Consider the following 72,089-nt stretch of genomic DNA (forward strand, 5'->3'; position numbering starts at 1 on the left):
CTGAGCCTGAGAGACTGGGAGACATTCTGTGATTGATGACTGCACCCAGAGCAGTGACCCACACTGGAGCAGCTGGGGAAGAGCAGAAGCCCTGTGGGAAAGGACTCCCATTGGAGAAGTTCATGGAGGACTGTCTGCTGTGGGTGGGACCCCAGGGTGTAGCAGGGGGAAGGTGTGAGGAATGCCCCTCCACCCCAGCTAAGAAGGAAAACAACTTGTGGGGAACTGACAGAAACCCCCATTGCCCCAGTCCCTGCCCCTCCCCATGCAGCAATGGGTGTAAGAAGGGAGTAAACTCCTGACTAAAGTGAACTCTGCTAAGTAGTAAATTATCCCTCATTTCCTGCATCCTAGTGCCTGCTGGGGATGTTGTCCATCCCCTGTGCTCAGGTCCTGCTGTACCTGCTAAAGAGGTGCAAGAGGATTTCTTGCAGAAGTGAGATCTACTGTCTCCCATATCGGTTATGCAACAACCAACATTTATTATTTCCACACATTTTCTTGGATGCAGCGGCCATGAAATGGTGGAGTTCCAAGTCCTCAGGGCAGTGAGGAGAATGCGCAGCAGGCTTGTTACCCTGGATTTCAGGAGAGCAGACTTTGGCCACTTCAGGGAACTGCTGAGTAGAGTACATGAGACAAAGCCCTAGAGAGAAGAGGGGCCAAGACAGCTGGCTAGTATTTAAGGGTCACCTCCTCCAAGCTTAGGATCTGATGAGGTGCACCTGTGTGTCCTGAAGGAACTGGTGGATGAAGCAGCCAGGCCACTCTCTGTAACATTTGAAATGTCCTGGCAGTCTGTTGAAGTCCCTACTGAATGGAATAGGGGAAACACAACCCCCATTTTTAAAAAGGGGAAAAAGAAAGACCCAGGGAACTACAGGCTAGTCAGTCTCACCTCTGTGCCTCCTCAGATCATGGAGCAGATCCTCCTGGAAACTATGCTCAGGCACATGGAGAACAAGGAAGGGATTGGTGACAGCCAGCATGTCTTCAACTATGGGGAAATAGTGCCTGACAAACCTGATGGCATTTTATGATGGAGTGACAGAGATGGTAGACAAGGGAAGGATGATAGACATCATCTTCCTGGACTTCTTCAAGGCATTCACCATTCTCATTTCTAAATTGGAGAGACATGGATTTGACACTCAGTGGATAAGGAACTGGCTGGATGGCCACACCCAAAGAGTTGTACCGGGACTGTCACTGTTCAAAATCCTTGTCAATGACATGGACAGAGGGATCAAGTGCACCTTCAAAAAGTTTGCTGATGACACCAAGGTCTGTAGTGAGGTCAACATGCTGGAGAGAAGGGATGGCATCCAGAGGGACCTTGACAGGCTGTACTGGATGAAGTTCAACAAGGCCAAGTGCAAGGTTCTGCATGTGGGTTGGCACAGTCCCAAGCACAACTACAGGCTGGGTGGAAAATGGATTGAGAACAGCCCTAAGGAGAAGGATTTGGGGGTGCTGATCTGTGAAAAGTTCAACATGAGCCAGCAGTATGCTCTGGCATCTCAGAAGGCCAGCTGTGTCCTGGGCTGCATCAAGAACAGTGTGGCCAGCAGGCTGAGGGAGGAGATTCTGCCCCTCTGCTCCGCTCTCATGAGACCCAACCTGGCAGGGGGTTTAGAACTGGGTGAGCTTTGTGGTGCGTTTCAACCCAAACCATCCTATGATTCTATGCTTCTTTGAATATTTTTGAATTCTTTTCCTTTAAAGACAGACTCCAATTGATTTTTTTCACTACATCCTTGTTTAATAAATTACCTTTTTTTTTTGTAACAACCGTGCTATTGTAGACTTAGTGGACAATCAGAAAGGCAAATGTGTTGCTTATGATTGGGAAACATCAAAATTTGTGGTACTTTCACACCATAAATTAAATATTTTCATCAAATCACAAGTACTATATGATTTACAATAATGTTATGTTGAATATATCTTTTTCAAATAATAAAAAGCATTTTAAAAATAAAAATTATGACTAAAAACATTAATCCACTTACCAGAATATATCAGTGAGAATGAAGATGAAAAATGTGTATTAACTGAGTCAGTCTTTTTCACTTTTAATGTACAAATTGTAAGCAGACACACACCCCCCCCCCCAAATACCTGAAAATGTTTTTTTATTTTGGCTTCAGTATGTCGCTGAAAACATGAAAAAAATCCACAGGAAATTAAGGAAAAAACTGTACAGATACTGAAAATGCCTTTTTTTTTCAAGCAAGTCTGAATTTTTAAAGAAGTATAGCTGCTCATATTTTTTTCTTCATGTCCAGAGCCAAAAAGGAGATTACATTACTCTCTTTAACAGTCAGCAAAAAGTCCCCATTAGATTCTACTTTAGAGAAGACCTGTTCCCAGCCAGGAATTGCTCATGACATGTGATTCATAGAGTCATAGAATTGTTTGAGTTGTAAGGTATCTTAAAGGTCATCTATGATCTCTCCAAAATCCATCCTCCTTTGCTCTCTGCCATATGTAAAGTACGAGACCAGAATAAGCATTGCCATGGTAAGCCAAAACCAGAGTGGTTTTTGGTTCATCCTATATGGTAAACTGACAAACATGCTGCAGGGGTTGGCGTGATTGGCCAGATGCTCGAGGAAGGAGAAATGTCAGTTCTATGGCACAAAAATTTAGTCCTTATACCATTTTACTGATAAACTAATAGTGTGAATAGAGGAACCCTGCAGTGTGTATGTTATATCCTCCCACCTTAAAAACTAACTTGCTATGTCATCAGTATAACTACATGAGATGAGGATGAGAAGATGGGGGACCACCCTGCTTTGCTCAGCACGGGTGTTTTTCCTGACATTCCTCCTGGCAGGGAGGGGAATGCATGAGTGTCCAGAACGATCCTCCATAAAGGATGCCAACATATTTACCTACAGCTAAGGGGTGCCACTGCTGGTCCATACTGCCATGATTTGACAGAAGGAGCTCTGCAGGTCTCTGCTGTGTGTACATCTTAATGGTGTACTGCTAATGTGTAACCCACACGACTGATCTTTAGGGAAATTCTGTTGTTTTCCATTGGAAAATACCACATGCCAGATGCTAATTGTTCCTTCCTCGCAGTGTTTTAACCAACCACGAGCTGTTCACTTCAATAAAGGAAGTGGTCTCATAAACAACAACACTCAAATCAAGAAGAAGAACCCTTGCTTCTCAGCAGAGCATCTGCTTTGGCTGCAGATGCTGATAGGCAACATTTGATCGGCAGCGACTGGCTTTGTGTTTTGCTCTCTCTGTTTTCCGTTGCGCAAATGTCAGCGAGGGACTGATTAGGATGCTGGGCATATCGTTAGCAACGTCGCTAATGAATGAACACTCCCCAGTGCTTATTAGCCTGGTCTTGCTGTGCAGTGAAATTGTCATTTCAGTGCAGGGACCTGGACCAGGGGAAGTGACAGGCGGTGCTGAAGGCCCGTCTGTCCAGCCGCGCATGTCTGTGCTGCAGCTGGAGTCACTGGGATGGTGGGACCGGTTGAGGTTCAAGGTCGCTGCTGACTTTCAGCTGTCATGGCTTCATTGTCCACACGCCTTTCCTCCATTGACACGTTCAAGGGTACTTTAGAGCTGCCACAAAGAGCCAGTCAATTGATACCATTGCACTCCCTGCACACACAAACCGGGCGCCTGTTCAGCGCTGTTGATACAGTCTCACATTTATTCATTAGCGGAGCCATTGAAATTGCAGCTCGCCCAACGCTGCTCCTAACAACGCAGTTTTCCCTCTTTAGTCTAAACATTTAGCTACATCTTTTTAAAGTTTTGCACAGTGTTCTCTAATTGAGGTAACGCTATCTGCATTTTAATGCTAGGCCATTTGTGCCCGGTGAAAGATTACCTGAAGAACCCTGCCATTTACGACACTGATTTAACTACAGGCGGCTGCAAATTAAAAACATACACAAAAGATGAAAAAAAAAAGGGAGATATTTATTTGTTCTGAAATCCAATTGCTCAGAAATAGTCTGTGGATAAAAAGAGGACAACATAAGCTTGGGTCAGGGAAGAGCCAGTGATTAGCTCCATTGTTAGGGGCTCTTTGAGCCTAGTAGGTCCTGAAGAAAAACCCACTAATGAACCCATTGAAGCTTGCCAAACTTTGGAAGACAACTTAAGTTTTGGTTCTTATCTGAGGTGTGATAGTAAAGTAGGCTAATACAGAAAGCAGAAAATATGCATCTTTATTAACTGCTTTCCTGCACAGGCCCTACAAAGGCTGCTGACAATTGTTTATTCCAAAAATGAGCTTTATCTGTAAGCACAGTCCTTTAATTAAAAACTTTGTTTTAAGGAAAACAATGTACAGAGCATAAAATATAAAATAAGTGAGGTCTGGCACGAAGTGCTACCAGAAACTTTAAAACTCCTTTTACTGCTGTTTTCACAATGAGGCCAGAGGAAGGTTGTTTAGTTTGAACATTTATTTTAGTGTTTGTCTTGATGCTTGATTAAGGACTCAAAATGCATTCAGCCAGACCTCACCACCACAGCAAACTCTGCCAGTGCATTAGTTGTATATCAAAATCTATTGATTGCTAAGTGGTCCACTCAAAAATACAGGATTAACTATAACAAGCTAATTATCTATGTTTTTTTCCTGTTCGCTTTCCCCTATACTACTTGAGCTCCTTGGTTACTGAGATGATGCAGCAGAGCAAATTTCCCACCAGTGTGCCTTGTCTGATGGGGACGGACCACCTTTAGTTGAGAAAGTCATCAGGGGTGCCAATTAGTGTCAATTGTCGCCATAGTTCTCTGATATGGACACCTGTCCACCAAAGTAATTTGACAGAAGCCAATGAATAGGTGCTAGCTGGAAACCACCAGTTATACACTGGCTATCTGAACCAGCCTTGTAAGGGCATGTGATAGACTGTGCAAGCAGAAGGCCATGCGCCATTGGCCATGGAGTTTTGCCCCATGAAACACATGTTGTCATGCAGACAACTACTACAGTTGTCCAGGTGATGGTGTGAGAGTGCTTTGGATGGCAATGGTTGTCCCCAGGTGAGGTACCACCCATCTACACTCCACTGGGGGTCCCACCTACAACCAGTTGGCTTTACATTTTACCAGCCAGATATCACCCAGGGCTCTGTCTTTTATTCTGGTTCTCTAATGGAAAGCTGAAGTCCCAACCTCACCATTGTCAGTGGGTCAATCAGCAGGTTTTAAACTCACCAGCCTTAGCAGGAGGGCAGGAGAGATTTTCCTCAGGGGTGGCTGGAAATATCTGGTGGTGGCTGACAGGTTTTTTGCCTCCTTCACAGCCATCACAGGACAGACCTGGTAGCCAGAGGCCTAACTCCTTTAAGTGTGATGGCTCAGATAGAGATCCAGCTTTAACTTGTCAAAAAAACAGTGCAGTTAAAAGCTAAAACAGCTGTTCCTTAGAGATACGATGTCTGGTAGTAGATGGTTCCTTTGCAGTACTTATAAATAAAACTGAGGCTATTTAATCCCACTTAGTCTGTATAATCCTTTCCTCATACATCCAGGGCAGTGAAATGATTCCTGCTTTCCATCATGATCACACATCCAAAGGTTCCTAAATTCATTACTACATGCTTACAAATGCATAAGCCTTGTCTTCACATCGCACCACTCCACTGCAACTGAAAAGGTTTGTCCGAGTCTTCTTCCAGTTTTCTTCAGAGCAATCCTTATTAGTAAAATTTGGCCTGTTGCACTGAGGCCATCATGACCACAACAAAATTATTATAAGATTAATTTAGAGGATATAAAAATTTTTCTTTTTATGGTCCTAAAATTAGGCTTCATTTTCGATTGACATGACCATGTACATTCTTGCTTAGGAAATTCCTGGTTTTACAATGATAGCAAAATGGGGCACAAGGGGGTAAAGCCCCTCCCACTGTAGGGGAAGATCAAGTTCATGATCACCTGAGGAACCTGTACATATATAAGTCTATGGGACCTGATGAGATGCATTCTAGAGTCCTCAGAATATTGGCCGATGTGGTTGCCAAGCCACTCTCCATCATTGTCGTGGTTTTACCCTGGCTGAGAGCCAAGATCCACGCAGCTGCCTGCTCCTTAAAGGAAAAGAGCAGGGGAAGAGGGGGGGTGGGGGGTGAGGCAAGGAAAGGGAAAAGGAAGGGGCAAATAACAACCCCAAAACCAAGAAACCAAAAGCCTGTGGGTTGGGATAAGGATAGTTTACTAAAACAGCAGAAAGATAAAATATAACAATGCTAACAGGACTTTAGAGCAAAATATCTATGAAACTGTTGATACAGGATGCAGTTTCTCACTGAACCCACAGCTCAGACCGTGCCACCCAGAGCTGTCCTGGAACCCGACCGTTCCCCAAAAACTGTGCGTCCCGGAGCCGCCCCCCATTGTACTGAGCAGGACGTAATTGGCATGGAATACTCTCTTTGGTCCATTTGGGTCACCTGTCCTGGCTTTGCCACTCCTTTCTCATGAATAGAGAAATATGAAGAGCTGACAAAGACCTTGACTGCCTGACACAACTAAAACCATCAGGGTGTTACCAGCACTGCTTTCATTTTAACTCTCAAACACAGCATCCCATCCGCTGCTACAAAAGAAGTTAACTCCATCCTGACTGAAACCAGGACAACCATATATGAAAAGTCATGGTGGTCAGAAATTCCTGGTGACTGGAAGAAGGGCAACGTTGTGCCCATTTTTAAAAAGGGTAAAAACGACAACCCAGGGAACTACCAACCTGTCAGCCTCACCTCTGTGCCTGGGAAGATCATGGAGAAGATCCTCCTAAAAGCTATGTTAAGGCACATGGAAGACAAGGAGATGATTCAGGATAGTCAGCATGGCTTCACCAAAGGCAAAACAGGCTGGCAGATGATGTGATGGAGAGCAGCCCTGAGGAGAAGGACTTAGGGATGCTGGTGGATGAGAAGCTTGACGTGAGCAAACAATATGTGCTTGCAGCCCAGAAGGCCAACCATATCCTGGGCTGCATCAAAAGGATTGTGGCCATCAAGTTGAGGAAGGTGATTCTGTCCCTCTACTCCCCTTTCGTGAGATCCCACCTGGAATACTGTGTCCAGTTTATGGAACTGTTGGAACGGCTCCAGAGGAGGCCACAAAGATGGTTAGAGGGCTGGTGTACCTCTCCTATGAAGAGAGGCTGACAGAGTTGGGCATGTTCAGCCTGGAGAAGAGTAGGTTCTGAGGAGACATTATAGCAGCCTTCCAGTGCCTGAAGAGGCCTGCAAGAAAGCTGGAGGGGGACTTTTTAGAAAGACATATAGTGATAGAATTAGGGGGAATGGTGGTAGATTTTGATGGGATATTAGCAAGAAATTCTTCACTATGAAGGTGGTGAGGCACTGGCACAGGCTACCCAGGGAAGTGGTGGATGCCCCCTCCTTGGAAGTGTTAAGACCAGGATGGATGGGGCCTCAGGCAGCCTGGTCTGGTGAGAGGTGTCCCTGCGCACCGTGGGGGGGTTGAATCTTGATGATCTTTAAGTTGTCTTCCAGCCCAAACCATTCTATGATTCTATGTATTTATGTTAAGCTGGTTTCAAGGCTGTGTTGCTCTTCTGGTTCTTCCTGTCTCTTTTCTTTTTGTATTCCATTCTGTCCTGAAAATCCTTGTATTTGAATGACCTTTTCTGTTTTGTTGACCTATATGTGCTACTGCCAAAACTGGTGAGACCTACGTCACTGATGTCTGAAGAAATATGAGAAAGCTATATTGCTCAGGCAAAATATATAAAGCAAAGGTTCTTGTGATTTTAAAGGCTGATTCATGCATCCTTTTTTTCTTTATAGTTCAACTTGGTTCCTCACTGGCACAACACATTTTCACTCTTCTGTTTCTTAAATAATGAGTAAACATCATAACGTATCAAGCGATCTTCACATGAGGCCATTCACTAGTAAAAGAGATGTTTAGTTGCAGCAATATTGCAAAAAATAGTTTGGTCTTTTTTTTTTTTTTGAATGAATGACAAAGAAAATACCTGTATTAACAGTTAAGAATAGGTCTGGTGGTCTGATACACTGTATAAATTATATAAGAAACCAAGTATTCTAATCCCCACTCCCTTTTTTGACCAAGAAGCCTATATATGGCCTTAAATGTAGTACTGATTGCCTTACATTTTGTTGTAGCCTGCTAATCACTCCACGTCATAGTCATGTTATTGGAGGATGTTTAATTAACTGTAATAAAAACAAAAATCAACCTTTTGACGTGCAGACTGAATTTAGCCTGGATTGTGACATTTTAGTGGCTGTAATAGATGCATTTTGTATTGTTCAAAACCAGACAATTTAATTGTATTATTTGGTTTAGATAAGCAGAAACCATTTTGAAGAGGTAAAAGACTTGCTGCTGTGATTTTATGTTACCTTTCGAAAGTGCTGGGGCAAACCAAGCCCTTTACAGAGAAAGAATCTAGATAATATTTTGTTCCTGCAAATTAAAAAAAAAATATAAAGAAGGGAAATGGATAGGATGGATACGGAGGGAAGGGGCAAAGGGGATGTGGGCAGGTACTTTTCTAATAGTGTGATCCATCATGGAAGGGTTGCTGGAATACTCGGGACTAATCTATAATTAAGGTGACTGATTCTTTTCTACTGGCCAACCTAAGACACCAAGCGCAGGTATGAACAGCATATATTCAAGTAGCGTGCAACTGCCTTGTGCTTTCACAGCAATGCTAGTAGCGCCTGATAAGAAAAAAAGGAGAAAGCTATCAGTGTGCTGATAACCAAGTTCACATAAAAGTAGAGTAATGTTTATCCTGTAGGGGTAGTAACTGTTGTACAACTGAATTCAGTGTCCAACAATGTCATGAGCAATGAACATGAGCACGCATCCTGAGCTGTCCCTGGTGTGGACAGGCAGGTTACAGTACCTCAACACAGGCTCAAAAATGATCTAATTTTTAACGTTTGCATAATTCACCATTTGTAAATGATTTCTAGGGGTGTTTTTAGGCATTCTTGTAGTAGGCAACCGTGTTGGCATCTTGAGCGTTTTGTAGTTGTTTATTGTTTGGCTTGTGTCTGATGGTTAGCAGAAGAGACACTTTCAGGTTCTGTTCAAGGAACCTCAGGGCTCTCTTTTAGGCAGTTCAGCCTAATGGAATTAAGCCTGACATGTTTCAACTCTATTTCCTTATAAAATAAACATAAAACAATGGTTTAGATTTCCAGTAAAGCTCTTGAACCGTGCGAGACTCAAACTTTCCCTGTTTCTTTACACATCTGTAAATAAAGGCCATAAAAGAAGAGTACAACGGGATAAATCAACACGAATTTGAGATCCACTGCAGCATATTAAATGGCGCGGTCTCACTGAAAGAAAGGGCAACCCCGCGGGTTCTTGGAGTTTGAAGCTAATTGTTTTCGTCAGGATGGGAACGTCTGGAAGTCCACCGCGGTGTCCCACCAGCAAGGCTTCAGTAACTGAGCCAGCTTGCGGAGAATGAGCCCACTTTGTAGCGACACAGCGGGCTCAGACACCACCTATTCTGCTCTCCAAACTGTCATGCATAACAACTTCATTGTGCTAAATTGAACTTGAAAGCAACCAAAGGCTATGAGAAGGAGAGGCTATGAGAAAAGCGTGCTGTCAGCGCTGGCAAAGGCTGACCTGGAAAGTAGGCTCAGAGACAGGAGAATAAAAGACCAGGGCCCATGAACGCAGCATATTGTTTCATTTTAAAGTATGATTCCCATACCAGCGAAAGTAGCAAATGTGATGTAAATTTATTTAAATGGATTCTACCGCTTAAAAGTTTGCCAGCCGCTCTTATCCAACTTTCCCAGCTCTCTGATTCGTTACTTACAGTGGGAATATAATGACATATAGTCATCATTGTAACAGCTTCTTTGCAGGGGCACAATGATGATTAATAGCTCGCAGCAAATTTTCACATGGGCTCTGAAGCACTATAGCGTTAAGCAGCCAAACACTCCCAAATCCCCCTTTTCTGTTCCACTGAAAAGTCCTCTCCTTGTATCTTGCAGATATGAACAAAGCCTATCTTAATTCCAATCAGCTTTTCCTCATTCAAAGAAACTTTCTCTTTTTTCATAATTGATTCATGTGCATTTTTTCCAGCCTTTCACTGAGCCTGAGACTTTTTTTTTTTTTTGCTGGGGAAGGGAGGAAATAATTTTAGTAATAACATGTTCTGGTTTGGTTTTCCCTCCAAAAATATCCTTTGAGACATTTCTCAGCTAGCTGAGCTAGTGCACATTAAAAAGAAATGCAAAACTGAAAAAGAAACCTTAACTTTCTCTGCACTGAAAGATTATTAACCACGAGTACTGAGGGATGAGCTCAAAGAAACAACTCCAGTAACCTAAGTCAAAGATTGGAGAGCAACAACAATAAGCTGCTTCTATTTATTGTATCAATCCCATTCCCATGAGAACCTTGCAGCTGAAACTGGAACAGATTCATTTTCCTGTGCAGAATTATTTAAAAGATAACCTCAAATAGAAATATTTTAAACAGAAATATTTATAAATACTTAGAACTATTTTATTTTTATTTTAACATTTGTCACTCGTGAATTTTTTTCTTTTCCACATGTGGAATGTCACTTCCACATTGACAGAGAGAAAACAGTTTTAGAACTGAGCCCGTCTTTGAGGCAATTACACTGATTTGCAGCAGACTGAGCATAGGGCAGATCAGCAGGATTCATTTTTTTACTTTTTGTTTGGGAAAACACATTTAAAGACAAAGAAAAATTTCAAAGCAATATTAGAAAGCTAATATTTACAAAGAATGTTGGTCTGGTGTGCTCCCTCTATGGAGAAAATAGGTTACAATTCTAACCAGCATACTTTGTGCATTACTGGTGTTCTCATGAGCTGCAGTACATCAGATTTGATCTGTCCAATGCAGGAAAATATGTCCTTGACATTTGCATTTTAAATATAATGTGGGCAAAAATGGATTTGGAAAGTAACATGGTGTGCAGGAATAAATAGTGTTTGCTGAAATCGCTTCATATGGTATACAAGATGAGGAAGTAAATACATTTATCATCAATCTTCCTTTTCAAGCTCTTTATGAGAACACTGTGGTCATACAGCAAGTTCATTTTCTAGGAGCAGCAGAAATTTTCATCTTATTTTTCTCCCAACATATTATTTAAAAAAGAAAAAAATCTGTGCACATTTTCAATTCTTGTTTTCATTTACGGGGAATTTTTGTTTATTGCATTTTATTTCAGGGATGGAAGCTAGCAATGAGACAAGATTTGGTTTATGATTTTCATTGAAAATTTCACAGGATTACTTAGGCAAGATCATTGCATATCAAAATCTCTCAAGAGGTCAAGTTCCTACAGAAATTCTTTCTGTTGCAGCACTCTGCATGCAGTTTCACTCCTTTTGCATGTTTCAGAGATTTTTACCCCGGTGTAACTTAGAAGAAATTACCTATGATTTAATACACGTGACCCAAGGCTTGAATGAGGCACAGAGCAATTTTGTGAAGTATTATTAATGTTTGGTCAAGTAAAGATTGTGCTACAAAGTTGGGATTCCTTTGCTGTATCAGTGTGTTAAATTTCTTCCGCTTGACTGAGATATGTACCTCATTCAAGAAAAAACGTGCGTTGCTTTCTACAAGTTACTTCACTTCTAATTGATTTTTTTTTACACTTAATTGAAAGAGTTGAAGATAATTCTAGGTTGTAATACATTCCAATGGCTTGCACTGCAGTTATTTAAGAGAGGGACTATCACTGAAAATACACTGGGAGAAGTGGAACTTGCATATGGATGAGCGTGATCTATTCGCTGCTTTATAGACCCCAGGTTCCCGCGATGGAGTCACAAATCCACCCAGTGTCCCTGTGAGCAGTGTTTTGTGTTTAGAACTCTGGATTTGCGGCAAAATATGTAAAATCTTGTGTACTCGGTGGACTCCCCAGTGACTGTGCCTCTCGGAAGCCTTATGTGTGTTGTTTATTTCAGCAGATACGTAGAATACATACACACTCCCGACAGCCTCAGACAGCAGTATGCAAATAGCTGGCGTGAGGGGCTGAAATCTCAGATGACATACCCTTTTCAGGAGGTGTCAGCACGAACACATTCAACTTGTCAACATATTCATGCATCCTAATGCACCTTTTGGAGGACAGCAGAATCCCAGCACAGCTTGGGTTTTACAGCGAGGAGGCTCATGAAAGTGCATTTGTTCCTCTTCCTGGTGTTAGGTGTGTACTGGTTTCACAGAGCCAAGCATGGCCATGTTAGATGGGAAAACGCCCTTCACCCATGATCTCCAGTGATTTCTGGGTGTAGGTCATATTGCCTAATTTGCTGGAAAATGTTAGATGGATACAACCCACGGGTATTGCACAAGTACTCTTGATCCTTGCAGAAGTCCAGCTGCAAATCTCAGGCTCATATCTGCAGCATACCTTACCCTCTGTCTCCTGCTACATCGCAAGCTTCTAGGCCACAGATTTCTGGTATCTTCCCTCCCTTTGAAGAACAGTCATTCCCCTTCCACCATCCATCCTGAGATATTTTGACATGTGTCAAACTTTTTCACGGTTTCCCTGGTACAGCCTTATACATACCCAAGCAACACACACCTGACCAGTACAGCAGTTTGGAAGTGAAATCTAGGAAAATATTAGAGTGTATATACTTGATTTTAGTGAGAAAAAAAATGCCCATTTTGCCATCTTTGCTCAGTTGAGTGGTAAATTAAGACTTCAGTGGAAAAGCTGCTGCTGTAAGTAACTATTCAGTGAGAACTGGGGTCAGACTCTACTTCTTTGTAGTCTTGAGATACAAAACATGTTGGTTTTGTTTCCTTTCTGCTCCCATTTGCACTAAATATATTCCCTCCCTATTGTGCCTTCAGCCTTAAAGAATTTTTCTGCTGCCTATTCTGTCCCAAAACCTAGTCTCTCCCATGTTGCTTCTCTCTCTTACCTATTTTGCTCCCTCTTTCTCACAGAATCCAGAAAAAAACCTTATCCTTGTTCCTTATGCAGCCACCTTGACTCCTGCCTTGCCTTTTTCATCACCCCTCAAAAATTCTCTTTTGCTGTCTTCCAGGATGTCAGAGGTCCACATCTCAGTCCCTTTTCTGCTTCAGAGCAGCCTTCCAGTTCACTGCCTCTTTCTGACTTTGGTGACAGCATATGGGCTTGCACATCCTCTGGTTTTGGCAGCTCTTAGTCACCTCGTTTAAGGTCGAGGTATTATGTAACAGTGCCACAGTCTGTGCATTGACAATCTCAGACCTGATGTGCCTCCTGAAGTGGTGTAACTCTCCCTGCAAGGGCTCATGTTTGTGAGGAAGCAGGGTGCCTCTCTAGTCCTTCAGCTCTTCCTACCTTAAATTAAATTTTCTCATTCCAGATCTGTACAGCTGCACGTTTCTGACTTACTCTGTTTTATTATCCAGTTCCAGATCTGTACTTGTTTCCTCTGTAGGCAGACAAGATTGTGATGAACCTAGATTAAATATCTGGATTAAAACTGTGCCAAAACTACTGAACAAATGCATTTAATTGTCTTGGGAAACAGTACTGCGGATGTATTGGCATTACATTTCATGTTTAGTTTTGGTTGCAACAGCCTCTATTGAACAAAAAAATCCAAAAGCTGTGAAGAAAGCCTGTTTCAGTTCAAAGTCTACCCAAGTATCCAGAGAACAGCTTTTTACTTCTAAATCTCAGCTCTGAAAGTCATGAAAGATAAAAAAGTCTCGCTGAAGGTTACCCTAGAATCAACCCCATTCTGCTATTTTCAGATTTTTTATTTTTGCCCTGGTTTCTGCATATTCTATAGGTCACCAGTAAGAGCAATAAATCATAAGCATCATTAATATCATAGACACCGATATCCCGTGACATCATGTTTCTTGAATTATTCTTTTGGTCCCTTGATGACAATTTCTCTTAATTGCTCTGAAGGCAGACAGTGCTTTCTGTCCAGAATTCAACTGTTCCTGTTTTCTCTCATTCTCACCTTTAACCTTTTACTTTCTGTCTCTCATGGATCACCAGCCTTTGAATGCTTATCCAATAAAGGACCTTCTCAGAAAGGAATCTCCTCCCAAGCGTAATACATCTTATTCCTCCAAACTCTTAAAGCAAACAGTCCTCTGCAAAGAAAAGGAGCACTTTGTACCCTTTAGGAAATAAGGAAGCTGATGTGTCATCCATTATGGGTAGAGGCAGCACACATTTCCTGTTGCCTAAACATCATTCAAAACAAATCTCAGTAAAGAATGGGGGAGGATGATGTGAGTAAACAGAGGGGAACTACTGTGGCATGAAACCTGTGTGTATTGTGATGGTGGAGGAGAAGAGACTCAGAAAGGACATGGAGAAGTGTGTGGATTATCACAGATGATGATGGGAAGGAAGAACAAACAGATGGCTACTGGAGATATCAGAAAGAATCATCAGGATTAACATGTTAGAGGCATCCTCCGTTCATCAACTCACAAGAGACAATCTGCTCACATTTTCACATTGCAAAAGGATTTTAAAAGTTTTCAAGAGAGGCACTGGGAAATTGGAGAGGGACCATCTTGGGGTGAACAAGGTGATCAGAGTGCTGGAGAATTTGATATGTGGAGAAAGGCAGAAGGGATTAGGGTATTTTTGGTCAGGGCATAATATCACTCAGGGGATCGAAGTAGTTGCATATCTAAGATGCTTCACAAAGATGCCTGATGACAGCACAAGAAGCAAGGGACACAAGGTCCTTCAGGGGAAATGCTGTCTGGATATAAGGAAAACTTCACTAAGAGCACTCTGAAATATTGGAACAGTTTGCCTAAGGAAGTGGTGAAGTCTACCTCACTGGAAATACTCATCTTGGCTTGACAAGACCCTGGATAACCTAAGTCAAGCCCCAGAAGGTTGGATCAGATGATGCCTAGAAGTCCCTTTCAGCCTAGACTTCTCTGTGATTCTGTGACCCATAGTAGAACTAACTTTAGCATAGGGTTAAAATCCCAAAATAAGGCTATGTGGAAAACTAGCATACATTCAAAATACCAGGATAAACCCATGTCTTTTCAAATTACATTTATTTAAGAAGGATAAGCTATTCAGTAATTCTAAAAAAATTGAAGGTCCCAGGCCAGGGTGCCTTCAGACAGCCATTCTCCACTCCCACCTCACATCTCTCTGCCTTGTAGGTAGGTCTGTCAACTTACCTGTCTCAGATGTCTATCTGTCAGGAAAGAGCAAGGTGCTGTGAGCTTCAGTTAACATAAATAAGTGACTGTGATGAAAATGTTTATCACAAAAGCATTCAGACAATATAATTTTGTAAAAGCTGAATTTTAATTATTTTGATTGTATTCCACTGCTACTGGTGTCACCACACATCTTTTATTGTATCTCCCCTTTGATTTTAAGATGCTCATGCCCCCTTCATTTGTATTTAAAGTCCCCCAATCTCTTCGTTATTAGTTTTAATCATCAAATCAGCCAGCACTTCTCTTTTGATGCCTCTCATTTCCTTATCATTTGTCCTAAAATAGTTCATTGCTTCTCACATGTTACTGCAGTGATGTGCTCTCAGCCTTATCTCTACTTGGAACTGATCCTTCTCTATGATCTTTCACACCAAATCCCTTTTCTCTGTTGACCTCTACTCCTTGTTGGTGCCCTTTCCAATACTTACAAGTTGGCATGTCTCATTTTTGCAGTGCAGTCTGCTATTTACTTCTGACAGTGTTACTTCTACTGGGATTATTGTTTGCAGCTGTGGGGGTTTTTTGTATAATATAAATAGTATTTCCGTTCTGTAAGATCACAAACATTGCTTTATCTTCCATCTCTGAAGTCTCTGTCCTTATGCACTTTTGTCATAGAATTAAAAGGGCCAGGTACCAAGTGATTTCCCTCTTGTGCATATGTTTTCAAATGTATTTGCTGTATTTGTAAAACATCAGTGCTGCTGTTCCCTGCTCAAGTGCTGATTTTACAGTAATTTCTGCTGCTTCATGTCTCTCTCTATTCTTGACTCCACTGGAGGACTCAACACCTACTACTCTTTCCTTCCTTTTCCATCATGTCCAGTCATGTTCTTCCCTATTTCTATGTTCTTATCTCCTTTCCTAAAACTTTTCCTTTATTAAAACCTGATGGCTTTTTGCCCTTATCCTGCTTTCATCTTCAGGCACATGATATGCTCTTGATAGTGAAGAGTCTTGGCAGCAGTTGCTGGAGTAGGTGAATGGTGCTTCAGGAGGACTGTCTGAGCTGTTGATGGCAACTTTTGTGCTCCTCTTCTGGACAGCATTCTTACCAGACACTTACGTCAGTGTCTGGTCACCTTGTCTCTCTCTGGGATGAACTGGCAGGCTGGCTGGCTTGTTACTCAAGAAAATCAAAGAAGAAAACAAGAAACAAACACATCCAAACACTATTGGTCTGACTCTCCCTCTCTCCTTTTGTGTCTCTAACACATTTTCTGGCTTTATTGAGTTGTGCTGGTTTACCACCAGCACAGAGTGTCTTTGAAGGTCACATTTGTAAATTATACTTCCTATTTCAGCTTTTCTTCAAAAAAAACCCCACCCAAACAATTGAGTCTGATCTCTGTAATTGCAGCAAATGTAAACTTAGAATAAGAGGTGAGAAAACCCTGGCACACCCTTAGTTACAAAGTTTCTGGGGGGCTCAAACAACTTTTGACATAATTTAGATCAGCCTGAAGATGATCTCAGTGACCTCTATGTGTCCCATGGGAACCAGTGCACTGGGTCAAAATTAGGACAATAATTGCATAATAATACTTACTGGCCTACTGGACATCTTTCTCTTGGTCAGGGAAGAAAGAATTGTGAAAAGAGAGGAAAGTGTGGGTGAGAAAGCTGTTGTGTTTGTCCATCCCACTGAGGATAACAACAGCCCTTCAGAGGGCAGGTTGGACAGGAGCAGCCCTTGGCTTATAAGGTTTCAGTGGTCCAGCCATGAAATATTACAAGAAAGGCTTACTTGAAAAGTGATTAAAAAAACTTAGGACATATCCAATATAGAACATAAATAAATTGATGTCTGAATAAGGAATACTCTAGATCTCTGAACAACAGAGATCCACCAGCCACGTGGATGAGGATAGCTTTGCCTCGAGGGGGAATTTGATTTGGGGACTGGAGAGGCATGAAGACCTATTTTTCTGCATTTATGTATTTTTCATTTGCTTACTTAGAACTGACAGCACACCTATTGACCTACAATGCATGAAAAAGAATCCTTTCTATTAGCTGGTATCAGTAACAATAAAATTACAGCATACCGACATGGAAAACAGCACAAAACCAGGAATAAATTTGGCATGAGGGAAGGTGATTATTTTCATCTTCTCTTGTGGAAATTGCAGAGTAAGTGCCTTCTTAGGACAGACTAAAATGAAAAGAGGGGAGAGAGCTCAGCTGTATTAGAACATGCAGATGAAGAATAACTTCCCTTTTTTTCTGAGGAGCTGAGGTGAGCTCCTTTTTGAGCCAGCCCAGCTCACACAGGGAGGGAAATAAGGGAATTACTGTGCAACGGCCACCACGCGACTGACCTCTACCATTTGTCTCAATGAACCAGGTAGCAACTTGAAATGCACAGAATGGAGTGGTAGGGGGATAAAACAAACCTGCAGAAAAACAGACAAAGGAAAAAGCTTTTAAGGATCACAAACAGCTCTCTCAAATCTGTTAAGTGCTTGTTCATGGGTGCCATTCAAGACATGCAGCGGTCTAAATTAGGATGGGATTGGACAAAGGGTTATGGAAGTAAAACATTGCCTGTAGATTTTCCATGCTTATTCTGTGTGCATTTCCTGTTTTGTTTTTTTTTTTTTTTTAAACTGAAAAATAAATCTGGAAGTCATGTCTGAGCCACTTTAGCTTCTTGGTGTAAAACTTTGTGCTCTTATGCAGAGGTTTTTGTTGCTTGGGGGTTTTTTTGGCATCTCTAGGAAACAAGTGCTGTGAAACACTAAGAATAATATAAAAAAGGAGCATCACTGCCAACCTATCAGAAAGAAATCAAACTTTCAATATGTAGGTAATAATGCTACAATAGACAACGGTGCTATAATATGTTATGTCCAAGGCAGTATGTTATAAACCCACTGTTTTTTCTGAACAAAGAATCTTTGAAAAGACAACCCTTCATGAGAACTCTTGGCAAACTTACACCAATGAACTTAATAAAATTGGACCTGGTGCTACTCTTAAATCTCATAAAATTGCCTACATTTTGACATTTCCTGTATTGGTTCATGTTTCCCCATGGAAATATACCAAAGTCAAAAATAGAAAAATCGTGAAATCTTTGTCATGCTTTTGATAAGATACTTTCTACAAATAATGTTTAACTCGCAATACCTCTTCAAGCCATGTAGAACAGAGTATTTTTAAATTCTCTGCTTTTTGCAACCTCCAAGCAGTTGTTAAAATAAAAAGAAAGCAATTGAAGTATCACCTACATGGTAGACAACTCAATTTGGTGTTTTGCTGCAAGGTAGTCGAAACATGCCAGGGCATACAGTGAGCTCTCTGTACCTCTTGTAACTGAATTGCTTGAAGGTGAAGTTCTTAGTTGCAAAATTTAAAGTTTTATTTTCTTTTCAATAGAGCATTAAACTTTAAAAAAGAAATCTAACTGCTAATTTGATACGGATAGCAGGTTTTGTTTCTTGATACAACAGCATTTCTCTGTTATGTAAAATATACAGAAACTACAATTTTCCTTTCTATTCAAACCAGTTTTTCTTTGAAGTTCATGTGAATAGGATAATCTTAGCAATTCTTTAAATCTTACAAATTCTTTAACTGTTTTGGGGGGGTTTTTGTTTTTTTTTTTTTTCCCTGCTTGTCACATTTAAAAAGTAATTTGTTTAAAAGTGTTGTGGGTGATCATGCAAATCCACAGAGCAAATTATTTTCTAATCTTTTTGGTCAGATAACATTTTCAGATGATTGAGATTGGGTCCAATTCTCTGTTGAACTGAAAAATTAGGTATTCTGTGAAAAAATAAGTGTTATTTAACAAAGGAAGTATTTATCGTTAGCTAGTTAAAAATCTCTCAAGAAAGAGTTATTTTAATTATATGAAAGGTATTTTTCATGTTGTTCTTGCATCCTCTCCTCCTCAGTTTGTCTACTATTCTTTATTTTCCCAAATGTTTACTGTTCTTTGGATTTTTATAAAGGGAGGAAGGAGGGAAGGTGATTAGACCATGTCTGTGTTGAGAACTAGCTTCAATACTCTTTATTGTTAAGAATGTAACCAGATGCTTAAATAAAATATTTGATCCTCTGTGTTTCAGTCAAAAGCTCCTTTTAAAATCATAGATAAAGGAAGGTCAGAGGAAAGGCATTCCCTTGCTTCATGAACTGAGGAAGTAATCTGTGTTGTGTGTTTTAGAGACATTTAACTCCCCACATAGGAATAAAGTTAAACCTGGAGCTAGTTTCAGGTTTAATATCTTTCACTGAAGGTTGGACCTTCTGAAACCCAATGCAAGGTTGAACTCACAAATGGGGTTTTTGTTTTGTGAGGGTGTAACTACGATAGTCAGTTCAGTCCTAAGCCCTTATATATCCCCTTTCCCTCCTTTACTTTGTACAGTGTTGCTGTAGTCAGCTGGCAGAATTTTATGAGGACCTAAACATTGTTTGCATACTGACATGAGTGTAACTTGGCTTTGTGGCACCCTGAATTACAGCAGTAAAGATGGAATTAGAGAACTCTTTACCCGTTGTATTATAGCGGGAAATCTGAAGGTAAATGACACTAACGGTGTAGCAACAACTTAGTTCACGTTACTCCAGAAGTTCAATGTTTGTTTGTTGTATGCTTACTCATAAAGTAATAGAGTGTTTCAGTGAAACTAATTCAGACTTTTTCTTCCATGTTTTATTCCTGGTAAAATACAGTCACTTGCTATTATAATTGTCCTTCCTGGTACTGATAAAATTCCAAAGTTTACACGCTATATTGTATGTATCTTACATGCTGCAACTATACTGGGCAGTTTATGTGTGACATGCACAGATATTATTCCTTCTCGTCCTTGACATGCTTCACACCATTTGGCTACAATCCAAATCCCACCAAAACAGCTGAAAATGTTGTCACCGATTTCATTACGTTTCAGCTCTGTTGTGTAGTGGACCTGTGTAGGGCATCAAAAGCACCGTGTCTTCCTTCACCCCAACAGTACTTTTAGTTTTCATTATTCTCTCTCTTTTTGGTTTTTTTTTTTCTTTCTTCCTTGCTTGACAGCTTAAAGTCTTTGTTGTTCTACTGGCATAAGCTTCACAGACTGTACAGCAGGGCAGCAGAATGCAGTCAGACTCCTTTGACCAAGGATAGTCACACTGCCAATCTCTACCTTCAGATCAGATCTGTCATCAGCACCGAAAGGGAAATATCCATAAAAACATTTATCCTTATGCAATACCCAGACAGGATGCTGCCTGGGGGCGGGATGTGCTTCTTTCCTAGAAGGTCAGTTTTTGCAACCTGAAAATTTTTGGGTTGCTTTCCAAAGGTTTTCTGCACACTGCTGCTGTGGAATTTCCGAAATTCTCCTGAAGATCTCCAGGAACAACACAAATGTGGTCAGCCAGCTCTAATTACAGAAGAAACAGGACAGGAGGCTGCTGGATCAACAAACAGCAGCCTCCCCTGCTAGCTTTGCTAGTGTCCATGTCCTGGAAAGCCAAGCAAGTTCACTGCTTCTGTGATGCAGGGTCCTTGAAGACCATCAGTACTGAGGCTGAAGAGACAAAAATCACAATTCCTCTTACCTTGTCTGAAGAGCAGTCTCAGATCTTCAGAACTCTCTGATGAACTATGTCATGACTATACCCTCTCCTTTGGTCTGGTATTGTCACTGGGTAATGAAGTTCAGTTTTGCCCACATGACTGAGAAACCAAGACCTAATTTTGTGCCTGAAAGAAGGTGGTCATGGAGACTGCTCATGGCCAGTCCTGGCTAGTTCTTCTCACCTGCAAGCACTAACCAGGGCCAGCTACCTGCAAGACTGTGGATCAGGCCAGACAACCACACAGAGGAACTCCAGTCCCATGAGTCTTCACGTTTAATTCTTTGTTCTAAAAGTCAGTACCATCCTGTCCCTGGAGGCTATAAAGTTATCCCTGGTCTTCTGTGTGTGTTGTCCATAGCATTATGTGTATAAAAGTGCTTTAAAACAAGCAAATGTAGTTTGAAGTTTTGGTTTGTCCAATCCTTTGTACCTAAACTTATCTTTATGGGGTTATTGAGGAATTAGGATGAAGGTTTCAGACTGGCCGTTTTCGTTGGTTGTTTCTTTCTGTTTATTTTGGTTTGGTTGGTTGATTGGCTGGTTTGGTTTCATTTGGTTTGATTTGGTTTGGTTTGGTTTAGTTTTGAGGGGGTTTGTGTGTTTGTGGGTTGGCTTTTTTTCCCTTTTTTTCCCTGAATGTGGGAGGTCCCTCAAACCAAGGACACACTTTTAAAACTGGGTCTTCTTTTCTCACCAACTAAGGATTTTTTGCTTGAAAATCAACAGCAGAATGTGATAATTCTCCTGTAGTCTGTGGAAAAATGATACCTTGAAAACCAGGAATCAGCTCCCTCTGCATTTCCTGAGATCAGATCTTTTTTTTAGAGATTATTTTAGAAAGAACAAAACAAACAAACAAACAAACAAACAAACAAACAAACAAACAGAAAATAAGGTAATCTTATTTATTTACTGTATAAAGCTCAAGTCATTAGGTTATATCCAGGTCACATCATCCAGCTTTCCCTTGCAGCCATAAAGGCTAGAAACTCTCCTTTTTTCAAAATAAAACCAGAGATGCCTTCTCTGGTTGTTTCCAAATTTCTTCTTTTCACATAAAGACTTGGTTTTCGGGAATGCAATATTTTTCAATAGTCCTGAAATATAGTTGACAAATTGTGGCAATCAGACCCATCACAAACTGGGCTCTTAGTCAAAATCCGTATAGGTATGATCAATATAGATAAATTACTCATCATTGCCTTTAGCTAAAGCATACATCAAGTGCTGCATAGAGATCATCTTGTGTTCCCTGGCTGCATACAGGCCAGAGGATAACTTCTGCTCCCATGGGATAACTGCACTTACAGTAGTGTCAGGTAACTGGAGGGATGTTGGTATCAGTTGAAAAATGCTGTAGAAAACAATAAGGCCCATTTAGCTCCAGATGCAGTCCAGAAGTTCTGGGGAATGCATGTCATCCCCGTCCCTAGCACGCCTGCATCTCTCCCCTCACTTCAGCTCCCATTGAACCTCACACAGCAAAGTGATATCACTGCACAGGGAAGGAAGGAAAGAAATCTCTGAAATACAATCCAGTGAGGTGAGGGGTGTGTTGGCCAGAGAACAGGAGTAAAGTGAAGTATGAAACAGAGCAAATTTGAAAAAAAAACCCCATGGATTTTATTGGAAGCAAAGTATTGCCTTTTTTGTCCCATAAATGCATAAAACATATTTTTAATTCTTTCGTGTGATACAACCTAAAGTGAGTAGTGCATCCTTACCAAATGCCAGGGATAAGCACAGTTTCTTCAGGGACAAGGTCTTTTGTTAGGCTTATGATGATAGGTGTATTGGGCCTACATATGCAAAATAGAAGAGATGGCTAGATAATTTACCATTTTAATTTGGTACTGTGCATATAACAGCTGCATAAGGAAAGGAGTTCAAAGGCAAATAAAATGTAGTTGAAGAGAAGTTTAACATGCCAGACCTGACCTGTGCCTACATGGTTCAGATGTATTGCTGGGGTAGAGTCAGCAGCTCCTTTCTAGGTTGCCTGTGGTAGCAAAATATTTTTTTTCAGAAAGACAAAATCCAGATTGCCTACAGCAAGCATATGCCCAAGTGTTTAAAGCTGCTGCTACCAAAAGAAAAGAAAGGTTCATTTTTTTTCTCCCAGATAATTCCTTCTGTCACTTAATCATGACTATTGGACAGTGACCAGCAGATGTGAGACTTCCACTGAAAAGAAAGATTCAATTTCAGAAAGATTCTTAAATGAAAAATGTGTAATTTTGTACATACACGAAGAACTAAAATTATACAGTTTCCTAACAACACTTAAAACTCTGAAGAAATGAGACTCAAAATAGACATCCAGTGTCCTTCCAACTTCCCAATTTGCTTTCTTGATTCTGGTCATTTCTTCTCGTTCATTTCTTCTGATTCCCTTAGCACGGCAGTGGGTTGTAAAAGGGGTAAAAGTGCTGTTAGGCTCCTCATTATTTTTTCCTGCATGTGTTTGAAGGGATTTCCTTGTGCTGTATGTTATACTAGTCCTATCTCAATGGATGAAGATTCTAGACAGTGGGGGGAAGACATGCCATGCAGCTGTTGGTGGAAAGGATCTTATCCATCTACTTGTCTCATTCAACCACAGTTCCTGCGTATTTTGGCCTCAGCTCTAAACCCATTGCATTGTATGTCATTATATGGGAATGAAGAAAGGCAATTAAATTAAATAAGAAATTTTTTTTTCCAATCAGAATTTTCAACTGAGTTATATATTCTGTAATGAGAAAAGTGTACAAATTTTACATATGGAAAAAAAATAATAACAGATCAAGACAAACAGAGCAAAATTGCATTATTTCCCCTTTTTTCCTCCCTTCCCCTTCCTCTACAGCAATCCAGTGTCTGGAAACCATTTAGGTCAGAAATGACCTCCACTTCATAAACATTTTAATACCCACAGATACCACGTGACACTCAGAGATTACATTATACTAACTATTCTTACAACATGGGTTTTTTCAGCCTGTTATATATTGGCTTTGATGGTAAGCATCTCTGCCAGTAAATCAACTGATGAATTAGCTTAAATTAGTCTATATTTTAATCACCCTCCTGTGTCCCAGTGTCTTTAACCTGGAGAACTGGGCTCAGGAAGTTTGGTTCATGCTGCATTTTGCTAATGATTCCACATGCAAGCAATGGAAAAAGGGTTTCATAACTTAATGGGTTGGTGGTCTATAACCCGTGCTCCTACCTTTCCATTGCTACCCATGAGCAAGAACACCATCACGGATCTATATGACTTATTAAACAGAAATAATAAATTCAGGTATGAATAGAGTGCAAGAAATAACATAAATTGAAGAAAAGAGAAAACACTAAAAAATGTTTTGGTGTTCTTCAAGATTAGTCTCTACAAAGTGAAATGACTCATTGACATTATGTTGAATATATTTTCTATACCAAAATCTTCATATTGTACGGAGCAAACATTGAGACTTCTTGTAAAAAAGAAATGTTATCTGTACAGACTAAATTCAAATAAATTAGGACTTTGCTGAGACGTCTCAGATCCACCTGCTGTTGTAAGATACATCTTGCGTGGACCGATGTTCAATTTATTTGAGGATGATCTGTAGCAGTCTCCTCCTAGAGTACACATGTGTACTGTAACAGCAGTAACAGCTGATAAGCAAAGAAAGATAAACTTGGAAAATGGGAAGGGGAAAGCTGTTTTTACTTTAAGGGAAAAAAACCCAAACAAGAAACAAAAAACCCTCACAACTACATGGGAAGACAGCAAAACACCTTAGAAGAGTAATCAGTGAAAGTGATTAAGAACAGCCAAAAATATAATCTTATTTCACTTATAATAAGAGAAAAAGATTAGGAATCTTAACTGTCCTTTGTGTACATACAACACATGCAATTTTATTAGCTCATCTCCAATAACAGGACTCTAGGAATTGGTTGAAAATCAATCTATCACTGTTTATAGTAATAGCAGTTGCCAGGCAGGGACTGAGAAGAATCCAGGTATCGTGAAAAAGACAAAGAAGTTTGGGGGTTGATTGTTGATGGATGCTGAAGAAAAGATTGCAGCAGGCATTAGGTTTAGATATGAAGCAAGGTATCTACCACCACGATATCTTGGTTCTGTAGTCATGGAAAGAGTTAAATGCCTTTGAAGTTGGTGTAAAGCATCTGAATTAAATGCCTAAAGTCAAACTGTGTGAATACTCCTGAGAAAAAAAAGGATGAAGTGACTTAAGATTGTTTATATTTTCTCTAGGAAATATCGAGCTACTCATTTTGCCAGTAATTTATAAACATTACATAGAAGATTTTATATTCTGTTGGTGAAATACTGACAAGGAGAATTTAGCAAAGGAAAAAGCGGTATTAGGAGTCTCGAGTCACGAGTCTGGCTCTTTTATATTTGACCTTCATGAATACAATACAATTTGTTTTGTTTTTTTAATGTGAAAGTATGACAAAGATCTTAGCTGACAAAATTAAAGGCAAATACAAGTAATCTAAAAGGGCTTAGCTATCACTCAGGAAGCATCTTTAGGTGCCACAAGGCAGTGGGGGAGATGGCGGCAGTGGTCACATTTCAAGGAGAATGATTTCTCCTGGGGAGACTCGGAGGTACAGCATTTCTCATTTCCCACTCTAACATCCTCTCTTTCATTTCTTCTGTCACACGTGACATTCACACTGTCTGAAGCCAGCTGAAAACTTCATTTCTTTCATGAGGTATTTGAGTCATGAAACCTGAATTCAGCCAAGCGACTCCTTAAGGTCACCAACACCCACGTCTCGCTTTCTTGTCTTCCTTTCTTGTGTTTTTCAGTGAGCCAGGAACTCTTATCTCCAAGTTAACTTGCTGTAAGCTTCTCATGTCTTGTAATTAACACCCAGAACCTGAACTTTTTTTTGAAGCAAGAAGAAGAAAGGTCTGATGGTTGCAGCTCGTTAATGGTCTCTAGGCGTGCTTTGCTCTCAACTTATTTGCTTTAATTGAGACCTCACTTATAATGAAGCTGTTGTTGCTAAGGATGGAGTATTGCTACGCTGGCGTGTATCTCTTTGCCTGGGTTCCATACACAGTAGCAAACTGTGGAAGATCAAATATCTCACAGGACTGACACATACGGAATTGATCCTGTAGCAATCTCATATTCACTGGTTCAGATTCAGGTTAGCACATTAAACTATGGCTTTGGAAAGATGGTCCCAAAAGCAAATGAGAGTGGTGCTCGGACTCTAAATAAGATTTGAGACAAGGTTAACTACTGTGTTTGCAAACAAAGCTCAGGCTCAGGGCTGCTGACCTGCTTGTTTGCAGATAAGGTGCTAATTGCACGAAGTAGGAATTTGAAAGCCCAGAACTGAAAGCTCAGAACTCTGGACAGGGTATAATTGTATTTAAATAGACACAATGAAACTACAACGGGGTGAAAAAGAAATTAAGAAAACTTGAAGCTATTAACTCCATCATACATAATTAAATGGAAAAAATTAATTTATAACATTCCATGTTGTTATATAACTGCTATCAGAAGTTTTAACTAGATTTTAATGCTTCTCAAAATATTTCCTTGCATGTTCTACTTTATTTGATAGTTACCTAACAATTAGAGCTGGTTCCTGACCAGTGGCAGAAAGAAATTATTACCCGTGGCATTTCTATCTCTAGTTACTGTTTTTGCTGTAAGCATTAGTGCTAATGTTTGCATCATAATAAAATTAAAAGTTTCATTGACACTTTAAAATTCTATTTGTAACTCTGTTAGTAAAAGTGAAAAATAGAGAAACAGACTTTAAAAACTGTGTTGGTGCCTTACAACTTGCCGTGGGCCACGCAAAGTGGATGCCTCAGCAGAGCATCAACAGTGCTGCTAAAAATTAGAGATGATCATTCCCAGCCTCTGAAGACAAAGCATCTAATAATAAATAACCCTACTGTGGATCTCAGTGTGATGGACAAAAGGAAGATTTAATCACTGCAAGTTGGTTGCTGCCCAAAAATCAGTGATTTTGACTTGATTGCATTCAGTGTGAGCGAGAGGAAAGGTTCAAGTAGTACTGGGGCATACACGCCGTGCCTTTGAATAGGAAGTCTAATGGGCAGAGAAAGCGCACGGATGGGTTAGAGAGGAATGTTTGCAATTAAAGGTGTGGAAGAAGATTAGCAGCTCTGTAAGATTAATTTATAGGACGGCAATAAATCATGATTACACAAGAAAATCAGGCAACTTTTTTTTTTTTGCTTTAAGCAGACAAGTGCAGGGAGCTTTTTTAAAAAGCAAAGAAAATACAGCACTGAGGTAAGAAAGAAAATGGGTTGCAATAAGCATGAAAAAGAGTTTTTGCGTGGGTAACTGAAAATTTTTAGATTCCAAAAAGAGACTCGTATCTTTACAGAAATAAAGAAGCTGATGCAAGGATTTCAAAAGGACAGAAATAGATCTATAAATTAGAAAACAAACAAAACCAGAACACTGGGAACAAACAAACTTTGCAGTTCTATTTGATAAAACTATCAGTAGATGGGCACCCCAGAAACAGTCAAAATTATTTCTGTTGTCACTTTCTAAACAATAAGGACATTCTCATTATGTAAGAATATCCTTTAATGAGATTAGTAAATGCTCTGCAGTCAATTAATAGATGTTAAACAACATCTGCCAGTAGGTCTGAATAACTTTTACCCAAGAGTCCTAAAAGACTTGTCTGGGGAGAGCACTTACTCACTGATGTTAATTTTTAATAAACTTTGAAATAGCAGGGAAATGCCAGAAGACCATGAAAACATTGCTGTGCCAATATTCGGAAAGGGCAAGTGTCCCTACCCAAGGAACTTGAGCCAGTGAGGAAAAAAAAAAGCTTCTTTGGGAGACAATTGATAGGGAATTAAAGGACAGGTCTCAGGCGATTAAAGGAAATTAATTTTGTCAAACAGACCTATCTTCTAAAAAAAAATAATCCCTACTGCTAAACAGAAGCTATTCTACCCACCTCCCAAACCCAGATGTGTAGGTGGTGAACAGCCTCAGAACTGGCTGACGGGTGGTTAACCAAAATGGGAATGTGAAAATAGGGATTTTCCACTGCTGGTGCTCCTCCTCGTTTGCATCCATGGTTTGGCTGTAACTCTAAAATCGCTGGTTGCATAATAAGCACTGATGAAGATTCTCAAATAAAGGAATCTGCTTCACTCATTAAAGTGAAGCCTGTTCTGACATATTGATAGTTTTTCCTAACAGGGATGCAGAAACCTCAGAGCTTCCTCCAACAAGCTTAGAAACAAAGCATTCTCCAGTTCTTTGCTCATTTCAGAACTTGGTTACATACTTTCCTGATTGTTCTATAACTCTTCTAAAAACAGAAACTCATTGCACATTGCTGCAACAGAGTGCTGTAGGTTTTGGCGCTCCCAAATGCTTGTTACTACTAGTTGTACCTGCTATTTAAAGGACTGTTTGACTCTTACCATGCACGTTTATTTGCTTTTGCAAACTTTTTTTGGCTGAGGTCTGGAAGGAGGTATCTTATTGCAAAGAAATCATACTTCTTGTCATGGTTTAGAGAAGGTTTTTCTGGTTTAGTGTAAATTTATTTTATTTTAATTTTTATGGCAGCTAAACTTGAGTAAAAATGCCCTTGACTGTTCTGTATTCTAAATATTTTCTTTTTCTGAAGGAGCAATGTACATATTGTACATGTTGAACATTTTCACATTTTGTTCTATTTTTTTCTGACTTTTTGACCCCACTGTTACTGCAAAACTTAAAAAAAAAAGATAACTTCTGATATAAAACTAGATAAAAATACGGTGAAAACTGTTTTTCACCAGCCTTCAAGCATTAGGGTTTTGATTCTTGCTCTTGTACAAGTCTTGAGGTGTTGATAATGCCGTTGGTCCCAGGACTGGCTGCTGACAGTTCACCCCAATAGGATTACTTGCATACTTGGAGTCAAGCAAGTGCAGAAGTGTTTGAGGAACCAGACTCTTTAACAAGCACCTGTACACTCGTCTGCAAGTGCAGGGGATGAATGATGAGTCATCAGCCCTCTGAGGGCAGCGTCGATCGGCACCGTGGCGGTCGGGCACCAAAATTACAAACATCCTTTTCTCTTCGGTTCCATCTCCACCCCCGTCTTCCTCTCTGAAAAGTGGGGTCCCGACACTATGACATTTCTTTCATGCTCCAACCATCATTTTAGGGACCTGTAGAAATTCTCAGAGGAGGTGGTGGTCAGCCTGGTTAATTGGTTTTCCCGTTTGGCATCAGTGCAATTGCTTTGTAAAATAGGGAGTTGTGAAAACGGACTCTTCTCCCAGGTGAGGCCCGGAGGACGTCAGCAACGCCCTCAGCATTCAGAAAGTGCGTGGTGTGGGCTCGTACAGCAGGAAGGCCAGCTGTGGGAGTTCACTTTTGGAGCGATGAATGTGCGTGTGTGGGTGCACCTCTCCGGAAACAGACATTTTGGTCAAGTTCTCTGAGGGTACTGCTCACTTCTTATGAAGTAGAAGAGCCGTGGCTCCCGTGCCAGCTGGTCAGCAAAGGTTTTCATCGCCATTTCTCTTGCAGTTTTCGTGACTGTGGGTTTAACACTTCTGCTTAAAGTATGACATATAACATCCCCCTTCAAGTAACATGCCAGCTGACTCCTTCTCTAACTTCCCTCTTGAATTGATAGATCACCAAAATCAGTGCAACCTTAACAAGGAACCTTTACAATAAGAAAGCTCATGTATCCTATAAATCAAGATTTACTGCTCCGGTGAACATTTGCTTGGACACATTAATTTATTTGTTTGATTTTACATAGTTTTGAGTCTTGCAATTCAAAGAAATCATTCAGTGTAGGGTTACTCTTTTGGCTAAATATACATCATAAATACACAGGATGACGTGTTGTAGGTGACCTGATGCTCCACTGAGGAGCCTAACTTTTTGCACTGCCTAACTCACTGCTACCATATGCCTGCAGTGACATGATGCTGCATGCACTGGGCTGGCACTGATGCTTTACCTTCTACCTCTACAATGGTGAGGAAAAGCCCTAAGATACGCAACTCCCAGGTATGTCATAGCTGACCTTGTTCGTCTCGCTGCGCTGGGGCAGGGTGGAGTGACTTAAGTCTCTGAAGTTAAGTTCTGAAGGTGGACTTCAGAAGGGTGGCACAGTCTGTAATGGAACTGACAGTGTCTGTCTGGACTCAGGGCTTTAACTGGGGACTTCTTCACTTTGATGGATTGACTGTGTAACAACATAATTAAATAAATGCATTTTCATGTCTGAAATGAGGGCACAGATATAATCCTTCACTGTGTTACATAAACCTGCAGATTTCCAATCAGAAATGCAAGCCCATTTTTATGTTTGTTAAAAAAAAATGTTCCCTTTGCCTAATAAGCAAGTTTGCTTTATGTGTGTCAAGCACTCATTCTATATTATAACACATGGGCTCTGAAAACAGTCCCATTTTACTTCAGGCACAAGATAAAAATGATCATTCTTAAATCCGAGTCTTTTCAGGTTTTAAATAAATGTTGATCTTGCATCAAAACAGAAAGATATCAGCTGTTAGTTACTTCTGTCCCTGCTGCATGCTATATTTAGGGAGCCTTTTCACAGTAGCAATCCTAAGTAATGGATTCTGGGCATGCATACTATAGCATATTTAGTTAACATATAAGATGGTATAGCCTAGTTTTCACATCCCACGTATTTTGAGGTTAAAAAAATTTATAAACGCTCTGCAGGGGAGAACAATATCTTGCCCCCATTGCGAGACCTTCATGGAAGGTGAAGACTCAGCAAAAACTTCCCATCATAAAAGTGCAAAGCAAATTAAGGAAAGGAAATCATTTGCACCAGCCCTGGCCATAATCTGCTAAATATTTCTTAGCAGTTCTAAGAAAGAAAAACAGAAGGCAAGCTCGCAGTGAATAGAAACAATAATGGTCAGTAGCATGTGTTGCACATTATTTGAATGGAAAGTAATTTATCACTTCTGCAATAAAAGCTGTTTATTCTTGTGCTTCACTGTCTACAACAATCCTTACAATTTATCTGTGAAAAAGTGAGAAACTGTACTGCCATTAGCATGTGAATACTTGAATACATCAAATTGGCTGTACAATAACAGAAGGACATTTGCTATTGGTGTATGCACACAGACAAAGCAGCCATTTTGGGGGGGGGGATGTGGGTGGGAAAGAAAAAAATAATAATGAAATGGTGTGGGTGTTTAACCCGTTGCCTGTCTCTCTGGTTTCACACAGCGGCTTTGATGAGGGCAGCCTGGCTGAGTGGCTGGAAATTCCTTTTAAGAAAAGTAATAAATGAAATAATGAATAAAACAATGAAACGAGCACAGAGGTTAAATGCTGGGGGAAAAAAGAAAAAGATTGCATGTGTTAAATTTATATTCAGATGGCAAGGGATGTGAGTATGCAAGAAATGCAAGAAAACCACACAGAATAAGCAATTTTTTGGGGGTGGGGGTTTGGTTTGATTTTGGGGTTTGTTTTTTTTTTTAATGGCTGCACCCAGGGTGATGGGAAGAGGGGGGTGTGGAGTACAGAAATGCAGAGGTTGTACAGAAACGAGCCATTGCCTAGGTACAGTTTCATTTCATGGCAGCAGCGTGGCAGGCCTTGGGTCAGATGTGTGAAACTATTTCTCAAAGAAGCCGCATACATAATTGAGGCCCTATGAAGGGTCCTCAGTCGAAGTTGCCAGGCTACATTCGTTTCAAAAGCAGAGCCATTTGTTATCAAATTTAGATTAACTCTCTCAGCACCAGATGGGTACTCCAAGGCGCAGCCTCGCAGACTGTACTTGCTGCCTGAGGGAGGAGGAACCGTGCCTGCTCACTGGCAGTAGTGTTATTTTGCAGAGGATGGAAATCCTACCCCTACTTAGGCCTGCAAAGTGGTAATCTGAAGAGAAGGTTAGTTTCTGAGGGATATCGTTATGCTTTGTTCTCTCTCAGAAGCCACAGGGCAATTTTTTCCTGCAATTTTTTTTCTTTCCCTTAAAATTTTTTTAAAAAAAAATCATCATTTCAGTTTTAATTTGGGAATAAATTAGTAAATCAATATTTGCTGCTGTTTTTCTGCAGGCACACCTTGATTGCCTTCACCAATTGCTTTTTAAATTTTATTTTAAATGGGACTTCAAATGTTTAAACATACACACTAGCAGCTCAAGATATTTGTATTTTTCAGCCCCATGTGGCCTGCAACAGCTGAATGTGGTCCTGTAGCCTTTGCTTGCACCAATAACCCTTAGAGATGTAACTGCACAGTGACTTCTGTCACGTTCAGGAATTACAAATAAGAGGAAAAAATGGCATTAATTGATATAATTTATTAATTGTTTACTTGAATGTCACTGTGTGCCATGCACTTCCCAACAGAGATGTTCTTGCCCCAAGGAGCTCACACGGCTGTTACAAACAACACACAGGGCTTGATGGTGCTGCCTCTTCAGTAGCAAAGGTCAGCAGGTAAAAGCAAACACCCCAAATGAGAAACATCCAATCACCACATTAATCTGCTTTCTCTAGGCTTGTGTCCTCCCCGTGCTCACTTGCTATTGAGTGGCAATGACAAAATATTTGTGGAAAGCAAATTTCACGTCATGGAAACAAGTTTGTTTACTAGAAACTCTTGATGGTCTTACTTGGTGGAGATGTTGGGCATGCCTGACCTCAGTAGGAACATGTGTGTGCTTCAAGGTGAGGGGCTTTGGGGGTCATTCCTTAATCCTCCCTGAAACCCAACACCTTTGAAGGTAGATGTTTTGTTGAGTAGAGGCCAGAGCGATCACTCAAAACTTTAAAGCCTTAGCTCCAAAGGTAAGAGAATGGGTACAGTTTAGGATTTCTCCAGCCAAAGGCAACTGGAGAGTTCAATGTAGGTTTTCAATATTGGCAATGAAAACCCACCCCCAAACCTGCCTTTCAATCTGCTCACAGATATGACAGGAGATGAAAAAGTGGCTGAATTTATCAAATAAATTATTCATCATGAATTATTTGCTCTGTCTAGCCTTAAATTAGGTTTGCTCAGGCTAATCAGCAAAGATATGCCAACAATTAAACCCTACAGAACATCCCAGTCATATGCATAGTATGTGTGTGTGTGTTACTGAATGTGTCATATAATACAGCATGGGTACTTGGAGAAAAAAAAGAAAGATGTACCTACTTTTGCAAACTCTGTATAAGGCAGTTACGTTATTTTTCAGTACATTCTCTTTCAAAGTATTAAAGGTTTTAGACCCGAAATGTTTACCCAATTTAATTTGACATTTCTATTTTAATTTCTCTAACAAATTGGAGTCCCTAGCGAAGCCTTGTACTATTGTGAAGCTTAATATACTAGGCTAAATATAGTATTCTTAATTATCTGTGCTTTTCCTTCTCGAAACACGAGCTTAGGGCACTTAATCTACATCCCTTCATCAATCTAAAATGATAATTTTGTTACAGTCATGTCAAGCCTATTGTAGCTGTTGACATGTGTGACTGGATTTCATCTTTGTAGTCTCTGGGTTGAGAGTTGACTTTGTTCCAGTAAAGATGATGAGAATACCACCAAAGATTGTGCTGCCACATTAAAATTACTTTTCCCCATAAAAAATCGGGCGAACTGTATTTTATTATTCATGTATTGTAAAGATGCCGCTCATTTGTTTAAGCAGTTAGCAGGTGGCTACCTCAAGTTGCCTGCCGGATGGGGAGAATGATCCCACCTGTAATCCACAAACGCCTTCTGAAAAACAAAAGCCAAAGATAAACTGAATTAAAGGGTGAGGAGAGTCAAGTTGCACAGCCTAACACTTACCCTCTGGTTTTTCTAAAGGAAGATACATCATGCTCGCGTCCCCTCACGCAGCCCTGAATATTATTCTAAAACCACCAACCATTTGCTTATTTAAAGCCCTGCGTGGCTAACAATGCCACAGAGCTAGTAAATCCCACGGAACACTCCTTGAGAATCCTGCTTATTTACCGGTGGAAGTGATGGACCATACTTGCGTATCCATGACAACACTGCAACACGCTGGAGCAGGACAAGGCCTTTCCTTGCACCGGCAATATGAGATTAAAAGCAAGAGGCCAAATCTTGTTAAATAGCAGAAGCTTTTCAGAAGATAAAACACAAAGTTTATGGGAGCATATGATGGTTGTTCATTGTAATACGTTTGTGCTATTTCAACGCTTTCGTTAGGCTCCTCCGTTGACTGCAAATAGCACTGAATGGTGGACACACCAGGAAAGATAAAACTTTTGCAGTTCCTCCTGGAGTTTGTAATACAGGAAAGTGATTCAACAGCATCAGGCCTGAATTGTTAAGAATATCTATTTTTAAAGGGTATTAAATTGGATCATGCTGTAATTTTTATCTTTTCTTGGAAGGTGCTACAGGTTCTTTAATATTTTTCATTCTTGTGACAAATGCTTTGATTAAGAATGTTACATGATCCAGTGGATTAGTAATGTAATTGCCTATTTATATTTATAAATCCATGCGTTCTCTGGGTGCATTTGTGTTTGCCATGCCGGCGATATGTTAGACTGATACAATTGAGATGCAAATTACTTGTATATGGTGGAATTTAGACATAAAATGGAAATTCAATTCTTTATAAGCCATTGTTTCTCTTACCGTTACTCTTGATTATTGCCATTGCCTTGACACAGGTTGTGCACTTTTTAGAAAAGCATCTGGAAAAGTTAAATCAAATTAATTCTGTGCGAGCAAGTCTATGCAATAAAGGAAGTGTTTCCTAGCTGGCAGTAGGCTCCAGAACAATATTTATCTTCCTCTAACATCTTAATAAATAACACAGTGGGACAATTTCTACTATAGGTTTCTCAGCATTCCTAGATTTAAATGACAAAAGATTTTGATTTAATACATCAGACAGCCTCCAAGTATATTGTGTTTTCCAGGCACACTAGTATTTAAGGTAATGTCTAAATTACAAGGCTAAATATGTTACTTATATTCTGATCGTAGGATAAAAAACGTTTTCTGGTTTAATATTACGTTACTTGAATCAGTCAGCTGATTCACAGAAATTAGGTGTGAGGTCTGGAAATGATCAGTAAGACTTAGCTGAGAGCAGCCCAACACTGTACATTGAAAAATGAGGATCAGGGTGTGGCAGCGCTGGAAACTCTACAGACAACACCCCTTGAACTGCATGGAGTAAATCCACACTGACTTTCAGAATAACAGCAAATTTGGGGGGTTTTTTTAAGGATAACAAGAAGAAATAAGTTATTTCTCTTGTCTACCTCTCCAATTTTCCATCATGGTAGAACTGGTCATCTCTGTTTCTGTGGGTACCTGCTTCTTAGCTAGGAGGGGCATACAGGAGCTGGTTTCCTCTTGACCAATTTTGATTGCCATACTTTAGGGTGAAGAAGATTGCTTCTGCACCTGTTGTTCAGGTGTGTGTCTCTGCACACTTGTAAAGGAAGCTGTGAATCTGGCGGGGGGGGGATATAATTGTTCTTATTGCTGCCTGGGTGAGCATTTACTCAGTCTGTGAGGTCATGAGGAGCCCTGTGCTGATGACACCCATCTAAGTGACAGCAACGTGCGTTTTCAGCAGAGAAAGGAGTGGATGATGGATCTTCCACAGGCTGCATACAGGGTATTCTCAGGCTGTACGGCATCTTCAGAGTTAGGAAAACAATATTTTCCAAGATCCTGGCTTTGACATTAGTGCAAAATTTCCACCCAAACAATGATGCAGAAACTCCTCTTGGCAATATCTTTCTCCTTTTTCAGCTCAGGCTTTGCAGACTGTTGCTGTTTTCTGCCTATTTCAAAACATTTCTACAATGCTGTTGTAGAATAATGTCGCAGAAAACTCCTAAAGCCAAAGCAAAAATAAAGACCCAGCCAAAGCAGAGGTCCCTCATCTTCCCCATATCACCAGGAGGTGGGAGTGGGACCGACCACTTTGGACAGTATTGGTCACTCTGCTATTAGCATGTAAATATCTCATACTATAGCAAGAAGTTTCACTAATCATTCACCTCTGATGACCCAATCTGACTTGTTGTAAGAGCAACCTGGTTATTTCTCTTGGGTTATTTCCCTCCTTCGTGCTGGGTGAACAGAATTTAGCCAGATGGAAGAGACTCTGAGAGATTTCTTTGGTTTTTACAGTTAGAGAAGAGCACATCTCTTTTGGGGACTGCAGGGAAGAAGGCTGTACCTGTTGCCACTTAGAGGCAGGTAAAGAGTATAACAACCTGCAAGTGCTGTGGATGACAGAAATATCTTATTTACTTATTCAAGGTCCCTTGATGGAGTTTGTCCAGACCCCATAAAATGCAGGTTAATCCTCTGGGCAGGAGTATTTTTTTGCATTTCCTGGTTCTGCATGCAGAGATCATTTTAAACTTTCAAAAATGGCCAGAAGTAGGTTGCTCAAGTGATCATCAGCCCTTGGATGGTTTGCTTCCAGGTATTGGAAAGTGGGCAATTGGCTGAAGGGTCAGACCCAGAGTGTGATAGTGAATGGAGTTACATCTGGCTGGCGGCCAGTCACTCCTGGGGTTCCCCAGGGCTCCATCTTAGGTCCAACTCTTTTTAAAGTTTTCTAAAATGACCCAGACTCTGAACTAGAGGGTGTCTTAAGTAAGTTTCAGATGACACCAAATTGGGAGGAGCTGTTGACTCTGTTGAGGGTGTAGAAGCCTTGCAGAGAGACCTGGACAGATCGGATTGCTGGGCAATCAGCAACAGCATGAAGTTTAGCAAGGGCAAGTGCCAGATTTGGGGGTCTTGGTCAACAGCAAAGTACTCATGAGCCAGCAGTGTGCCCAGGCAGCCAGGAGGGTCAACTGTATCTTGGGGTGCATCAAGCATGGCATGACCAACTCCCATCCAGGGAGGGGATTGTCCCGCTCTGCACTGCACTGGGGCAGCCTCACCTCAAGTCCTGTGGCAGTTTTGGGTGCCACAGGAAAAGAGGGACATGAAACTATTGGAGGGTGTCCAGAGGAGGGCAACAAGGATAGGGAAGGGTCTGGAGGCGGAGTCTTATGAGAAGAGGCTGAAGGCCCTGAGTTAGTTCAGCCTTGAGAAGAGGAGGCTGAGGAGAGAGCTCATCACAGTCTGTGGCTTCCTGAAAAGGAGGAGCGAAGGAGCGGGTGCTGATCTCCTCTCTTTGGGGACCAGAGATAGAACCCAAGGGAACGGCCTGAAGCTGTGACAAGGGAGGTTTAGGTTGGATGTTAGGAGGAAGTACTGTACTGAGAGGGGGGTTGGGCATTGGAACAGGCTCCCCAGGGAAAGGGTCACAGCCCCAGGCTGGACTGAGGTCAAGCAGCATCTGGACAATGCCCTCAGTCCCATGCTCTGACTTGGCTGGGGCTGTGTGGAGATGGGAGTTGGACTTGATGGTCCTTATGGGTCCCTTTCAACTCAGGAGATTTTTAGGATTCTCTGATTCTGTTTTTCCATGAGATTTTTCCAAGAAAATGTGTCTGTTTGCTCCGTGGATTTGTGGATTCTGGTTGACCAAGGGTACAGATCTCGTGCTTTTAAGATTGCTGTCAGTTTAGAGAGAAGACTGCTGAACTAGGCAGAGGCTCTGAACTAAACTGGCAGCAACTTTCCAGCAAGGTGATGACGGTGACTCCATTCCGAATTTTGTTTTAATAGGGACGTGTAGCTTTTTGTTAGTGGGTACAGAGTGTTCAGTTCCAATGCATTAGCATTTTGAGGAAAATTGTTTCTTTCTTATAGCTGAGCTGGGATATTTTAAAATCTTTTATGGAATAGATGGATTGCCCAGAATTCTTTCACACCCCCTGCAGATACATGTTGTTCTGTTTTCAGCAACGTCTAAAAATACTTAACCATCCAGCAAGTTCAGCTGCAAGAAGGGTTGATTTTTATCAGCTATTGTTAATGCATCTTGAAATCAGATAACCCTAGTGTCTTCTCACAATGATAGTAAATGCAAACATTTCCAAGCAGCAGTAGGCTGAAATGCCAGCAGGAAACCCATGAACAAGCAGGCATCAAATTAAGGAAGGAGTGAAGTAAGTTACAAGCTGAAATTTGAAATAGATGAGGTACTTAGGGATATGGTTTAGCATTGGACAGGAACGGTTGGACTCAATGATTTTAAAGATCTTTTCCAACCTTGGGATTCTCTGATAATTATGGAGCAGTTTTAGGGATTGCAATCCAAATGCAGGAGTGGGGAAAGATAAATCTGTAAATTTTCTTTGCATTTCCTAAAAGTGAGGTCAGGCGACAGGAGGAACAAAGACGAAGAAGTGGGTGATGAATCTTCATTTTTTTTTATTGGTGATGTGAAACAAGTTCAGAAAACAGTAATTATAGGAAGAACTTGCATGGCCTACAGTTCTCTCCTCACCAAAACATTTTTACTCCTTGTTTCCTCAGGATGCCAGCAGCCAGGGTGGCTGAGCAGTAATACTTTGCAAGTGGTGGAATTTCTCACTCTTGTCAACTATGTTAGAGAGACTTATGAAAGTTTTACTCAAATACATCCTATTGACAAGGCTCAGCTTGAGCATTTGTTATTCACGGTATAATATAGTTAATAAATAGTGGTAAATGGTGTGTATTATTTTGTTTGATAACATCCCATTAGATAAATTGTTTTAAAAGACCTCAGCTGATATTTTGTGTTCAAAAGGCAAGAGAACAAAGCAAAGATGTTTACCAGAGTCCAGATGTTAGTTTAGCTGCTATTTTTATGCACATCTATAACATTTACATGGCAAGAAACCATGAAAGAATTTTAAAACTTGGCTTATTCATTGCAATTATGCAGTTGCAGACCTAGAACAAGTAGAAAATCTCATGTTAACAAGGAAATATATAAACCAGTGATTTTTTTGTTTACATTTAGCTTCTGGGATGATGCTACTGAATCTTCTAGGCAGGGTCAGTTATGCCATTTCAAACCTGGAAGCAGTCTAGAGTATTGTGTTGAACATGGCTCTGCTGTTGACATTGTTGGCTAGAAGTTGTAAGAGAGTACAACAAATTGAATTACTTTTATGAACTCTGGGCACAAATGAGACCTCTACCAATAGGCAAACCATAAAAAGATTTCTAGATTCTCCTTGATTCAGATAAGCATCCAAAACCATTTAGGGTGGACGTGGTGAAGATGCAGACTCCCTTTTTACAAGGAGTCATATGGAAAAGATGAGGTGTAACGGGTGCAAGTTACTTCTGAGGAAACTCTGACTAGAAGCAGGAGGAAGCATTTTCACAATGAGAACAATCAGCCATTGGAATGATCTCCCCAGGGAAGTGGTGGATTCTCTACCATCAGACACATGCAAGATTCAGCTGGATGGCATGCTGGACCATTTTGTCTGGACAGGGCTTTTGTCTAGATGAAGTTTTTGCTAATAAAGTTTGCACCAGATGATCCTTGAGGTCCCTTCCAACCTGGTATTCTATGATGCTATGACTCGTGAAGAGGGCAGTATGTTTCAGCTCGTGTGCAGGGACCAATCTGTGGACGTGCAGAGGCTGAAAGGGATTTCCAGGGCATCCAAACCCAACCAAAGGTTGATTGAGGTGGTTGGTTTGACTATTAAAGGCTCCAGTGTGCTTGGCTGAAGTATATTCTCAACATAAGGCTACTGAAAATGTAGTGTCATTAAGCTTATTTTGCACCATGCTAATCTGGTAGCTACGTGTTTGACTGTTGCAGAGGACACTCCGGGAAAAACATGGGAAAGGATGAATTTGGGCTGTCCCACTTGACTAGGCATGTCTCAGAAAAGGAATAGCTAACCACATCAATAGTGTTACTCAGAGCAGTTCAGGATAGGATGATCTGCTTCAGAAATACTCAGTTTTCAGTTTTTTTTCATTTTAACAGTCTAATTGTGAAAGACAATGTAAATTACTCACTACTGCTGAAGTTCATATGAGGTGACATCGTGTATTCTTGTGTCTGCTGACGTACCTTTAACATTTTGCCTGTATTTATCTAAAAGTTTAAGGGTTTCTGTTTAGAATATGTTAGTACTTTCTGGAAGCATATTTTAAATATCTTGTAATGGCCTGAGAAACCCAAACTATGCATGGCCAAACTCATCTTGTAAATAAAGCCTTACAAAATGTGATAAAGCAGGATTTCAAATAAACTTTCACATTAAAAAAAAAACCCAAAACCCCCCAAACCCCAAAGTTTTCATTCTTTCAAAAAAGTATCCTAAGGATTTGATGCACCCATATTTCAGGTCAGTTTGGTGTTGGCAAAATACTATTATCCCTTTCTCAAATGTTTAAATGTAACATATCCACAATTTTAGTTTACATCACTGAAAGTTTTGGTTTACAGTATTTTTCAAAAATTTTCATTGTCTTCATGTTCTCTTTTTTATCATGGGATATACTGAATTTCAATTTAAAAAAGCAATTTTGAAATTCACAAAAGGGTTTTTTTTTAATCTTTTCCAGACAGATTTATTATATTAAAGATATGTGTTGTAGGGACAGTTAGAGGAAAACCATCCAGATGTGTTATTATATTTTCACTTTGGCTAGTGGAATTTACAGAAGTATTAATTGCAAAAGGCTTTTAGGTCAAATAGGAGACAGGAAATTTTAGTCAATTTGCACATATTAATTGTATTACTTAAAAGTGATAGAACTAAGTATTTGAATTTAGTTACCAGAAATGCAGCTAAAACCATCCAAGGTCATTTGTAAATGCTCTAATTTTAAAATCAGCAAATTCCACTAATTTCCATCGGGTCTGTAGAACAGAGTAACCAATTAGTATCAATGTTGTTTAACTGTGTGACCTATTTACTGTACCCTCATAAGAAAAATTTGTTCTGACCTGGCCTTCTTATAAGATTACACGTGTTCCAAGTCAGTTTAATTTGTGTGGATACTGCCACCAGTAAGCCAAGTCTGATGTGGCTCGTTGCTTTATCTCCGTGTTTTCTGAATGTATTCTAAATATTCTCCCAAGTTGTACCACTGCACAATAGTAATTCTAAAATACACAGAATCACAAAATTACAAGGTTGGAAAAGATCGTTAAGATCATTGAGTCCAACTGTTCCTGTCCTAATCTAAACCATATCTCTAAGTACCTCATCTACCCATCTCTTAAACACATCCAGGGATGGTGACTCAACCCCCTTCCTGGGCAGCCTGTTCCAGGCCCTGACAACTCTTTCAGGGAAGATTTTTTCCTCACATCTGATTTGACTCTGCCCTGGCACAGCTTTCTTCCATTTCCCCTCGTCCTATCACCTGTCTACCAGGCAAAGAGACCATCGGTCACCTCACTACACCCTCCTTTCAGGTAGTTCTAGGCAATCATAATGTCTTCCCTCAGCCTCCTCTTCTCCAGCCTAAACACCCCCAATTCCCTCAGCCACTCCTTAGAAGATTTTCCCTCCAGCCCCTTCCCCAGCCTGGTTCCCCTTCTTTGGACTCACTCAAGCGCTTCAATGTCCTTCTTATGGTGAGGAGCCCAGAACTGGACCCAGCACTCAAGGTGTGGCCTCACCAATGCTGAGTACAGGGGCAAAAATATTATAATACCATGAAATATAATTATAAATATATGGTGAATCACTAAGTGATTAACTTCTAAAAGAATCATTACAGTACCTGGGACTGTGTGACTCCTCGTGGCCCCTAAAAGCAGCTTAGTGAAATAATTAAAGATATTCATATGTATATATATATATGTGTGCATGCACACTCCAGATCTCACAGCTGTGACCTGGCCTAAGTTCAGTGGAGTCTTTCTTCATTTTCTTCCCTTTGGCATGAGGCTTTGTATTTAATGTGACATGAAGGTGTTATTTCCATTAGTCTGGGAATACATATTAGGCTAAGCAATTGCATAACAATTTGCCTCTCAGGCTCAGAGCTTGCAGGGTACTGAGCTTCACGGGCTGCCTTCATGTCCTGTATTGGGTGCGTTGTCTTCTGTAGATTCAAGATGCTCCACTGTAAGACACTGTGTGGTTCAGTGACCTGCACGCTCCCTGGATGTTTGTTTTCAAGCTGTTTGAAAGCAGCATCCGTACACGGCCTGTTTAAGCAGTTCACATGATGTGTTTGTTTAAAGCTATTGTTTTTCTCTATACCTGCCCATAGAAGTAAATTACAGCTAGTATTTTTTCCTCCCCTCTATACAGTGTTCTTAAATGTAATTGTCTTTCTTCCTTCTTTTTAGGGCAAATGGAGTTTGGAACTGACTCTCGGCACTTGATGCACATTTGGCAGGAGGCCAAGGCGAGTCAGAATAAACATCCAGAAGAAAATGCCAAATGCAAGAAAATAACAGCAGCTTAATATGATTTAATACCAATAAAGTGGTTAAGGTTAGTAGAAACCATCCTCGATCTTTCCCTCTAATAAATTAAAAACTATTTTGGAATACATTACAGCTGGTGTAGCTCCTTCTAGCTAGGGCTATCCACCACAGCCTGGGTGGAAACACTGCTTTTTCTCCATCTCATGGCAGCCAAACTGTTGAGGAAGGCTTGTGACACAGGACAGAGAGTGACGAAGATCTACACAGTCTATTCAAGAGCCTGTTCCTTCATTTCCTCCAGTTTCCTTTGTTTCCTTTTATTGAAGCAAAAGGTACCAGCTCTTGGCCTAACAAGCATGGTGATGCAGCCACCCTACCAAGCCACAGCTCTGAAGTGGATGTGGGTCCCAGGCCAGATTGGATGGGGCCCTGGGCAACCTTGTCAAGATCATGCTTGGAGGTTGGTGGCCCTGCCTGTGGCAAGGGGGTTGGAACTCTGTGACCTCTGGACCTGTTCCAACAGTTCCATGTCCTTATGGTGGAGACTCCAGAGCTGGACACAGTACTCCAGGTGGGTCTCACGAGAGCAGAGTAGAGGGGCAGAATCACCTCCCTTAGCCTTCTGGCCACACTGCTTTTGATGCAGCCCAGGACACGGTTGGCTTTCTGGAATGCCAGCAATCATTGACAGCTCATGTTGAGCTTCTCATCAGGCAACACTTCCAAGTTCTTCTTCTCAGGGCTGCTCTCAATCCCTGCCCAGCCTATAGTTGTCCTTGGAACTGACCCAAGCTGTGCTCAGGATGTTGCGCTTGGCCTTGTTGAACTTCATGCAGTCCACATGGGTCCATCTCTCCAGCCTATCAAGGTCCCTCTGGATGGCATCCCTCTCCTCTGACTGGTCCCAATACTGAACCTTGAGGAACACCATTTGTCACTGGTCTCCACTTGGACACTGAGCTGTGGACTGTAACACTTTGAGTGAACTCTTTGAAGGTCTTGTGAGATTGGCAAAAGTGAGAAAGCCCGAAAGGCCACATATCATAGAACCACAGACTGGTTTGGGTTGGAAGATAACTTCAAAGTCATCTAGTCCAAAGCCCTGCAATAAGCAGGGACATTTTCAACTAGATTGGGTTGCTCAGAACTCTGTCCAACCTGACATTGAATGTTTCCAGGAATGGGTCATCTACCACCTTTCTGGGCAACCTGGTCCAACGTTTTACCACCCTCACTATATAAAAATAATTCTTCCTTATATTTAGTTCAAATCTCCCCTCCTTTGGTTTAAAACCATTCCCCCTTGTCCTACTGCTACAGGCCCTACTAAAAGTCCCCATTTTTCTTTTAAGCACCCTTAAGCATTGAAAGAGATGAACGAGAATCTTGGCCATGCTGCAGTAGACTCTGCTGAGAACAGGCATGCTGAGGACCTGGAGGGTTTGGTGAGAGGCACCAAATTTTAAACGGCTCTCCTGCTTATGCATTTTAATGTACATCCTATGTAATTTCTTCTTTGATTAGTTGCTTCTGAATTAATGATGTCAGTGCTGCTGTAATATCAACAGTGAAGAACATTGGACTACAATTTACTGTATCTTCAAATGAAGAATAAAACTTAAAGAGTTATTTATGTTGAGTTACCAAAATTATCCCCAAAAGATACCTCAGCTTCTATTTAGCTTATCTGATGCTTCAAATAAGGAGGCAGGCATTTATGTTCATGCATATGCTTCTTGATCTTTTCACTATCATCATCATCATCATTTTCTTACATGAACATAATTATTCTTTATGTAAAGTATAAATTTAAATGCCACCTGTAATGTCATTTTAACGACTGTTGGGAAGTAAATGTCTACTTTCCACAGTCTAGTCTCAATGATGCTAGCAAGTATACACCATGTAAGGATGGAAACTATTGTCTTACAGGAGGCAGGTGCTAGAAAGTGAAAACCCAAAGAAAATTGTTATCACCTCTCCACAGAATTCAATTCCAAACCAATGAAGCCTTGGCTGTTTTTACACTCCATTATGAGAGAGGGCCTTAGGCTGGACTTGCTGATGTTTGCAGTTGCCCAGCTTCATAATTTACTTGTTTCAAATGAAAATCAGGAAAAATTTGCAACTCCTGGAATCAAGACCAAGTTGAAAGTCTTGTCTTAGGTCTGTTTTTGAAGTTTTTCATTGAAAGTGCATGAAATTTTAGACAATAAACGGTGAGTCAGAAGTCTGAAGGAATCAAGAACAGTTATGCCGATGAGTCCTTTCAAAAATCAGGTCTGTGGCAAACAGGGATGATGTGTATCCAGAGCAATGCAGCGTACAAGGTAGGAGATGCATTACAGATGGAGCTTCTGCAGGCAGATGTTTGCAATCACAGCTTAATAAAGCTTGCCACCAGTTTTAAATTGACAAGGAAAAGACAGCTCTCTGTAATGTATTTAACTGTTAACTTCCTGCTATTCAGAGGCTTTCTGCTCTTAAAAACCACCGCAGTGTGTGAGACAATGCTGTCTCTTGTGTTTTGCAGGGACCTCATGCCACTTGCCACAGTGCAGCCCTTCCATGCTCCTGTGCGACAGGGACAACGTGTTCTGCATGGGAGCAGCCTACAAAGACAAAATACCTACTGTCATCTGACTGAGGCTGACAGCAAGCCAAATCCCACACCATCCACCTGTTAGCTACTCCCCCCTGGAGCTGTGTTAAGTGACAGAAAAGTTCATCCAGTTTTGGGGCCGTGCATTCAGTTTTCTTTATTTGCTAAAGGAAGAACATTGCCAGATGTTTGGGATGGGATGAATCTGCATTGCAGCTGTGTAAGGTGGGAAAGAAGAATATTTTTCATTAAAATCCTGCTAGTGGGGAAGTGGAGTTCTTTGTTTCCAGATCTCAAGGGAAATTTAGAAAAAAAGTAAATTATGGGACTATCAATGTGGTGTGAAATGACAGAAGATCAAGAAAGAACCGGTCCTTTATTTCCCTTTCACTGTCTGGATTAGAGGAACATTCCTCTTTCCTCCTGTCACCGTGGCCTTGATGGATATTGATGTACAGTGTTGGGCAGCTGGGAAAGACCAGCCCTGTGTTAGAACAGTCTTGGTGCAATTCCCAGAAGAACCCTATTTTAACCGGACTTGAAGGGAACCCTTGCACCTTCAGTGGGCATTAACCTTCAGATATGTCACTGAAAAGGTTCCACTAATTCTGATGTATCCCTGCTCCATGGAGCAGCCTCCAGAGAAAAACATCGACCTAAGGCTATGAGGTGCTTTGTCTGCACTCCTGGCCAATGGCTATCTCTTGGGAAAGAGGACCTAAAAGAAAACTCATATCATTGTACTGAAAATTACATGATATTCCACATAAAGGTCTGAGCAGTTGACTAGGTTCTTCGAGAAGGGGCACCTCCACCACGCTGATACACAGTCAAACTGTGTGGAAGATGAAAAAGGTTCAAAAACACCCTTGAGATGCATGTACAATTTCAGCTCCAAAATATTTATTTACTCATTTATTTATTTTAGGTGTGATTTAACTGTACATTTTATTTGAGCCCGTTTGTTATTGGCCTGTTGCACCACATACTAGAAATGCAGCTCTTCTACCAAATTCCTATTTGCTTACTTGCTTGCTTACTTGCTTTCAGCACCGTGGGCTCTAATGGCATAAATTAATGGCATTTGTTTAATTCTGAACTTACATAAACTTCAGAAACGGGCTGATTTACAGCCAGTCATAATTTTGAAATGGAAATCAGCAGGGAGAAACTATGATAAGTGCCTAAAGAAGAATTTACCTATTTTACAATATTTGTAAATTGTATCTTAAAAATAAAAACTAGTTTTCTTCTATGAACTGTGGTTGTATATACTTCATTCTTTCTTAGATAGCTACCTATCTTCATCTTATCTATGAAATTGTTTTCCAAAACTTCTTCCTTTATGTTGGGTTTTCTCTTGCTCAGCGATAACATTATTGCTTTATACTAAACAACAGGTTAAAATTCAATGAAAAAAATCCCTTAAACCAGTTTAAACTCACATTTTTATTGTTATTTTACATTAATTTTGTAAATATAGAGTTTAGCTTTTTAGAAATCTTGTTGAAACTTTGTTGAAACTGTGTAAAACAAAGATTGTAAAACCAAGCTGTGTAATTCAGCCCCCAGTCATTTTTCATGCTATGTCCCACTAGCTATTTGGAGCACTTTTTCCACCAATACCACTTTACTTTTGATGCAATTACTGTGTGTGTCTTTTTCAATTTTCTAACAAAATATGCAGCTCATGTTGCTTAAACACATCTCTTTGGTTGCACTCTTAACTAAAAACTTTAAATTCTTTTAGAGTCCCATTTCTGGGCCTTTTGGGAAGTTGAGATGATAAAAAGACTCCTCTTTTTTGATCTTGATCTGGGTATTATGGTGGTGGGTAAGGTCTCAAGCTCTGTGCAGCACCATCCTGTAGCGATATAAGAATTAAAAATAGCACAGCACTACTTTAATTTTAAATGAGGTTTGGGACTGCACAATATATGGCCACAAAATGATTGCAGTATAAAAGGCTGAGAGTTTCTTTCTGAGCATCACAACGGTTTTGGAAGGAGCATTCAAACCTGTGCTCTGGCAATGGTGGAACACGAGGTGCCTTTGGCATCTCCTCTTTGCAACCAGGGCAGAGCTAAACGCTGTTCAGTGCTCATTCCAGAGAAAAGAGGAGCAGAGCAGACTTTCAGTGGATATCACTCCTGACAGCCTTGCTTTCTTACCCTTGAATTAATGACTGGCATCAATAGTCAGTGCACTGAGCGACAGGTCCATCTACATTTCCATGCCAGGGATGGTTGCGGATATATCAGCAAACTGCAGGAAAAGAAACTGAAAAAGGAACAAACTGTGCTGGTTAAAGGGCTGATGAATCCTGATTCCACTTCAGAAGAGAGAGAAGCAAGGACCGATCTGTGTCTCTGGTACACACCGCCTCCTCAGGGTGAGCATCTTTCACGGGAGCTCATTTAACCCTGCTTACTGAGGAATAATTCATGGGATAAGTGAATCTGGCTCCAGCTTTGCCATGGATATTGCACAACAGAAAGCAAACAAAAAGCACAAGATTTGGACCTTAAATGCATGCACACAGTAAGAATATTTCAGGGCAAAATTAGTCCCGCTTTATATAACAGAAGCCCAGAAGGCAAACATGTGTGGATCTATGACTGCAATCATCAGCCTACCAGGAGGATGAAGGTGTTACCACCAGGCTCAAGCAATGCATAATCATTTAGCCACAGCAATTCCACTTCATGCCACTCCACCGTACGAGCCAGCCCAAGCCCACTCATTTCTGTGTTTCCCTCTTCACTGTTATTTTCACCTCTGTGCCAGTGGATTGAAGAGCTAATAAACCATTACTGCTACAAGAGGTCATTTCACAACTAAATGCAGCAGTTTCAAGTGGGAAATGGGATGAATGCCGAGGAGGTGGTTCGTGAGGTGGCATTCTGGATTTACTCTTTGAGGAACATTTGCAGAATTGTTTGATTGCTTTAGAGGGTGCAGGAAACCGTAAAACCCAGACAGCGTTGGGGTTGACTCTCATGGTTGCACTCAGCATGAATGTCACCATTCCACATGGAATTAAATAAATCTGACACGGAATTGCCTAATATCATGGAAATGTTCCTGTATAATTCACATAGCTTCCTTCTGCCTAAACATTACAGAAGTTAAGATTTCGATTTGCTGTGTTCATGTTGAAACAATTGCAGGGTTCACCAGTCTTCAGATGGGCGAACAAGTTGTGTTTAAACAGGACAGAACCGAAGTTTAACCTTATCTCACACCAGTTAGATCATTACATTTTTGTCTTCTGGCAGCCACTAGAGAAGAGTATGCTGAGAACATTACATGTATTGATTTTATTTAAAAGCAACACGCTGGCATGATTAGGTTTGCATGTCAATGTGTGGACTCTGGTGCTTACAACTCAAGGACAATGTTCCAAACCTCAGCATGCAAGAAATGGAATTCAATCTTTGGCCATATTATTCTTGGAAGAGCAAGAAATCATCTACCTGCACTGGAATTGACTGTGTTACTGGAATGACCATGGGTTTGTGCCAGTCTTGTTGCCATCAGTAGATACCTACCACATCAGGTATCCTAAATGGCAGCAGAACAAATAAAAAGTAAACGCTAATTATTTTAAAATTTAATTTAATATCTCAAATCAATACAATCCTTTAATTGCTTCCTGTTATTCTTCATTTTGTTCTTCATTTCCTACCACACTAATAAAAAAAGCATACACTGAATGCTCTGTTTTTCCAGCATGCTGCACGGGGATGCTATACCTTGCACTCAACATATAAATTCTGTGGGATGAGTAATGGATGGAGGCAAATTCAACAGAGGGAAGAAATCAGAAATATTAACAAACTTTAAAAAACACAAAAGTTTTTTCTTATCACGTCCCCCGCCCTCCACACTCCTCCCGGTTCTGAATTTGAAAGCTTAAGGGGTCGCTGTGCAACTCAGTTTCGTCTCCTGGTCGATCCTGCGGTGAGACCACAGTTTCTGTGTCACTTTGAAGTTTTTTCTAAATAAATGGTGAATGCTGGTATTTGAACTGGACAGGAGTCACCAACCTCTGTCCTCTTTGACTCCTCCAAGACCTCAGATAAATTGTTTTAGCCAGTGCTCCAGTACCTCAAGGGGAATTTCTTCAACCTTGGTGGCTTATAAACAAACAACCTAAATCCTCCCTAACCTGCTCTTTCCTGCGTTGGGTGGAATTTTACCCTTTCAACATGACAACTGATTTCAGTCAAGTAACAACTGAAAACCAAAAGCAAATTGACTACTGGAGCGTATTGGTGCATCTTTCTTTCTCTTGAGCAGTGAATCAACCCTTCCCTTTGTTTTCTGCCTCACTGTTACTGTTCTTATAGAACAATTTCCACCTACTTTTTACATCCCTGGTGACACCTGAACTTGCTTTGTGCCTTAAGGATGTGACACCAGTTCCTAGTCAGTCATATCCAAGGTCTGTCTGGCCTTTTATTCTGTCTCCAACCAAGGTCAATAGTATAAGAACATGGAAAGCGTGTATTAATTTTTAATCAACAGCTTGTAGTGGAGCAACATCCTGACCAAGAGGTTGCATCCTTGAATATAACAGTTCGGGTGGATTTCAAACACCACCATGCCCCCCCCCCCCCCGTGAATTTTCTCCATAACTTGAAGGTATTTTGAGCATACACAATACTTCTCAGTATGAAGCCTCATAGCAAAACCTCACACTGCCAGAAACAACCACCATCAGTCCATGCTGAACCTACCACCCATGGGCCTATCCAATGTATTCTTACTAATCGATCAGTTTTCTCTTTCTGGTCCTTTATTATCCCATGTTTTGTCATTTTCTGCATCTCTGGGATGTGCCAGATCTTATAAATTCTTTACATGTCTGTATATCAGAGTTCATTCTTTTAGGGTGTTGACACCACATTCTTTTGGTGAAATTTTTTTTCTGAACATCTGAGCTGACCCTGCCCTGTCACAGCTTTGTGCCATTTCCCCTTGTCCCATCTCCTGTCACATGGCTGAAGAGACCATTGCCTACCTCTCTACAACCTCCTTTCAGGTCATTGTAGGCGGTGATAAGGTCTCCCTTCAGCATCCTCTTCTCCAGGCTCAACACTGCCAGCTCTCTCAGCTACTCCTCAGAGGATTTGCCCTCCAGCCCCTTCCCCAGCCTGGTTGCCCTTCTCTGCACTTGCTCAAGGACCTCAATGCCCTTCTTATGGTGAGGAGCCCAGAACTGGACACAGTATACGAGGTGTGGCCTCACTGATGCCACAGGGGAACAGTCACCTCCCCAGACCTACTGGCCACACTGGTTTTGATACAAGCCAAGATGCCATGGGCCTTCTTGGCTGCCCAGGCACACTGCTGGCTCATATTCAGTCTGCAGTCAACCAACACCCCCAGGTCCTTCTCCACCTGACAGCTCTCCAGACAGTCTCCCCCAAGCCTGTAGCTCTGCATGGGGTTATGTCCCAGGTGCAGGACTCTGCACTTGGCATTATTGAACCTCATCCCATTGGTCTCAGCCCATCAGTCCAGTCTGTTCAAGTCTCTAATTTTGCAAGTCACCGCTGAAGCCAAGAAGACAAGAGAACAATGCCTCATGCAACTGAGGGCAGTGGGTTCAGAACAGATATACCTTAAATAAATAAACTTAGAGATGTCAGCTCAGTGTTTGGCACCACTGAGCTCAACACAGATCCATTTACCCAACAAAGAAACAACTTATTCTCTGTTTAGCTCCAGGATGCCACAAGAAGACAGCTGTGAGCAGCAAGCCAGTAGTGCAATGTCAGCTCAGCGAGCAGAGGCTGGCGTGAAGGTGTGTTTGGGGAACCAGACCTAGCTGTAGCTGTCACCTGAGCACAGGGATTTCATATGGGATGTCTGTAAATGGATATTGACATTTCCCATTACCAGGACTTGAACATACAGTAAGGATAAAAAGAAAAAATTGTTTTAAAAAAATTGGTATTGTCTCAGAACTGGTTCTTTATCGTCAACAGAAATAAACCAGCAAATTCCCAAACAATATATCTTCTCCATTGATCCAAATCATGTACTCTCTACATAAATAAATAACTCTTCCCCTTTTAATATTCATTACAGCTGAGTGGACTGCTTATCCAGCAGCGTAAGTGTCTTCAAGGAGTTAAAAGTCACTTTGCCACACACCTGGGAAGGGAAAATTAAGGAAATGCCAAAAATGGTTTGCAGGCAGAGATTGTGCTCCTACAGTTACTGTTTCAGGGAGGATAGTTATCTGCTTAGTTTTGCTTCGTGCCTACAGACACCTGTGCATGTGCACATGTGTATACATTAATAAATGCCAAGTTTATATGCAAATGCACATGTGCCAGCAAAAACGTGCAGGTATATTTACATATCTCCATCTATTACATAAGCTGGTATTTTTCAGAATTGGAAATGAAGAAGCTATGCCCCTTTCAGGATCAACGCAATGTCCCTTCGTTTGCACAACCAGTTTTGTGGACATCATTGATGGAGTTTAAACCTTCACAATGGGATTAATCTGTGCTAATTTTTGTTGCCTAACAGGCACTTTCAGTAAGAGAGAAACATCTCCAGAAATCAGAGCCCAAAGAGGTGGGATCATTTATCATCTGGATGCTACACAAACACCTTAACAACCTGCTCAATTTGGATTTCTCGTTTCAAAATGGTTAAAGCTGGAGGAAAGAAATCTTCTTGCCAACTGCTTGATTGCTCTTAGACAGCTTGGGAAGATCATCTGTACATGCAAATAACTGGATGGAAAAAAAATGAGAAAGCATTTGCTGACTTGTGCTCAGCAAAAAGATATTAGACAGCTGAGGAATCCAGGCAGAGCTGGATTTCCAACCTCCTATAACATGCACGTGTTGCAAAGATGCACATAAGATCTGCTTCCAAAACCTGCATGCAATACCAGGCTTCCTACTGCAGGCATCTATTGCCATGCCCATGTGCAGGCAGTGGCAAAAATGCTTGAGGATTAAAATGCCAGTCTTGAGGTTAAGGGGCATAAATGACAGAAGACTAACTAGCACAGATGACTGTAATTGTTAAAGCATACCCACTGCTGTTTGGCATCTGCCAGCACTCATGGAGGAGGTAGGGGAAGTGTGGAGCAGTTAAAAACTTGCAGAGTATTTTCCCCTGCCAAGAACTACTCTATTAACAAAATAATTTAATATCCTTAAGCAATCAATATTGCTAATACACCTCAATACATTAAAAACACCCATCAGGTAGAAAATTAATTGAAAGGCGCAACTCAAAGAAACAAAGACCTCTCTTAACACTCTGCTAGTTCAATCTTAATGATGTCCAAAAACACATGATCTTTCATCTAAAGCGTTGATACTCTATCAGATGATTGAATCAAGAGAACATCCCAAGTCCTCCTTTCCAAAGAGAGGGAAAGCAAATGTTAACTCACTGAGAGAAAAACAAGCCCTGCACAGCAACAGTGTGACCCTTTGATGTGCTCATCCAGAAAGCCTCGATTCCAAAGCTGTTGAACCAGCTCTTTTTTAAAAACAATCCATATACAACACAAAACAAAAATAGCTATGCCATTTCTTCAACCATCAATGACTGTTTTAAAAGAGTTCCTCTCACCCATGGAAGGGGATTCTGTATTTGCAATCATTTGTATCGTTACATAGAAAGTAATGAAAGGTTTCTGCTTTATCTGGGTGATTAAGCTGTGCTCGTAGACACGGGATTACCCTTCATGACTTCAGGAGGGATGGATGGAATTTCACCTGGGTTCACAGAATTGTAGGGGTTGGAAGTGACCTCAAGAGATCATCGAGTCCAACTCCCCCTGGTTTGCCCTCAGTCATTTCTGAAAGTTGAGAGAAACAATGTGCAAAACAGCAGGATTATGGCTTTGTTCATATTTGGAAATTATTGCCCAAGTGATGATGCCCATGTCTGTGTAGCTGAAGACACATTTGCAAAGATTACAAAGCAAAAGAGAGTAGGAAATAAAAATATTCATCTCACAGAGTTGTCGCAGATGGGATACATAAGAGGGATGCACTTCACTCTTAAGACAGAGGCAACAATATGTTTATTGATATAAAACAAAGTGTGTAATGGTGTTTGATAATAAACACAACAGTAATTAAGATTTGATAGGAAGGTAATATTGGTTATCTAGGTTCAGATGAGTCTGTCAGGGAGACCCTCCTGTTGAGGTTCAGAAAGGACCCCCTTGCTTTCTTAACTCCTCCTCAGAGGAGCCTAGGTGTGCCTGGATCCAGTCTTAGTCCCATACTTGGTCAATGGTTTATATCTAAAGGATTATATATACGAACAATCAATCCTTTGTACTTCTTAGCTAAGATCACACAGTTTAGTGCACTTATTCCCAACTTATTTACTGAGGATCTGTTGTGGATCTGTTGTGGCAAGGATTCTCTTGACCTTGATGACTAACATCGAGAGGTGTCCTGTTGAAAGGGAGATCCTGATGTTCAGTCCTCTGTCATCTCAGGAGAGCTCAAAGGGCTCTTGGACGGCTCAATATTTATGGAGTAAGATGATTGGCTCATAGTGATATTTACATACCACCTACAGGTGCCAGCGGTTACTGACCAGCACTCTGTCCAGGTGGGCACACTAGAATAGATGAGCCTTGGCTATTGTGTTTTTATGTCTTTCCAAAATCACAATCATCACCAACAGTTATCAATTAATCCAGATTTGCTGGAAAAAGTCATGCAAAGGTGGGGGCAGCAGGGGAAGCATACAATCACACAGCTATTTTCAGTCTTAACGAGAATATTCATTGTTATTTCTAGGGTTTATCTAGAAAAGCATAACTTGAGTGGCCGAAGGAACCATGAACACATGAAGCAGCTGTGCCCCATTAGCAGTCTGTCAGATGGTCGCAAGCGATATATTACCAGTCGCTTTGAACAAATGCCCACACCCTCCATTCTGTACAGCAGAGTCTTGCATGCCCATTTGATGAGCAGATGTGTTATTGTAACCACACACAATGCAGCCATTCAAGGAAAAAAAATCCCACACATAACACATGAAAAAAACCTGCCAGAAAGATCGTCTTTTCAGCTGGAGTGGACTAGCAAAATCCACTTCATAATATAATGAAAATATTTTCATGTGGATTTAAGGAGGCGTTGAGGAGGGATGTCTCCCCAGGGTGACTTGCCCAGGCTCAGGGGCAGGAGAGACAATTTTAGAGACGACAAGTCTCAGTCTGGAGTCCTGTGTTTTATCCTGCAGCCTCCCTTCTGGATTTAAGCTGGAGCTCAAGGAGATGGGTCCTGCTTTGGACCTGTTTACTACTGCACTTGGCAGTCAGGTACAGTCACATCTGTGGCTAGGGAGGAGCGGGTCACCCCAGGCTGCCCTCGTCATTAACAGAGCATGATTCATACGGCCTATTCAAGATGCCTACCTTTGCATGAGAAGAATTATTGCTGAGAGTGGTGTCTTGTGTTTGGCCAAACAGTCCCCACCCCTGCTTTCTCTTTGGCCAAGATGACATCCAATGGGCTGCAAATTTAAAAGCCATCTACAAAGTCCTGTGTTTCCTAGTGTGATTAAATGTCTTATACTTTAAGGGTTGTGAGTTGCACACCAGTTGTGGTTCAAGGTCAGACCTCAGTGATTTAGCTGCAGATTCCAGTGGAGCTTTTGGGTCAAAAACCCAGCTCTCCTCCCCTGAAGTAATTCAGTTCCTGAATGCCTTTAGGCCAACTAAAGATAGCAGCTCCCACAACAGCGTCAATCAAACACTTTCGTGGCATCTGTGATGAAGAACAGGACTATTGGTGTTACTAATGCACATTAAAAATTATATGTATATATATGTATATATACTTGTTGCTGTAAGTAACAGACAATGTCATGTATCTATTTTAGTTTTATGCTAAACTCTTATTTCTTAACTACAGAGGAAAAATGGTGGGGATTGCCTGTTAATTCTCAAGTATGCTCACACTGCCCATGTAAAAATGTCAAAATATTGAAAACTGGCCAATTAATTAAGTAACTAAATGCAAACTGTTTTGCTGGTGTTTGTAGACTTATGCTTCCTCTGGCCGATTTGTGCTTCACACAAGAGAATTGTTTTCCTCCACTCTAATGATTCAATAAAATGCAATCATGCTGAATAGACTGATGTAGATGTAGCTTAAGAAACAATTAATATAACTTTAATATAAGAATTTTCATGTTTTTAAGAATAGATTTGTTTTGGATTTTAGTAGAATACGGCTGTAACTGTGTGAGCTGCTTCATGAGAGCAGCTACAAAATTTAGCCACAATAGTGCAACAGCCTTGAAGATAAAGGAGTAAGAATTTGTGAGTTTTACAATAGATAGTATTTGCACGTTTTTGAGAACAGATTAGTTTTGGATTTTAGCAGAGTTTGGCTGTAACCATGTGAGCTGTTTGATGAAAGCAGCTACAAAACTGAGCCATAACAGTGCAACAACCTTGAAACTAAAGAATATGAAGATAGGGGAGTCATAAATAATGACACCAACAAGCAATTAAGAGACAGAGTATATCTTGTTTTCAGCAAAAAGGGGTTCCTAACTAGTTTGTGCAGGAGTGTGGTTTTGAGCTCAGGTAACTATGGAGAAGATAAGTAAAGAGAATGTGCTCAGAGAGAGGAAGACATCCAGCCTTCATCCCTGAAGACCACCGGAAGACCCCCTGAGTGTCACTGAGCATGCTCTGTCTGGGAGAAATTAATATAAATGACTTCTCAGAAATAATTTGCATAACCCTGCCTCTTCTTAGAAATTATACTGAATATGTAGACATAATCTGTATAAATCTGAGAAATTCGACTTTAAAAGGTGCACACATTAGCAGGAGAGATCCCCTGTGTGGCCAGTGCTGCAATAAAGGATATCTGCTTAATAGGCACCAAGGCCAGTGAGTTTCTGTTCCAGCTTTGTGAGGCATCACTGACAACAGAGGAAATACAGCCCGTACAGCCCACAGCATTTCAGAGAAGGAAGCAGAGGATGTACTCTGGAGCTCTACATAGACATAATTTGAGGAGGTAACAATGAACTATGCCATATTTACACAAGCATTTGCAATAGCAGCTCACAACATCCACGGAACTTTTTATTCCCATTAGCTCAATTGCACCAATTGGGGTGTCACCCAGTATCTTACCCAACCTATAAATCTTCCTGCTGGATAGGAAATCTAGCCCATTTTGCCACCACCCTTCATATTAAGCACTCACCTCCTGCTGCTGTACTGAGGGGGAAGTAAAACCTAACCACTCTTTAAAACACTTCATTATTTTTTAATTCAACACTGCAGCACATTAAAATTAAAATGAAAAGCCCTGCACCTTATATTACTTGATGAGCCTTACAGAAATTGTCATAATAGTATGTGGGGTTTTTAATAACTGCTTCTTGTAAAATACCTTCGGTAGCGCAAGATCAAAGCAAAGCAGAGACATCTGCTACAAGATGATAATTCAGGTAAACACACTCAATGGTAAAAATGCAAATGATGAAATGTGATTGACTCTGCTTCTATTTAATGTTTGTTTTCCCTGCCAAAACAACGACAAGTTCAGGCTAATTCCAGACCTGACATAAAATGTATCAAAACTACTACAATTCAGCTCATTTCCTTTTTTTTTTTTTTTTTTTAAACTTAACCTAGATCTCACATGGTAAAACACTGCTCAAAGGTTTCATCTAGTCAGCTTTCTGTTGTGCTCCAGGAACGTGAGAAACAGCTCAAAAGAGATTAGCCCAGCCCTAAATATTCCCAATATAATTCTTTCATCAGTTAAAATCATATGAGAAAATACCACCCCTGTTTTCACATGATGGCAGCCCTGACTTCTCCACATATTGCTCGTCCCCTAATAGTGATCCATCCTCAACATTCAGCTTTCTAAATCAATAAAATCCCTTGTCTGGGAATTCTAAATTGGTGAATTTAAACAAAAAAGTCTGTGGAATTGGGCACAGTCCTGCACGCAGGAAGGTTTTGATGTGTATGGCATCGTGCTTGGAGGGTGTTGGGAGGATGGGGAGTCCCCCATGGTACCTGTGGCACATGCACTGGTTGGGGGTTTTCCCTGCAGGCTTTACAAGCTAATTTAAAGCAGGATGTGCCATGGCACACGATGTGACCCAGGAAATGGGGAGGAAGGAGTACAGGTAACATTCAGAATATCCTGCAGCATCATTTGGCCAGTTTCATGACATCCTTTTTTTTTGCCTGCCATGCACGTAGTGGTACTGCAGAGCATCTCCCTTTGGGATGATTCTGGAGTTATCTTAAAGGTCTTATTTTATTCCTAAGGAGGTATGGCTGACACTGGGTGTCCCTGATGTGTGTGTGTCAGGCGCTGTGCTGTACATCCCAAGTAAGCTCACTGCAGCCTGCAACATCTTCGTGTGGCATCTTCCACAGAGCAAGAACGATGCTACAACTGATTGCCATTAACCATGATAGCCCCTCTTATTCAGACACCGGGGGTGACTGGTGCCATCACCAGATTAAAGCTTCCCCTGCAGAATGCTGCTTGCTATTTACAGTCCTTGCCTGTCACCCCTGTTCTGCTCCTCTGCTTCACAGAAATACTAATATCCCTTCCAAAAGAGGATTCTCTTTAGCGCAAGGAAATGTCAAACAGTGCAATTCAAGTGTTTCTGGAAAGCAAACATAAAGCTGAGACTGTAATAGCATAAATAGAGAGGTGAAATTACACTCAAGCAGAGAAACAGAGAAATGAGAGACATGGAGGCAGGCTTGTAGACAGCTGGGCTTCCAGTGTGTACCTATACTGAAGCACACTTGCTCACAGAGTCACAGAATCACAAGGTTGGAAAAGAGCTTTAAGATCATCAAGTCTAACTGCTCCTGTCCTATGCTAAACCATATCCCTGAGCACCTCATCTACCCGTCTGTTAAACACATCCAGGGATGGTGACTCAACCCCCTCCCTGGGCAACCTGTTTCACATCCTGAAAGCTCTTTCAGTGAAGAATACTCACAATAGGAAACACACATCTACCCGCAGCATCACACAAGACATCGTACTAATTTCCATTTGCAGCAGCACCAGCAGGAACTGTCATCCTCGCTTTTCCATCCTGTGCAAATCCTTTCTGGACAGGAGAGCCTGTTTCTGGATGGTTAGGATGAGCAGACCATGGGTATGGCCACCAGACCTTTTGCTAATGAGACTTTTTTGTAGTGTGTGAGGGGCTGGTGCTGTGGAAGGCATTGGGCCCATGTGTGACATGATGCCCAGCATGTTATACCAGCTTGTTCGTGCAGCGAGGGCTGAATAGATGTCCAGGACTCTGAAACAGCAAGCAGAAGGAAGAGGATGCTGGGGGAGGATGTTGTTTGGGCTCCCTGGTATAAAAAGACAGGGATCTCCTGGAGAGAGTCCAGTGGAGAGCTACAAGGTGATTAAAGGCCTGGAGCCTCTTCCCTGCGAGGAAAGGCTGAGTGAGCTGGGGCTGCTCAGCCTTGAGAAAAGAAGACTGAGAGGGAAACTGGTCAATGTTTTTAAATAGCTGAAGAGTGGGACACAGGGGGAAATGTCCAGCCTCTTCTCATTGTCTGTGGGGACCGGACAAGGGGTGATGTCCTCAAGTTGGAGCACAGGAAGTTCCGCACCAATCTGGGGAAGAACTTTTACACAGTGAGGGTGAGGGAGCCCTGGGACAGGCTGCCCAGGGGGCTTATGGGGTCTCCTTCTCTGGGGATATTCAAGACCCATCTCGACGCCAACCTGTGCAACCTATCCTCGGGACCCTGCTTTGGCAGGGGAGTTGGACCCAATGGTATCTGGATGACCCTTCCAACCCCTACAACTCTGTGATTCTGTTGTACATTAACTTTTCTAGTGGAGCATCACAGGGCTTGCAGAAAGAGAGGAAGAACAGCAGCTGGCAGCTCCAGCCATTGCCTATTTTTTCAGCTTACTTTCTCTCTGTTACAGTCAAATCCAGTTTCAACCAGACATCTGCTTGAATAATGGCTGAATTATGACCCCAGTGCAACGTACTGTGTGTTGGTAAGCAGATCACATGGCTGTGGAAAAAGATGGGTTACATCATGTGGTACCCAATAATTACAGCTTGTCCAGGGACACAGAGAAAACTAAAAACAAAAATAAAAAATAACCAACCAAAAAACCCCACAAACATACTGTTTGCCTGTGATGTAGCTCCCCAGGAAGATAGTTGAGTCGGGAGCAAATTATTGAATTCCAAAGCGGTCATTCTCCAAATGGAAGGATTCCTTCTGCTCCTCAAACCAGAGTAAAAGCATCTCTGGTTTAGCATACACAAGAAAACCCAGTAAGGCTGGAAAATCACAACGGTTTCTCATGGGCTCAACTTTTGCTGAGCTCAAAAAGTAATTTCCTAAACATAACATATATATATATATATATAAACACCCAGATGTTGATGCATATGTAAAAAAATTACAGAGAGCCATGTTTGCTCACAAAAGACAATCACTACTCCCACAGGAAAAAGAAGACAGAGTTCACCCTCACCTCAGCATCTCATACCTGTGCATCAAACGGATGTGCATGGTTTTTCACACTCAACCACATGTGCATGGGGTTTTTTTTTACAATTATTTGATCTCACGTAATTCTGCCATTCTTTCAGACTTTAATTTTTACCTCAGGGCTTATCAGATGTTCTGCACTGAAAATTTCTGCATAGATGTGATCTGATGGCTTTGGATACGGAGCTATGAGTTGCTGGAGACCCACTGCCCTTCAAGGTGGACCTGTCAGTTGGATGCAGAGGGCTGAAATCTCAAACTTTACCCACCTGTGCTCTGACATGGAGGGAAAAAGAACTAAGAGACTAGGTGCACAAACGCAGGCAGAGCTGGAAGGAGAAACGGGGAGGATCTCTCAAGGAGCAGATGGAAAACCAGCTGAAGAAAGCCAGAGGACAGGAAGGAACATCTCCTCTTTAATATTTACTAGCAGAAATTTTTCAATAAAATAAGTGACAGAAGGACCCTAGATATTTTCTGAAGTACACAGAATATATGATGCAGCCCCAAATACAGATTTTATCCATGTAAAAGTGGCCGATCACGTTACACACAACTGGCTCCGGTGTGATAAGGCAGCTCCCTGCAGATGAGCATCAGTAAAATACTTACACTGTACCTCCACATCCTGCATTCTGGCCAGGCAGCATGTGCTTACAAAAAAAATGTGTCTAAAACAGTGTTACAATATTTCATAGAGATAATTTTTTTCTGTCTTCTTATGGCTATAGAACCAAGGTCCCTAAATAATTATGAGTGAAAATTCAGCAGGCTTAGAAAGAGCGATGAAACCCTCAATAAGTAGCAAAACATAGCTTTTCTGGGTACAAATGTATGCTACCTGGAGAGACGAATTTTTTAGTGTTTGAAGAATCATAGAATCATTAAGATTGGAAAAGACCTCCAAGATCATCTAGTCCAACTGTCCCCCCACCACCTGTATCACTCACTAACCCATTTCCCTAGTACCTCATCCAGCCTTTCCTTGAACACCCTGAAGGACGGTGACTCCACCACCTCCCTGGACAACCCATTCCAATGTCCAACTGCTCTTGCTGAGAGGAAACTTCTCCTCATTTCTAACCTGAACCTCCCCTGGCACAACTTGCAGCCATTCCCTCTTGTCCTATCGCTAGTTACCTGTGAGAAGAGGCTGACCCCAACTCACCACAACCTCCTTCCAGGTAACTGGAGAGATCAGGAAGGTCTCCCCTGAGCCTCCTCTTCTCCAGACTGACCAGTCCCAGTTCTCTCAGCTGCTCCTCATGACACCTGTGCTCCAGACCCTTCACCAGCATCATGGTGTCCCTTCTCTGGACACGCTCCAGGGCCTCGATGTTTTTCTTGCAGTGAGGGTCCCAAACTGTTGGTTGCAAGAAAGGGATTTCCCTCTCAGTGAGGACTATTTTCAGCTGACGGTGAAGCACATACCCCAGACAGGTGCTGCCTGCTGTGAATCCAGTTCTGAAATGCCCCACACTGTCTGCAAACATTAGGCCGGTGTGCCCAACTCTTTTGGGATCAGGAATGGCAAATCTCATCACGGCAATCGCCAAACACTGCAGAGCCAGAACATAAATGTCCTGCCCACAGGCTTTTTCTGAGGCATCTGCTCAGTCCCACTGACTTTCTGCATGCTTGAGCACTTTCCTAAAGCTAACAAAGTCACTAGATACCCTTCCTGAAATAGGGATGTTTTCCTAAGGCAGAGTTTTCACCTACTTAATGCAAACCTTGAGGGCACTGCAAATGGGGGATGGACCTGAAGAGCTCTTCAGGTTCCTTTCTACCCCTTTGATTCTGTGACTCTGTGAAACAAATCTGTTTGTTTAAGTTGTGTGTTATGTATTTTAACTTAGCTCCTGCTTCCTGGGGCTTAACATATTCATCAGTCACTTCTTTTATCTCAGATTATCTGGAGGAGACCAAACTGCAGTCTAATGGATTAGTAGGTCAGATGTTTGAATATTGATTATTTCTCACTACAGTTATATATATATATATTTAATTCTGAGGATCTGCATGTTCCTAATACTGCAGGGTGGTCAAAGAAAATAAGGAAGCAATGTTTTAAAAAGGAAAAAAAAAAAAAAAAAGTGCTAAAGCTTCTTCCTATGAGGAGTTGAAGATCTTTGGATTCAGATGGTGGGATGTCTGGGTCCAGAGAAAGGCAAGGGAGTGGTAATGGGCCTGGAACACAAGCCTGATGGGGAGCATCCGAGGGTCCTGGGGTTGTTTAGCCTGGAGAAGAAGGCTGAGAGGAGACCTGATGGCTCTCCACAGCTCCCTGGAAGGAGGCTGTAGTAGGTGGGAGCAGGTCTCTTCTCCCAAGTAACAAGTGCTAGGACAAGAAGAAATGATCTCAGGCTGCATCAGGGGAAGTTTAGATGGGCTATTAGGAAAAAATTCTTCTCTGAAAGAGTCATCGGTCATTAGACCAGGCTGCCTATAGAGATGGTGGGGAGTCACCATCCCTGGAGGGGTTAACAATGTATGTAGATGTGGCACGCCAGGACATGGATTAGTTGACATGGTGGTGTTGGACTGGCAGTTGGATCGATGAACTCAGAGGTCTTTTTCAACCTCACTGCTTCAATGGTTCAACGTTTTGCGTGGAGGCACGGGAACTGCACCAGTCTCAACTTCCTTCCACCTATGTTTCTCCTTTGGAGTCTCTTTGGAGACATTCCTCTTTGGAGGTCTAAAGCATATTTTAAAATTCTTTCTGGTATAAAATATAACTTTGGCTCCTATAAAGTTAGAACAGTACTATCATCTGCATTCATCATAACTACGAATCTGAAACTTTAAATTCATTGTTATTGAATGCCCCTTGTTATTTCAGATGTATGCATATTTAAATACCAATTACTAATGTTAATTACTAATTATATATTCATTTTATATACAAAATTAACCAGAATTAAACGCAATTGCATGTACAAAGGGGAAATACCTCTTTGCACGGTTGAAAGCCTACAAGCAGCCAACACATTCCAAAGCTGGTGCAGCGACCAATGAGTTTTTAAACAAGAAAAGCCAAAAATGAATGAATAGTCCTTGGTTTACAGGCTGCAGAAGTTCCCATCATGCATAAATACAATAAAACGTTTTCTTCAGGTAAAGTCTAAAGCAAATATTGTCCTTGTTGTGGGCTTGCAATCATTGGTAATGACAGGGGAATGACTGTCCACTCATTTGTAACCCATGTTAAGAGGCATGATATATAAATCCTCCATTAAATATGATGACTACTCATGTAAAAGAAACAACTTGAGTTCAGCTCAGCGCAGGGAAGTAAACATGGTGGGCCAAATGCAGATCTGACTTACCAAGAGTGTTCATTTTCAATTGCAACCCTTCCCCTCTACTGTAAATGCACACTGCTAATTTTAACTAAATCTCATTTAAATTTAACTTTAAATAATTTTAACTAGTACCATTCAGTCAGCTTTAATAGAAATGAGACAACTTCATGTTAGTATGATAAGACTCTGCCCCAAATAATAAGTGCCAGATTTTAGGTTTTTAAATAAAAGTCTCCTTAACTTCTCTCACCACTGTGGGAAAAAAGGAAGTGATTTTTCCACATGGTCTCCAAACACAAATTCAATCCCAGTTCCAAACAAGCAAACTGATAAACTACATTAGTCTTTTAAATAAATGTAGCACAAAAAAAGGGGGCATTTTATCTTAAGGAGAAGGGAAGAGATAGAGAGAATAAGTTATTTCCTTTAGGAGATCAAAACATGATGGGGAAAACAAGAAAATAAACTCAAATGCTGTTGTAATCCCCAAAGAAAAAAACCTTCAGTAATACTGTGCCCATGGAAGATAGCTCACAAACATGTAAATCACTTTATCTATAAATAAGTGAAGACTACAAGGAACTGATTTAAATAGTTTTATTCTAACCTAAACAGCCAGGCTGATTGGAAAAACAGAATAATGACAGACTGGGGGTCTGGTTTGATAAAAACTCCATCAGCTGTGGTGGCATGAAGGGATTGTTTTAGGAATGAGATAGAGGAAACTCTGGCTGGGGGACTTGGGGTTTTTAGTCCAGAGAAGAGAAGGCTGAAGGGGGGTTCTTAATGCTGATAAATCCTTGAGGGGTGGGCTCAGGAGGATGGGCCAGTCTTTGTTCAGTGGTGTCAGGGACAGGACAAGAGGCGATGGGCACAGACTGGACCAGAGGAAGTTCAACCTGGACGTGGGGAGGAACTGTCCTGGGAGGGTGGCAGAGCCCTGGGCCAGGCTGCCCAAAGAGGTTGGGGGGTCTCCATCCCTGAGGACATTTCCTCATTTCACAGCCCTAGACAGGCTAAACTGCATTTCATGCTGTGAGTGGGGCAGTGGTACCAGGCCACAAATACTTATTGAGGGGGAGTCCACCGAAAGGTCCCCAGACAAAGCTTATCACTAACTACACGTGCCAACCAGCACTTCCCTGCCACTGGCAGCACCAGTAACTCTGCTCTGAAGCATCTTTTTCTTTGTCAAACCTTCAGCAAGACAGGCCTGGCTCTGCACTGGCAGGATGCACAGTGGTACCCATCCCAGCACCTGTGATGATGGCTATTGGTCACCCTGAATGAGCATTTTTCCTTCCAGCTACTGAGACCTGTAATTGCAGTCACAATTTCACAACCATTTAACTCGCCTGACACACCAAGAACAAGTAGTAAATCACTGCAGGTTTGTGCTACACTCCAAGTTCAACAAAATCTGGGGGAAAAAAAAACCCACCCTTTATTTATTTTTTTAGGGGGGACCAGAACCTAATTTGCCCATAGTAGGAAACTTTGTGATGGACCCCGAGGTAGTGGGAGGGCTGGAGCATCATGGCTTGGAAAACCAGAGGAGCGGATGTTTATCCACAGGTCGAGAGCAGTGCACACTGCTAAGAGATAGGGGCTTTATACTTTCATTCTCAGCTTCAGAGGCATCATCTATACAGTAGGTGGAAGGAGTGAGAAGAGGAAGGAGGGAAAAAGAAAGCAAGGAGGGACAAGATTCTGCAGGCTCTGCAGGAGTGTAGCTACTCTCAGTCACAGATATGGTAAGAGGACAGCATGGACCGGTGGTTATTGGGCTCTAACCAAAGTCTAATTTAAATTAAAATGATTATTTTCATCTAGTGGTGCTCCATTTGCAAAAGTCTGTATTTTACTACCAGACCTTGCCAGCCCTCTGCTTCCCTCCACAGACACACTTTGGGTGCGAAGTCACCCTCTCTGTACGCCAGCTCCCAACCTGCCTTACACAGCTCCTGAGCCCTGTGAGACCCTTCTCAAAACCTCTGTCTGACAGGACATCTGCAGATATATTGAGTGGGAAACCCTGCGTGGCAAATGCCCTTCGCTCTGGGGACAACGGATGCTCTTGTGAATATTGCTGCCCCTTTCCTCCTCCTCATGCCAGGCCAAGAAAGGACAGAAGGGGTTCTAGCGTGACCCCCTCTGCATGCATCACTGACTATCAGGCTTTCCACACAGCAGATCAGAAGAACATAGGATTCATGATTATAAAATCATCACACCTGATTTCCCAGGATGTGTTAGAAGGAGAGGTATCAATTTAAGTACAGAATGTTTCCACAGATTTGTAAGGGATGGGTACATTCAAAAAGCAAGGTGGTCTAAAACAGTGCAGAAGGACCAAAGCAGTCCTTGGGAAGAAGCAAGTGAAGTTTGCAATGAAGTATGTTAACAAGAAGTCCATTGTCATCAATGCCTTGGTCTCATCCTCATCAGAATTTTAAAAAAATTTAAAAGTGGCCAAAGATTTCCCCAGTGAGTTTTGAATTAAAAAAAAAAAAAAGTTAAAATAAAATAATAAAGCAAAACAAAACCCCACAATGGGTAGAGACAGTTGAGCGAAAAATGAGCCACTACTGCTCAGTCTGATAGGTAGCAGGCATCTTGCCCAGGCCAAACAAAAGCATCTTGGGAGCACCTACTCCCATGTAGAGTACCCTTTTCAGGTAGCAAGGATGCAGGCATAGAAAGACCACATGTTTTTCCCAGACTGTGCAGTTCCCAAAACTTTTTCAGTGTAGCATCTTAACAGTCTTTTGGGCTAGTGGGGGAGGAGGGGGGCTGAGTGGGTCTTTTTTTTTTTTTTTTGGGGGGGGGGGTGTTATTTAATTATTTAGCTGGTTATTTATTTATTTTTCAGTTATCAGTGATTACTCTGGCCAAAATAACTTCTAGATAGAAGTCCCCCCCTGTGACACGATGGGAAGACATGTATTACCCAACACAGCCAAGTTCTGTGGCAGTTTCTCTCTCATAGGTTTGTGATGCTGCCTCCTTTAAAGAAACGAATTGGTCCTGTGAGCCTTTAGCACAGACCTAATTCCATCTCAGTACCAGCTTCAGCAAGTGATAAAGCAGCCTGCGCTGCTAATTACAATGTAAACATTTAATAAATACGCCTTCTCTTTATCCTTTGCCCTTTTCAAAACTGAAAGGTTGTGATTTACACGTACAGGCGGCTCCTAATTGCTTCTTCCCAGTACCTTCTTGTTTTATTTATTTCCCACCTTTTGGGAAAAGGTGGAACACATGAAAAGAGAGCAAAAATTTCTATTCCTATCTACCTGTCTCCCGCAAAATACCACCCTCTCCAAAAGCATCCCCCCTCAGCTCCCACCCCACAGCCAGCTGCAGAACCACAGCCAGGATTCCCTCAGCATCCCCCCTGTGTGTGCTCAAGTGATGATTGTTCTGAGTTGCATGTTTAATTACAGTTATCTGCAAGCATATGGGGGGGGGGGGGGAGGGGTGGGGTGGGGCACAGACACATATTTGGCACAGAAGCAGTTTGTTTCCCTTCCTGCTTTACAGCTGGTCCAGCACAGTTGTAGGATGCATTCGGTTTGCAGAGTTTGGGGTTTTATGGGGGGTTTTCTGTTGTTCTTGTTGTTGTTGTTGTTGATGGGGTTTTTTTTACAGCAAAGTGTGGCTGGAGGAATGGTTACGTTTGGGCTCCATATGTGGGTTCCAGTCATATGTTCAAGTGGGACAATAAAGCAGGGAAAAAACAGCTGATACACAAAAGGGACCGTCTAGACAGTGCCCCATCAGTCTGGCTAAATTTGGTGCTGGCATTCCCAATGGGATTGTAATATAATTGTTCTGGTGTCTGGGTTCATTCCCTCTGTCCAACACTGTACCAAATATGCATCCTTTTCTCTATACAGCAGGCCCAAACTGTACCCTGAGATGGAGGCAGCTCTGAAACAACAACCTAAGCAAATATCTGCTAATACCCAGAAAAGTACTTGTTTAATTGCTGGAAGGGAAAAAAAACAAACCAAAACAAAACAAAACACAATTAAAAATTAATTTTTAATCAGAAATTAATTAATTTGGCTTTTAATTTTATTTAGGAATCTAAAAATGTTTCTTGATGAAAAAAAATACCTGTGAAAATATACTTTTGCATGGGCACAAAGCAAAGGTGTGTTCTGCTGTAAATCTTGATATCCCAAAGAAAATGTAACAGCTATCTATCAGAGACATGAAAATTAAATGAGTACTGTGGATCACATATTTTAAAGGAAAAAAAAAAAGGCCTAATGGAAAAAGAAATGGAAACATCCATAAGCAAAAGGTCTGGGGAAAAATTCTGTCATTGTATCTTCTCAAAATTAAAATAAACCAGTGGTTATGTCTTGAATTTCTGTGAAGCAACCATCTTATTTAGGTGGATTTCTTGATAGTACAAAAGACAGTTGACTGATAAGAGAAGCACAAACTCACCTTGATTAAGGCTTGTGCTGTATTTTTTGAAAAAATCTGAAATCTATGAGAATTTCTGTTGTGGAAATCAAGCACAAATATGGAGCTTCAAAAAGATGTGTGTGAAAGTAATGAATAACATGGGCTGTGTCAGTGGTGTCCACAGACACAAGGGTAGAAGTCAAAACATGCAAACAGAATGCAAAGACATAAACCCCCTGCTTTAGGAGAGTAAAATACAGAAAAATGTGTTTCTGATTTGGTCATCTTCACAGTTGCATCTTATCTCAGGTGCTGTTTGTTTCAAGAACAAATTATTCCAAGGCACTGATATATAAATAAGAACCAGGCACCACAATAGGCACTTTAAAGAAACATTACCCCAGCTGACTTCCTTTCAGGAGGGGGTCTGCTACCAGTAGGTAATTCCATGGGATACTGAGAGTCCACATGCCTGTGGAAAAAGCCATGCTGTCTCACGCTGGGCAGCGCCTGGACTGTATCCATGTGCGACCACATCCTTGTGTGACCATGTTGTTCACACTGTAAACAGACAACACAGATTTCTCCCCCATCCTTTACCAATTCCTTACCCAGAATTCTGATTTTTGCCAGTAGCCCAATACCTGGGTTATCCCCAAAATCTTCCACCCAAGCACCAGTGATGCTCATTCCCTAAGTTTTCTCTGTAGTAACTTTGGTCCCAGCAACTTTTTGCAGGCTGAGTGATGGGAAGGAGAGAGAGGAAACCCCAAGTAACATGGAGGGGGGAAATAAATCCCTTTGTGTCAGCCCAGAAATGCCTTGAGAGAGACATCTGAGATGCAGCTCACATTGAGGGGAGAAAACCCACGGTGCCTCCCACCAACACAAGGACTAGAAGAATATATAGATATTAGTATATATATAGTAATCATTATAAAGCTATTAAATAAATCAGGTAGTGTAGATTTAATGTGTGGGTGATCAGCCCCCCCCCACCCCTCAGCCAGTAACAAGGTACTTTGGGGACAGGTGTCAGATTTTGGGTGCTGTAGATGATGGGTGGAGGGACCTGCACCCCCAGGTCACCTACACCCTGTATCTCCCCACTGGCTGAGGGATGCAGAGGGGCGGGGGGTGGGTGGTTAGGGTGCTGCAGGGGATGCAGGGAGGTGCAGGTGGGGTTGCTGGGACTCTGCAGCTGCCCCTCTTGCACTTGAATAAAAGAGAACTTTTCCTTTGGGGGGGTGGCGGGGTGGGAAGGAGGGCGAGATCTGTGAATACTTTACCCAATAAGAGATGGGGCATATTGAAAACTATATTAAATTACCCTGATTAACAATTTAGCCACGAACTGGGGAGCTTTGGGAGATCTCTATAGGCAGGGCTGGGGGCTATTCATGCCAGCAGCTAAGAGGTCGAAAGGTTTCTGAAGTTCACAGGCTCAGAGCCTTTGTTATGCTAACAGACAACCCCAAATCAGCTGCCTGCCCGGGTGTGAAATATAAATGATTCCTTGAGAACTTCCAATAAGTTGTCACTCTCGCTCTCTCCAAGTACCGGGACACAGGCTGCTAATTTCTGGCAGGGCCCTTTTCCCGCGGGGCCGCCAGCCCGACGGGAATGCCTTCGCAGCTCCAACTCTCTCTCTCTCCAAGGAAGCTGCCCCGCCGCAACAGCCCAAACGCATCTTGCCTCCTTCGATTATGGATCGAAAACCCCGGGATCTCTCCAGAACTTGACTTTCTGCGCGGCCCGAGGGGTTTGTGAGGGATGTGGGAGAGATGCTCCCAAATAAAACAAGCCAACAGCCAACGGGGGGTGACAGCCTGGGAGCTGTCGAGAGCCAAACCCCTCCCCCCCCCAGCCCTCCCCTAGCCCCTCCTCGCTCTAAACAAAGCCCAGGGCAAAATTTACGGCTTCAAACATACCTGCCCCCCCTTTCTCCTTCTCACCCTCCCCCCAGTTAGGTGTGATTTAGGAAGCGCCGAGGCAAAGGGCACGTAGCCCCCCCCTTCCACCGCCCCGCCCCGGGGCAAGGGGCCGGTTACCTGGGGGTCTCCTCCACCCAGGGCAGGGCAAGACAAGGAGGGGGCTGCACCCGGGCGGTGGACGAGATCTTGAGGGGGGAAGGGGAGAAAAAGAGGGGGTGCGTGTGAGATCTGGGCACAAAGAGAAATATTCGTACCCTTCTGCAGGACACCGGCGCTAATGCCATTAAGGGGAGAAGAATGCGTTAATTATCTTTATACACAGGGAAATCAATCTGCTAGAGGATGTGATCTGCTCGTACCCGGGGAGGAGAAGAAAGCCCCCCCTGTGAGCCCCCGTCGGGGAAGGGGGGGAAATGGGGAAGGCGAGGCGGGCGCGCAAGGTGCGGCGGAGCATCCTCGGCCGCGGGCTCTGCGCAGCCCCGCGTATCCGTGGCGGGGGAAAACTTCTCCTCATCGAGATGCTGATGGCGGTGGCTGTAACAAAACCGACACGGTTTTAGTTTTGCTTGCGCTGTGAATAACAGCAAAGTGCCCCTCCTGCTCCCCTCCCCCCCAACCCCGCACCCACTCCCCCAGCCAAGGAAGACACAGGAGAGGAGTTTTCGGGGTGAAGTGGGGTTAAAGGGGCAGGAAGGGGAGGCGGGGGTCGCGGGGTGCTGTGATGAACGCAGCGCGGAAAGGCGAGGGATATCGTCGGTTCCTGTACTGGTACAGCCTGGAGGGTGCTTTTTTTTGGGAGAGGGTGCGCGTAATAACTGCTTTCGTCCTCGCCTGCGTTCATTTTCCCTTAGGAAATGGATGTCGCAAAGGTTTTTTTTGTAATAATAATAATAATAATAATAATAATAATAATAATAATAATAATAATAATAATAATAATAATAATAATTTCTCCGAAAACGTGAGAAACAAAAGTTTGGCTTACGGTGCTTGCAATAAGAGAAAGAAGAGGGACTTTAATTTTTTCAGTCCGTTTTGACGTTTTTTCGTGTGTGTGTGTGTATGTGCGCGCGCGGACGCACGATGGGAGTTACGACTCTGCCACACGAATTATCCCTGTCCTCGGAGTTATTGATAACGCTCCGCAAGCCCGACGCGCTTTGCATTTACCAAAGAGCAGACGAAACACGCGCTAATTAGCGTCGCTGTTTTATTTTGCATTTCGAGCCTTTAAATATATACATATATATTAAAAGGGGGGAAAAAGTTTTCCGTTTTCCCCTCAAGTTTTCCAACAAACTAAAGCCCCTCAGCGTTCAAACCACCGTGGAAAGTTTGTTAGCAAATCGCCAATGGCGGCGTATCAATAATGTAATCAATCGTGAACCGGCCAGTCTGCACGTTAATGATGCTGACGGCATTTATTTCGTTGACAAATAGCTTCACACCCTGTTCTCACGGTTTTGGAGGGGGGGAGGGGGGTTGTGGCAGAGTTTCGAACTTAAGAATTTCACTTTCCTTCTTTGATAAAGGATGGAACAAGGTAGGAACTGCATCATGGCCGTTGACGCAATTATTAAGCTACATTAAGCAGGTTTATTCTTCTAGGGACATTTTACTTTCGAGCCGGTACCTTTAAATTACACGATACTTTAAGTACAAAGTTAAGAACTGTGATAAATACTTGTCTTGTTGAAGTGCGATCGACGTGTTGAATTGGGACCGGCGTTCACAGCGACCGGAGCGATTAAGCTTCCGACAACGTGAACTATTTAAAACAGTAAACAGGTCCTCTAATAAATGTCAGCAATATTAGGCAGGAGGAAGTTAATTTGGGAGAGGGGAACACCCAGGAAATGTCCTATTTTATCATTCCTGGGCGGGGAATCTGAACGCCAGCTTGAGGGAGGAGGAGAAAAAAAAATAATATAATAATAATAAAAGTCTCGTGAGCAAGAAAAAACGTTTTGCTTACATATTTGCTTTGTTGTGAATAGATTTCCGCAAAGAATGCAAAAGTCATTCATATGTATGAGTAAATATACAGGCAGCCACGGTTCGCTCGTAACAGCTCGCCTGAAGTGCCGCAACTTTTCTGAAGCACTTGGAAAGATGAAAATACCCTTTTCCTCCCGCTTTTTTTTTTTTTTCCTTCCCCATATCAACAGCTATCACCGGGGCTAATCAGGGTGAGAGGCGCAAAGACAGCAGGGAGGCAAGAGTGGGTGGGAAAGAGCCAAGGGAACAAGAAGTGAGGGATGGCACCCGCAAGATGTCTGCCTTTCCCATCCTCTCTCTGTGGTCGTGGTCCCATTTCCACAGGAAAATTAATGGGACGTGTCCTATAGCAAATCAGCCCGAGGAACTACCCCTGCGCCTACGCAAACACTAATAAAGCGGTTAAACTCATATAAACACGGCAGAAACCCCTGTGTGTGTGTGAGCGAGCAGTGGGCGTTGCTACACACGCACGCTTATTGCTCATCACAGTTGTTCCTACAAGTTTGGGTGCAGGAGGAGGACAGGGAGGTACAGGCGAATGTGTAAGGATGTCGCTTCTGTAGGAAGGGCAGAGTTGGGGCAGGCGTGCGGCAGATGAGGAAGTGCAGCGGGAGAATCATACCCGACTGCTTCTTCGGGGTGTCTTTCGGGATGCTCCTCGAATTCGGTGGAAAAAACATTTAAAAAATATATATCTATATCTGTGTGCGGTCCTATGAACTGCTGTCCTCTTGTCCTAAACTCTCAGTTATTAAAAATTGCGACAAGAAAGTGAAGAGGGCTTTTTTATTGGACCGGAAGCTTAAGAAAAAATGATAAGACCAACTCCACATTGCACAGCACCGGATTCATCGCAGCGGGCTTAGGGGAAGACAGGGCTTCGCACAGACTGTAAATACTTTGGGTTTCAGTCCCTTTAGCATTAAAAAAAAAAAAAGTTGGGTTGCGAGGTGACTGCGTGGGCTGGGACTACAGACGCAGAACAAAGCGAACGGTTGAGTTTCAATAGGAAATATAATAAAACCCCCTTTATCTAAAAGCCATCAGGGACAAGCACTCAATACAAGTTAACAAGCGGGAACTGATAAGATAACATTTATATGAGGTCAGAAGTCAAACGC

The sequence above is a fragment of the Gallinula chloropus genome (genome assembly GCF_964237585.1).
Source record: "Gallinula chloropus genome assembly, chromosome: Z".
NCBI classification, from domain to species: Eukaryota; Metazoa; Chordata; class Aves; order Gruiformes; family Rallidae; genus Gallinula; species Gallinula chloropus.